We start from the raw sequence: 72,089 nt of genomic DNA, 5'->3' as shown, positions 1-72,089 counted from the left end.
TCCTTCTCCTAGTGTAAACAAAAGAACAAAATATATGTTGCATATGCCTTAGGCTGTCCACTTCGAAAGAGGCAAGGCTGTACCACGCTGTAGATGTACCGATTGTAAGTACCACTCTCGATTTCGCTGTATGACATGGAATGTTCACCTGTGCCTAATTCCTGAACTGAATTGCTTTGCAAAGTTCCATACTAACAAACATTTTACAGTAATATAAATGCTAAGAACTGGCTACTAGTAGTAGGAAATCAGAGTTGTTGAAAATCCCATTTTCATTTGTTCGTTCTACAAATAAGAGTAAAATATTGGTTCTTTGTTCTAGTTAAATAAGAATAGCTCAAAATAGTAAAGGTGATACTATGATGCAATGTAAAAAGTTTTCTTGTTGTATTTTATCATTTGATGAACAAATTCATTATGTTCTATTTGTATATTTTTCATAAGGATCCTATTATATTGGAAAACTGTGTTAGATATCACAGTAAAAATACGTAGAAAAGAAAAAAAATCTGTAAGCACAGTTATTGTTTGGAAATGCGAATAAAATTGCTTAAAAACATTATCCAAAACTCATTTTTCTGTTAGTTATATGTAATTGTATTGTATGCAATACATCAGTACTAAGTCCAAAGTACTGCATAAGGTACCACCCATATCTCGGTCCTGCTGACGACATTTAAAAAAAAATCTGAGAAATTATTATTTTTCATCACCAAAGCAAGTAAAAAATAATAAGTGACGATAAAATTTACTAAAAAATATTGTTCGATACTCAGGAGGATAAAGAAAGTGGGAGAAAACGGGAGGACCCCGAGAAAACCCATGCATACGGGGTTTGCCCACCACTTGGCGCGAGCTGGAATCGAACCAAAACATCTTGTGGAAGAGAGGTCAGTGCTCTACCATTAACCTATCGCGGCTCCACTTGATGATGAAAGAATTAATGGAATAGTACACTGTTGCAAAAGGACAGATTTTGGAGATAGTACCAAGAACACAGTATTCGCTGGACATACGTCTGCCTCCATATTACCTCAAAAACTGCCTACTCAGAAAATTGAATGCTTTTTTTCTATTCTGTAAAATGCCATTCTTTGACATACGTACGAGGTAGTAATTAACTTTGTGATCAAACTCGCAATCCAGTTCATCCATTACTTTCTGGCTGAATCATGTTCTCAGTTCTACATAAGGACGTAATTACATAGCTGCCCATAATTAACTGAGCATTACAATTACTTTGAACGTGACTGCATAATGTCCTTTACAAGTAATGCACCTTATAACATTTTAAGAATTTACTCTTGGTGCCAGAGTGCGCTAACCATTAAATGAATGCAGCTGAAATACATTTACTTTCACATAATTTGAATAAATTAAAAAAGAAAAAAAATCGGAAAGTCAGAATTAAATGCACATGGCTAATAGTTTGGAATACATGACAATAATAAAGACAAGAAGAATGCGTAAATGATAGTACAAAAAGAAAAAAAACGAAAAAAAAAATAAAAGAAAGAAACATTTATATTGCAGTAGAGTTACAATGTCTACTCACTCCAATATAGTTTGTGACAGTCTTCAGCCTATTATTGGTAGGTTTATGGTAAGGTTGCCAACTCTGTAGAATAATAATATGCATTCTCAGTTTGGACCTACTTGAAATAATAATAATAATAGATCTCCCTCGTGGCTAAGCGGTTAGCATACGCGCCTTCGGCGTGGGAGACCCAGGTTCAATTCCCAGCAGAGCTTATGTGGTTCGGATCCCACGTTAAGCTGTAGGTCCACGTCTGATATAGCCTTGCTGTTGAAAGGGACGCTAAACTAAAATCCAAATTATCATCATCTTCTAATAATAATAATAATAATAATATAAATGAATCATAAATTCACTAATAAGGGTAATAATTATCCTACCAAAGATCTTACAAACAATACCGATTATCCAAAATTTTATAATACCGGTACTTCAGATCAAATGTAAAATCTAACTTTATAATTCTTTATAATTTTTTGAAGTTCCTAAAACAGAAAAAGAAAATTGTGTCTTAAACGTGGATTGTACAGCTGAGCCTAACAAAAAATTAGATATCTGAAAGTTACGAAGTAAATTTTCCTTGGATGTTGCACTATCGATATTTTAATTCTTATTCGATAGTATCAAATAAATATTCGGTCTTATATACCGGTATGGCCGGTAAGGAGTCTACCAGTCCCCAGCTTTGTTCAGAACATCAAACAAGATTTTGCTGCCTTGCCAGCAATATACCGGTCAGTTGCAAAACCTAGTTTATGAAAATAAATGTCACACTTACATGTTAGTAAAGTGAATCATTTATTTACCTCTATATAGGACGTATATATGGTTAAAATCTGATATTTGATACACTGTATATATGAAAATGGATGTATGTATGTGTGTGTGTATGAATACCTGGAGGAATTTTAACAAAATTTGACACACATATTACTTACAGTTTGGAAAAGAACACTGTTGGATTAAAACCCCTCTAGCACACATAGGGTGAGGGTGAGACATAAAAATTATCAAAAATGACCAATTTTAGTGTCGAATATATGGTTTCGTGGTTCATGAGCTGCTTGGTGACAGTTGCAATGCTCTTTAAGTCTAATTTGACCTCCCCAATGAGGGTAAGATCCTCTAGCACACCTAGGGGAGTAGAAGGGGTGACATATAAAAATGTGTTGTTGAAATGAATAGTGCCACGCCCAATACCATTTAAGTCCATTCCCATTTGCAGAAGGTGGGGTAGAGGAGGTGAAAAATGAAATGTAAAAAATGACTAATATTTTTTTTATCGAATTCATAGTTTATTGAGTCGGGAAAAAGTCGGGCCCGTTTGAAATGACTTTTATAAGATAGATAGTACCCACTTCTAGCTGGATTTTTAAATCATATCAATTTGATTAAAGACATATTCTTTTGGGGTAGGGTGTTTTAATATTTATAACAAAAGTAGAGTATCTTCTGTATTTTTATCATTACATTTTCAATTGGATAGATCATCTCAATCAATAAACTCGATTTCCAACCTTTGATACTCTACATTCTGTCCAAAATTGGATCAATCGGGTGATTCATCAACTAGGTCTTGAAATTTTTATCTTCCGGACGGACGGACACACGGACAGACAGGGTAAATATATAAAGCAGTTTTCTAGTTTCTTGAGATTTTTATCTTCCGGACGGACGGACACACGGACAGATAGGGTAAATATATAAAGCAGTTTTTATTAGTAAACCAAAGTCCTTTGAAATTAAAAAGATAAAGAAAACTTGACTAGACAAGCGAGCATCTTCGGGTGAAGAGGTGCCGGTACTGCCTACCGTTACATACTACCAGAAGAAGCCCTTGGGCTCTATTTTATATCAGTTTCTGTTAATGCAATTCAAAATTTGCGTTTTAGTTTGCGATAAATAAAACTGGCACATCACTTATATGATTACGTGTTGCATCTTTTGCGATCCGTAAATTTTACAAAGCCTCTTATTTCTTAATGATGTTCATGGATATTCTCAATATAAATTTTTACTGCATTTCTTCAAATTATTTCATATATACCGAAATAGTACAGGGTGTCCACATAAAACTTCTCTGATTACAAATATTAATTGCATGGAAACTATTAGTGCCAGAGAATAACGGTTTGTGGCATCTTGAAGACCAGCTCAAACAGTTTTTTTTTAAAGTCTATATATACACTTTTATATGGGCCCCGTTAGTAGTTCTCAGACTGTCCAGTCGATATTCAATCTCCTGCCATGTGTTGTGTAGCATGTCCGGTGTAATCGAATTGATGGCTTCAATTTTATGACGAAGAGCAGGAATATCACGCAGTTGTAGCGTAGACTATCTTTGACATAGCTCCATAGGAAGAAATCCATAGGGGTTATGTCGGGAGATCCCGGTGGAAAAGGAGTGGTTCATGGCATCCAATCCATCGCTGTGGAAACATTCGGTCTGAATTTCTACGAATATCTGAACACCAGTGCGGTGGGGCACCATCCTGTTAGAATATCACGTTGCAAAAGGAGTAGCTGTGGAAATACAAAGCGTTCAAGCATGTCCAAATAAACGAGACCAGTTATTGTGTGTTCCACGAAGAAAAATGGTCAGATAATTCTGTCGCGTCCCAAAACACACACCACTTTCTCGCTTTCTCTGACTTATTCACAAACAACGTTTGGTGGGTCCCCTTGGTACTTTCGTCTGAAGTTCCTTTGCACGGTAATTAGTGATTTAATCTCAGCTAACCACACCACACAGTGCACTCTTTCTTTCTCTTGTGCTCTTGTCATCTTTGTTCATGAACACCTGTAGCAAATAACAAAAATTCATATAAAAACTTTGTTACTGAACATACGCAACAAATAACATTTAACAATCAACAACAAAAAAATGTTTGAGTTGCTCTTCAAGGTGCTCAAACCATACTTCTCTGGCACTAATACTTTCTATGCAATAAATATTTGTAATCAGGGAGGTTTCATGCAGAGGTGGACTGGCCATAATCAAGTACCGGCCCAATGGCCGCTGCGCCCTCCTCGGGAGGGGCTAAGACCCGTCTTAGCCTCGGGAAGGCGCACAGTTTCCTCTCTGAGCACAATTTAAAAAAAAAAAAAACAAAGCTACATAATTATTTTATAAATTCGCTAGCCTTTGGCCAGCTAGGGCTCCATCCCAGACCACGGTATTTGCTCGGCCTGCGGCCTAGCTCTTTCTGTTTTCGGCGTGGGAATGATATTAGATTTACCTCTAAATATATAGATTTGACTCTAATATCGGTCATTTTGGACGATTTTTACATATCACCCTTACCAACCCCACATTCCGCCCCAAATCCCAGTATTTGCTCGGCCTGCGGCCTCGCTCTTTCTGTTTTTGGCTTTGGGAATGTCATTATAATGATCTTAGGGACCCAGAAATTTATAGATTTGACTCTAATATCGGTCATTTTGGATGATTTTTATATATCAACCCTCCCGCCCCCACTGCTCCGCCCCCAGATTCCGTCTTTACTCGGGCTACGGCCATGCCCTTTCTGTTTTAGTCTTTGGTGGTACCATTAATGATCTCAGCGACTTCGAAATATATTGATTTGACTCTAATCTCGGTCACTTTGGATCATTTTTACATGTCTCTCCCTCCCACTCCCGCCGTTAGAGGCGCTAGTGGCGTTACATAAAAACAAGACACCGTTCAAGACTTACAGATGAACATCTGGAATCATTGTTCTTGATGAACTCAGAAAGAGACATTCTGACCAAAATAGACAACAATCTTATTATTGACAAAATGTGTGAAAAAAGCAAGGAGATGCAAAGGCTCCTTCAAGCATAAAGCAGTGACTTTACTTTCATTTTCCAGTTTTGTTTTTGAATTTCTTTTTTCGCTAGGTAGGTATATAATTCTAAGTTTACTTTTGTTAATTTGTAGTAAATGTTTCATGCATACTTTTTATTAACGGTTTTAAAAATAGATAAAAAAAAATAAGTTAATGTTATGATGAACATAGCTTTAAAAGGACAGAAGTATAAAAAATAGTATAAGCCCCAAACAACTCAAATCTTCAGTTATAATTAGGCTGTTAACAAATGTAGCCGAAGAATTTAAACAACTGGTGTGATTTTTGTAGTGTCAGTTAAACTGTGCAGATTTATATAGACCTAATATACGAGGCGTGTTTTTTAAGTAAGGCCGTTTGAACATAAGTACACAACGAAAGGTTATTTCAAAAAAGTAAATGTATTTTCAGAAAGTACATATTTTACTCTATTTTTCGACATAGTTGCCAAGTTTGTTCAAACACTTATCATATCTCTCAACCAATTTCAAAATACCCTCTTCATAAAAACTTGGTGCCTGCTCCGATAACCAAGAGTTCACTGCCGTTTTCACATCGTCGTCATCATTATAACGGTTGCCACTGAGGTGTTGTTTGAGGTGGAGGAACAGATGGTAATCGCTCGGCGCAAGATCAGGACTGTAGGGTGGGTGGTCTAAAACTTCCCAGCCAAAACTGTCCAACAAATCGCGGGTCTGACCTGCAGTGTGAGGTCTTGCATTGTCATGGAGAAGAACAATGTCCTTTGTCAGCATGCCGCGTCGTTTGTTTTGAATCGCTCTGCGTAGCTTTCACAGGGTTTGGCAGTATGCTTCTGCATTGATAGTGGTTCCTCGTTGCATGAAGTCGACCAACAAAACACCATGCCTATCCCAAAACACCGACGCCATGATTTTGAGCTGGGACAGAGTCTGTTTGGCCTTCACCTTTACAGGCGAGTGTGTGTGTCTCCATTCCATGCTCTGTTGCTGCGATTCGGGCGTGATATGCGAAACCCATGTTTCGTCTCCAGTTACGATCTGACTCAAGAAGCCGTCACCTTCTTCGTGATAACGAGTCAAGAACTTCATGGCACACTCAAATCTTTGGTTTTTGTGGTTCTCTTTAGGAGTTTCGGGACCCAACAGGAGCACAGTTTCCTAAACTTTAGGTGTTCAGAAACAATTTTGTAAAGCACTAAACACGTCAGGAAATTCGTTTGAGAGACCTGTTATTGTGAAGCGTCTGCTCTCACGAACCCTCGCTTCAACTGAAGCCACCAAATCGTCTGAAATCGAAGAAGGGCGACCGGAGCGGTCCTCATCATGGACGTTCTCACGGCCGTTTTTAAATTCTCGTACCCACTCACGTACTTTGCTTGCACTCATAACAGTATCACCGTACACTTCGCAAATCTGTCGATGAATTTCTGCAGCAGACAGGTTACTTGCTGACAAAAACCGTATCACTGAGCGAACCTCACACGCGGCGAGCGACTTGATAGTCTTAAACATTGTGAAAGCACAGAGCACAACCGTACAGGTCAGCTACAGAATTGAAACTGAGCACAGTTGTTCCCGAGGCATGCCGGTGCACGACGCACACGCTAGTTGCGGTATGCGCGCGAACTACTAGTGTCTACAACAAAACGGACCTTACTTAAAAAAATACGCCTCGTATTTAGTACTCAAAGTCTCTGTTTGTTTATGAAAATATTGAATTTGTATAGTTCTATCGTGATTAACTGCAATAGCTACTTAATCTTTTGTTGTTTTTTGTGTACTAATTTTCCGGGGCAAGCTCCCCGGCACTTTCTTTTATTAGGAAGGGGTATTCCATACAAGCGAAAGCCTCAGATGGACGGCGCCCTCCCAGAGTATGTGACCGCGCCCTTTTCGCATTGCCAGTCCACCCTTGGTTTCATGTGGACACCCTGTATTTCCGATGAAAGGGCGAGCTATTACTTCTGTACTCTTGAACGAAAGAACATTAATATTATTTTATGTCCTCTTATACTATTATGCATCGTATTTGCTTGTGAATATTATAACAGGTGTTTTCAGATAAACATGAAAAGACACAAAGAAATGTGACGTCAAAAAAAAAGAAAAAAGCGAAAACATTATTTCAAGGTGTTGCCACTGATAATGGAGTTTCCGTATGTTGAAAAACAAAAGATTCAAGGTGACTACAAAATAAAGGGAATACACGCGGAAAAAGAAATTATCAAAGAGCACTATATATATATCCCGATAACAAATGGAGTTAATGAAGAGTACCGGTATATACATATTTTAACATAATGGACACAAAGGACTCAAGTATATGACGAAACCTACAGGAGTTTGCTGTAGGGCTAGTAGAAGAAAACGGAACATATTCTTATCGAGTGATGTAAAACCATTTAAAGTAAATTACAACACTACTTCAGTAAAGTAGAAATTAAAATTGCACTGAGTTATTGCGAAGGACATTTGATAATAATTAACCAGAAGTAATATTATGTTTCCGTGAAATTCTTTATCGTCATTTCGTACATGCATACGCGTAAGTTTGATAACACACGGAACTTTCTCCAGACAACATCCGTGTCTAGTACAGTTCTCAGTACAGTTTGGATATTTTGTTAGAAATGAATGATATGAAGTCGCTTGACGTATATCAAATCTTTGTTTGGTTCTGCTTCCTCGTAACTAAATAGTTAACGCTTTGGTTTTGAGTTCAGAGAAATCTATGTATGATTCGTGGTAGAACCTTGCATGGGTTGAACTATTTGTAGTACCCTTGTTTTGCATATCTTTTAAGGTTTCAAAAGGAATGTTAAACTTCAAACAGGAATCTTCGTTTGTTGAATTTATGTTTCATGTACACAATAGATTGAAGGTGAATTTATCTCGGGCTAGTTACTGTAATATGATAAGAGAGAATAAATAAGAGATGTTTGGCTCAAATCCAACAGGTATTGATATCTAATGCCAAAGGCATCTCTCGCATGTAAAAATTGAGGAAAATGACACAAACGTAGATATTTCTAGCCTGACTAAATTTGTCAAAACTTAGTGCTAATTAGGGAAACATGTGACTTACTAAAAGACAGTAGGCTCTGGTTTCTATTCTATCAATACAATTTGTCATCTGTAATTATCTTCTATCACTCATAGGTCTCTGTATATTACTATCCTCTCTAATCTCTCAGTCTTGACATAGGATTTATTTGCGTTCATATTTTAATTGTAGCTTCTGTCCTCTTAGTTTCATTTCCTCATTTATTGATACTCATACTCTCCTTTCCGATATTCATAACCCAAGTTGGTCATGCGATGTCAGATTAACAGACCTATACTCCGCACAACTTGTATTCGATTCCTTAGCTAATGAAATTGTAACTACTTCCAAAAAATCGTAGGAGCCGCGGTAACTCAGTGGCAGAGCATTCACTTCTAGAGCATGGGATCCTTGGTTCGATTCCAGGTCGCGCCAAGTGAGCTTTGTGGTGGACAAACACTGTGTTCGTGTGTTTTCTTGGAGTTCTCCCGTTTCCTCCCATTTTCTTCATTCCACCATTTCGTTTATTTCTCATCGTCACCATCTCCTTTAGCCTAGCCAGCATAACCATGGGACGTAAAACTAAAATAATAATAATAATAATAATAATAATAATAATAATCGTAGTGACTATCTGTATCACATATTTCATTACAAACCTGGACCATTTCTTTCCCGTATTTCTTAATAAGCTCAATAGTACCTATATTATTTAATTCATTTATCCTTTCCTACATTTCACGAAAGTTTTACTCGAATTCATTCGTCAATATTGCAAATTTTCCGCATTCTTATTTTTTTCTTTTAGATACGCATCTCAACCATTAAAAATTACGTGTGCTCTCTCTTCTCTCTATGTACAGTTTCTTCTATTTTTCCAATTTATTTCTTCCGATAAAAGTTGATAAATTATTAGTTTCAAGATGTAGCAGCTGAAATACATTGAAGCTACAAGTACTTACATGGAATAAGTATATTAATGGAATTAATAGAGGGGAAGAACAAGCAAATTTTATCCCTGTTAACTAATACATGTTGCATTGTTTGTTACATGAAAGTTGATATTGTTGAAAAACCCAGGATCTCCACGTATGTCGAAAGAAAACATTAAAAGAAAATAGGAAATTCGAACATGTTGAAAAAAATACAAATAGGGAGAAACAGAATGAAAAATCAATAAATAAGACACAAACGACTCGACTTGAATTGAGCGTAAAAATGGACAAAGAGAAGGTTGTAGTAGACGGGGGAGATTACAGGAATTGTCTGATATCTGTCTTTCTGGAGCGTTGTACCATTGGGATCCTTAATCTCGTCTACAATCGCCACCGATACTTCGGTATTCTGATCAGAGTCGAAAAACTGTACGGTCGGTAATAGACATCGGACTTCCTCAGATTAGTCCCCATAGCAGAACATGCCGCAATCTGCGATGTGATCGCAGAAAATTTGCCGCGCCTGTGCAGAAAAATTGCAAGAGAGAGAGAGATTAAAAAATAGCCAACAGAAAAGTGTAAGAATATGCCTGCTTTGTGTAGATATCTTAAATTCACGGACTACACGCATAAATATAGTTTGAACTATTTTTATGTCGCGTGAAGCGTATTTTTAACAATCACAAGAGTTCCTTCTGCAGAAAAGTTTTACAGTATTCCTGAAGGAAGTTTTTGACTTACAAAAGCTCATCGCAGAAAGACAAAGTTCTGCCATCGAGGTCCGCTGATACCGCTCGGTGATGGTGTTTCTCCAGTATATGTAGTCGTCCTCTCTAGCCTCCACTAGACCCTCCGGGAGCAACAAATCTATGCCAAAGACGTCCTTCAACAGCCGGCTTCCGTGAGTTCGACGACAGGCAAGAGACCAGAGACGAGAGCTGTTAGATCCGACTATCACTGGTAACTGACGTACTTGCCCTGACCTTCCCCGTCCTTGACCTTAGTCACCTCAGTATTTAAGTGATGATTTTTGTTGTTGCCGTGGTGTGACGTAATTTCCTCCTCCCCCTCTGCATCTTCATCATAGAGTGTTATGTCAGGAAGTGCTGATGCATGGACAAATCGAGAGAATAGAACAATGATGAGTTATAGGTAGGTAGGAGTCGACACATGAAAAGGAAATTTCTGCAATTTTTATTAGGATTTTCTTTCACGTTACATAAACTTAGTTCAGCAAATTCCCAGAATGGCTAGTTGATTTATAAAACAGAAAAAAAAATTAGCTGCTTCGTCGTTGGACGTCTGGCGCGATGAAATGGCTGCCCAACGGTTCGATATCGTGGTGGTACCCAATATTTCTACGAAAGGAGACAGAATTTTCGTGACAAGACGAGGCGAAACACAACTCTTCTAATAGAAACAAATATACTTTTCGAGACGAGACAGTCCCCAATCTAGTCTCATGGGCAACGATAATTATAATGGTACAAAATCTTCCAGTTTATAATTTCACGATTATACTCTTGAGACTAAGGAAGACGGATGATTAAATTGGTAGAATGAATGTGTGGAAGGGAACTATGTACCCCGAGAAAATCCACGGACACGATGTTGTCCACCACAAACATACTTAGACGGGGATCGAACTAGGGACCTCACACCAGAAGTAAGCGCACCGCCAACGAGCCATCGTACCCTCTATAGTGGTACAGAGCAATGTACAGCCTTGTTCAAAAAACCTGGCCACCCACCTGAATTTGGAAAGCCCTGCGCTCATGTATACAATGGAACTAAACCAGACAAATGAAGATTTTCTTTGGCCAATTTAGATCTCTATTTAGAGTCAAAGTATAATAGGTTTCTTCGTACAATTACCAGAATATGGCCTAAAGTAAGGTGGGTAGTCAAGAGTTTTTGAACAAGACCTAAAGAAAAAAGAAGATAGTTATGAAACTAATTAGATGACAGAACCATTTTATCCTTACTCACAATCATGTAGTTACACAATATAACTTATAATATTACTTTACGTGAAATAGAACAGTTTATTTTACCCATATTTGCTGGCGCGCTGGAACGCATTTTTTGCTCTGACAAAAAGATAAAAAATAAAATGTCTATTTTTATTAGAGACATTCAGCTACTTCTATTTCCTTCCGCCTTCTGTGCTGTTGGAATTTTCTTTGCTTCCTTACGGTAATAGCATTCCAGTTATGTACAGTTCAGCAACTCACTAAATACCAGTAGACCTTCCAACACAGCTGTTCCCTTGCCAAAATATTACTTTATATTTTCAAATATCTATAATACATAGTAAAAATATTTTCCGCAAAAATTAATGAAGAAAATTGGGCGCTTCTTACACGCCGTACATATGAAAACAAGATATCTAAGGCGGGGCATGATCCCCACCAAAAACATGTCTAGTGTACTCCATAAGTACATTTTAAAGCGGTTGCTACCTGTTCGCTAATAACATTGGATCTTTTTTTTTTTTTTTTTTTTTTTTTGAGAATTTCTCAGTAAGCAATGAACAATTACAAAAATGTACATGAAGTCAGGTCGATAATAAAGGATTGATCATATGGGCTTATAATTTTACTACAAGCCTTTAAAAATGAGGGAGAATGAATAACTAAATTCAAGGCTTAGAGTAAAATTATAAGCTCATATGATCAGTCCTTTATTATCGACCTGACTCCATGTAAATTTTTGTGAAGATTTGTTCATTGCTTACTGAGAAATTATCAAAAAAAAAAAAATATATTAGACAGGGAAGACTCGACTCTGCGAAGAGGTAGCAACCGCCTTAACCTATTTCTCTACAATAAGAACAGAACATTATGCAGAAATTCGGAAATATGGTTGGTCTACTCGTATTGAGGGTCTGTTTTTTTTCTTTTTAAGCTATTTTATAGAGATTTGAAAAGTCATTTTATTCACTAGTCAAAATTTTGTGGATCTGACACCCTAATGTTTCCTTCTAGGTACGATGTAGTAATAATCTTTATGTTGAATTTTGTTCATCAATAAATGAACAATAATGTTGAGTTCATGAAGACTCAGTACAGAGCGCTAATCTTTGATGCATGGAGTCCTTAGTTCAATTCCAGCTGTCAACAAATGGACTTTGTGGTGGACAAACACACTGTGGTGGTTTTTCTCGGTGTTCTTTGTTTCTCTATTCCACAATTTCTATTATCATCCGAGTCTTCCTTAGCCTCGGAGCATACTCTTGGGAGATCAACTAAAAGAAAAATAATTTTTACTTGTTTCAAACACCAAGTGAAATAATTCCAAGAATAGTCATCTTAGCCATAGAATTTTCTTACATCCATGGATAAACTTCTTTATTTCAATCCGAGAGAGGCAAAATAATGTTCATTATCTCGGTCTCTCTTCCCTCACACAGAAAAAGGTTATATAATACTTTAAATATGATTATCGTAATATCTACCTCTTTCTTCAAATAAAAGAGCTTCAAACTTTTAAAAAGTATACTTTAATATTTTAATTTCTTTGTGTTGTCGCATACTGTAAAGTTGCACGATATAAAACAAAGAAAACAGTAGTAATATGCAGTAACAGATTACAACAAAAATACTTCAACATGTTCCAATGTGAAACATTTCATTTTCCATTTAGGTTGCTCAACCATAAAAAACGACTTTGTCACAAGTTTTTATTTTTCTGTTTTGTAACATCTCTTCATAATAAAGAGTTAATATCTAAAGTGGAGATCATCTTTTTATAAAATTTTTCTAAGCTATATGTCTTCTTGAAACAAAATATTACTAAGCTTTTTAAGAATCAGTCAAGTTCGTTTATGCTTTATAACCAGTACACAAAGGTTTCTTTTACGGATCTAATGTCATATCTATACTTTTTATGTAAAAAGACAAACAAATTCTCAAATCGATTTTTCAAGAACAACACAGGAGAACTGATTCCACTTTTTACAAATTCATACATGCACTCAATATAGAACATTTTCGTATAAAATTTAAGCCATTCAATACTTTAGATTGCATTCATACATTAAGACACGCAGGAACTTATTTCGGGAGGGGTCCAAATTCATTGAGGATAAATTATATTAATGTTCGTAGAATCACTCCCAAAATTAAACTAAATTTACAGTAAAGTTGGGATTTTGGGGTAGGAGAAATGTCTAGACCCCCCAGGATCCATCCCCTGCGTACGTTTCTGAAGACAAGTGATACATAACTTATCAATTACAGCCATTATTGAAATATAGTTGCATGACATAGATTGCATAGTTATTTTTAAAATGCAGTTTTTTTTTAAGGAACTTATTATATTCATTTTCACATTCTGTTATATAGACCAGGCATGGCCAGGTAGTCCGCGGTGTTCTGAGTCATACTGTTTGTTATTGTTTTATGGTTCCTTCAAAGGGGCTAATAAACAGATAAGTAGATTACCAGTGACTTCTGAAGTGAAAAATTATTTTCAAACCTAGAAATGTTGACCACCAATATAGACAATGAAAACCTAAAAAAAATATCTTTGTCAACTTCATATTATAGGCTACAGTTCAGATCAATGATTTAAATGCCATATTTGTAATCGCCTTAGATTGTAGAAAAATAACATGTGGGATATTATTTAGGTTTCCTGGCAAAGGGGTTTAGCTATTAGGCAGAAAGAGGAAAGTTCGAGTATGGAAATTAAATTTTGTTAACTGTTCGATAGTAACATAATAAATGATCTGCAATCTAAAAATGGTGTAAATGCAATTGTATACTTCGGTTTTATACATTTAAATATTGTTTCACACAACAATAAGACATGATTCATGGAATCATGCTAAAGAGAGAAATTAACTATATTCTGCCGAGCTCGATTGCAAGGCTGGTTGATTTTGATTGCAGTTTGCTGTCGGTAAAGACGAGAGGCATTTCACAAGCGTTTCGGAAAACATATCGCGTTTTAATGTGCACTGTAACCAATAACCGTGAAAATAAGTGCCTCCTACCATGAAAAATATACGGTTTACCGTTTTTCTAAAATAATGGTAGGAGACCGTTTACCTGACAGATGCTTGTGTCGGGCATGCGCATTGAAGAGAAAAAGCACATGTTCGAAGCGAGGATTGATGGCGCGTAGGTTCGGATGTGTTGTGCTTTGTTTTCTTTTGTTTCTTTCTTTTGTTTGTTTGTTTGTTTGTTTGTTTGTTTAGTGTGTGGTTTTCTGGTGTGATATATACAGTAAGCCTACTACTATTGAAGATATATTGGAAATTCAACATTAAGCAAGGTAATATATGGGAAACCACCATGTTAATATTTGAACTTTCTTCGTGACAAACAAAACTTTAGTTGGCTATCGTGGCAAGCAGATCGCTCCAAAGTGCAACGATTCAAAATCAAGAAGCTGCTGGATGTATAAACTAAATTCTTATGATAATGTAGCCAACTACGAGTGGTGGTGAAGCTAGAATTAGAATCACAATGTTGAAATACTTTTAAAAATTAAAAAAAAAAAAAAAAAAAAAAAAAACTTTTAGGAATAGTGCTTCGAAGTTTACCGTACTTAGTACAGCATTACATAAATTGTGTTGCATCAACTGGAATTTTTCATGTTACAGAAATAAAAGTATACTGTCACTCATGTGTGTCCGAAGAAAGGGCAGGGGGTCGCTCCCCTAGCTAATGAAAACGTATTAAATTTCTTGATACAAATAAAAATATCAAATGTAATAGAGTATATGGTAACCAGGGAGATGAGTCCCCTAGAAAATTTTCATCGGGCACCCATGCTGTCATTATTTTTTCTGGATAAATGAATTGTTAGATTTCAAAAATATTTCTGTAAATGTTTTTATCTTTAATTTTACTTATAATCTGTTCTGGTGTCTTGTTAATACATTTGAGCGTTTAATAAATATGCTCTGGAAGTTTGGTGACTTTTTTTTTTTTTAAGCATTGATGCCACTGTTACATAATTATGCAAACACGTATTTATTCATTTGGGATAGCGGATACTGGATACTGTAGGCAGTGTTGTGAGAAGTCATATGGTTTTACACTTGTGTGGTCGTACTTCTGGTCATTCTAAGCTATGTTGTTGGGTGCTTGCTTGGTTATCTGAAACCGTAATAATGCAACTAATCGAATGAATCGCTGATTAAAATATTTCAGGTCTATTAGTCTACTGGTACGTACTCATAGCGAAAATATATGCAATAAAGCTAGTCTTAACACTGCAACAGAATATCGATTTATGAATATCTTAAAAGGACATGGATATTTGTTCCAACTACATCTTCAAAGCGTGCGAAAACTCAGCTATAAAATTCAAGTAGTAGTTTTTTTTTTTTTTTTTTTTGTACGTAATATCGAATCCTCATCTGGTGTTTTGTTCAATACATGACAAAATTGGTAATTTTGAAAAGAAAAGGCAATGTATGTTCAAGATGATATCAGAACAAGGGTTCGATATTACAAACTAAGAATTAATTTCAACTTTTATTCTTATGGATATTATACACGTCGTAGGGGCAACACTTCTTTCGTTCATTTTTGTGTTTTCTTTAGTTAAGTAGCCTTTAACTCCAGTGGACCAACGTGCACTCTAGTTGCATCCATCCAGGAAAAATTATTGCTAGCCAGTGTGTGTACTAATAGTTTCCAGCAATTCGATTAAAATTGGGTCAATACATATTGCCCAGCAAGAATTATTACTGGATCTAGCAAGAGGGTATGCTGGACCGGCAAAGACCTCTAGATAGGGAATCGGTGTGATAATTACCGTAAATCTTCTACGGTAATAACACACCTGTGCTTTTTTTTTTTAAAAAAAAAAAAAAGACATCTAAATATTACGGTAAATTACCGTAAAATATACAGTACCAAATTTGTTTCTAAACATGGTCAATATTATTTTGGTTCTAAATATACGGTCTACCGTTTTTATGAAAAAAACGGTGGTCCGTAAAATTTAGGGTAATCGGATGGCAGCGAGAGTTGACGGTAATCGGTCAGTAAATTTAAGGCAAAATTTTTTACAGTGTGTCTGTGCAAGGGATCAGCGGCAATAGTAAGCCTGTTGTCGAGAAGCAGCTCGTCAACGTGCAGTTTCGAAGTTAGTCTTATAGAAATTGCGGTTCTCTATGAAAAATCTGCGGTCGTTCTCTAATGCAGACAGCAGTGCGTCTGCGAAGATCGACAATACCTGTACCGCATCCTTCAGATACTGTCAATAGTAGAACGCAACAAGTAAATTGTTTCCTACCTAATTCTGATTTCTGGCTGACTAATAAAACAATTTTTGACTGCTGTGTGAGTAAATGGAAGGTACATGTATACATAATGGTTAATATTGACCTAAATTCTGGCTTAGATGACGTCATGCATCGTTTGATTTTTAAATAGATTACTCACATTTTCGTTCTTTTTCAAAAGACACTTTTGCTGTTCGAAAAACTATCCTAGGTTAGGTTAATTAGTAAAAATTCCCCCTCTGGATGGTCATAATCCGATACAGACGACACATACTGTATGTCCAGCCATGTTATTCTTCTACAATATTCACAAATGTTATCTTTTTACACTAAACCATATTTAACGTTTATTAAACAATACTTTCAGGAAATCTTAGCTTATGTATGCTTCTTTAGTAAACAATAAAAAAAGAAACGCACACAAAATTGTATGTTTTTCAAAAATATCCTTCACTTTCAAAAATAGTGATTATATATCTTGTCTTTTGACTATTTTATTTTATTTTTGGGAAAATATCTTTCTAAATATTAAAATATCAAAGATTTTATTTTCTATGAACTTTCGGTAGTTTTAACTGAAATAACCTTGAGTTTTAAACATAATTACACTACTCATTGAAAGGTTGTATGCAACAATTTATTTACTGGATTTTTAGACAATACTAATATATTTGCCAGATCAAAATTGCATCAAAACTGATTGGTGTATATAGTATTCGAAGTAGCTGAGAATCTCTCGATACATTTAAGGTGAAACATTTCTCACGTTGTACTAGAACACTTATTTCACTGATTTTGTACTGATAATGTGATTTGATAACACACTGGTAACGTTAAAGTTTTTAAAAATGATTTGTTAATTAAATAACATAATAATTACCGTATTGTCATTTCTATATAACTATATGGATTTGGAGACAATACGTTGGAAATAGATGATGGTCATATATAGATGTTTTACACTCTTACTTTTGTATTAATTTATTACTTTTAAACAATAAGTAATAAATTAAAAGAACTGTTAAACTTTCATTCGGATTCAACAGTTATATCATTTGTGAAAAATATCAAGTACTAAACTTCTTAGAATTTTAAATAAACGTAGATAACAAGTCTATATTCTAAATACTTAAAACTCTTCAAAAAATTAGGCACACTTGTTGGACATAATTTACAATTAACGTACACATCCTTCCTTGAATCATATTAATTGACAACAATTCAGTGACATATCAATGCTTCCTCTAATTTGTATACTTGCTAAATAACAGTATTTAGTTTTTACAATACTGTTCACACACACACACACACAAAAAAAAAAAGCTATAAAAATAGTACCATAGCAATTTTCAAGCCACGAAGTACAAAATCTATATTCTGGAATATCCAGTAAAAATGTGTGAATTGTGTTCAAATTTAATAAATCAGATTTGAATGTTATCACAATAAAATAAATTATAATTTAATATCTTATCTCTACAAAACATATCGATGTAAATGTGTGTCCTAGCATTTGGAATTTCGATTAAATTAAGCAACACTTCGGCACACTAAAACTCATTTACCTTCTATAACTGGAAAGTCATTATGCCTTAGCTGCAATGATTGACAAAAGAAACAATCACTTGTAATCAGTACTTGACTCACAGCCTTACTCAAAGTTTGTTTCTACTTCAAACACCTGTAAACTAAAATAATATTATACAGGATGATCCGTAAGTGGGAGTACCCCCAGTTAGTTCAACCGTATAGTGTTACTTATGGTAGAATATCTGTACACACTTACCTTGAAGTCTTTAAAGAGTTTTAAGAGTCATAAACATCGGTATGATCCATTTCGTAACACAGCTGATTTCTGCGCCAAGTTCTCGCAGACGTTTTGCGGAGATACTTCGGAGTCACGAGGGTGAAGGCGTGTTCCACAGCTGCTCGTAATTCCTACGTTGTGTGATATGAAGTGTTTCTTACTTATTGCTTTATGAAACCCCAGAGAGCATTGTCTGGTGTCGTCATATCGGGACTTCTTAAAGGCCAGGCAAAGGGAGCTGGTGAAGATGCACAACCTATTTAATCACACCTTGTTGATTACTCCAACTCTACTGCAAATAACTGTTACCAAGCAGAAAACAAATGAACATGGACAGCAATGTTGCCATACAATGCCAAGCAATGTTACCAGACAATGACAAGCAATGTTACCAGACAAATGTGGGTAAAACCTAAAACCGTCAGAAAACACCAATTATGGGTACGCCCACTTCCGGACTACGCTGTGGTATGTTGACCAAATATTTTATTAAAAGCTAGTGGTAAAGTAATCTAATTTTAGTTTATAAATGCAGATTATTCAGTATATGTATGTCACGATGATGAAATGAATTGAAACAAAATCAAGTTCTAGATCAAAGACGAACCACTGTAGACGTTTTGACAAGTTTATAGACTTCTTAACTACTTTTATTATCCATTCCAAAACATTTTTTGCCCTTAGTCTTAAATGACCCTATAGTTGGAATTGTGTCATTTATTTTAACATGAATACACTTCAAAACTTAAAATTTATGTTTTGGTGTGTATCAGATTTCTAATGATAATGACCACACAATATAACAAATCAAAACAGTTACCAATATCAGTTATCTTTTAAGTGGTGAATATTATAAAGTATTTAAGGCTAATGGAACATGTTCATGTTTTCTTCCAGTATGATTCAGTCCAGTTTTTTTTTCCCCTCTTAAAATTCATTTCATGAAGAAAATTAAATCTAAACAGCTAGGACTGTCATATAGTTAGTTGCCTTATCGGGTAGAAAACAACCGTATAAATGTAAGATCAGTCTTAGAATTGGCCTGGCAGTTTGAAAATTACATTTGAGTTCACAAATAAACCAAAATACTGCATTAATTAGTTTTAAAGTTTACACTGAATATTGGATCCAAAACTAACAACTTATTTTTATTGTAAAAAAAATCTTTTGTGTGCTAATTTACCAAATGAGAAATCTGCAAATGTTTTGTTTGTGTGGAAGCAGTTTCCATTACGAATTTACGAGTTTAACAAGTCAAATTACATCTTTTCCATTGAAGCGTTTTGCGCAAAACAACAATTCTAAGCGATTATATTAACTAATAGTAAAAGTTTTTTTTTTTCTGAATTAACTGTCGAATCATATAATGGATTAATGATCTAATTTCATTATACTGTTATTGCATACGATGTTCATAAATAACTAAAATTTCTTCCCCTTAAAAAAATCTTTCTATACACAAGATAAATAATTGAAATTTTGCTAATTATTAGCACTGTTTGCAGATTAGCGTGAGTATTACAACTTAACATTATCACAACTGTGAGTGAAGCCTAAATGAGAAACAAACCGATTGAGACTTATCTCGAAGTCGGATGTTAAAATAACAATAAATTACAACAAAAGTCAAATTACATACAGTGTAAATATAAAAATGTACTCAGTACTTGCTGATTACTCAGATTTGAACATGGAATTCACATGTATATTAATGACATATGGAAGCTCAAAGATGCAAATTGGAAAACAAAAATACACAGCCTTCATGTTGTCTGACCATTAAATACACACATGGATAACAAAAGTGTGAGAGTAAACTTACTTTGGGTAATTGAAGGAAGCATATTTGATTTCAAAAGCGACGACTAAGCCTACTGTATTTACAACTTGAGCGTAGACAAAAACAACATTTATAATAATCACGAAATAAAAACATGAGAAAAAAATATAAAGTTACATATAAATGGCTGCCTGCTGGAAGTTCCAGTATGTAAAATTCCTTTATGAAGGCTAATAATAACGTAATATCAAATATTGAGGCAGCGCAATTTCTTTGGTGGCACTCTGGAGGTAAATTGGAAGGAACCAGGTCTTGGGGCGGCATCTTCCCCACCAACAGCACCTTCCAGTTCTTGCAACTGTTGTTGTTGATCCTCTTGGTCCTGTCTTCGCTGCAACCTCGGAGATTCCTTATCACCCATAACAGTTTTCAGACACATGTTTCTCTCTTTAATTCGATACCGAACCAAAGCTTCCAAATTAAAAAGATGTTCATCAACCACTTCTGGAAGTTCTGTCTTCATAAAATCTGCTAATCGAAGCAAATACTCTGCATTATGTCCACTGGGTCCACTGCACTCCACAATCTGTGAAGCTATTTCTGATAACGGAGCTTCGCCAAGCCATAGTTTGTTAGCAGGGGTGGCAATATACTGAAGCACTGGGAAAGGAACTATTGACGAGTCTCGGGGGAAAAACAATGTGAATTGGGTCGTGTAGCCACCAAGTTTGCACTCTCTGGTGTCCAAATATGGAAGCGCTGCTTCACCAGTTATTTGGAAGGCACGTCCCCAAACTATTCCCTAAAAAAGAAAGAAAGAAAAATAATTAGATTATTCTTTTCAGATCACAATCGTAATAGTGCTTATTTAATCAAACTAGATAATTCAAAATTGCATACGGCAAGACTGAAAAAGGTACATATACATCGTTATAATTCCATCGGAAGAAACATTATAGCGTAAGACAAGGATATATTAAAAAAACAAAACGAATATTCGAGATCACACCAAGTTAGCCAAGTTTAGTCTTGACGGAAAGCTAACGTGTGTGGGTATTATCGGGGCCACTCCTATATTATCATTTCAAACCAATTACTTCATCGTCATCTGTTTATTAATTTCCAGTTGTAGCCTACAGAACATCGTGGGACTCTTTTAAAAAAGTGCCTTTAGAGGTGTAGTGACCAAACTTTTAATCTTGATCGCGATTTACGCATAATTACCTATCTATTTGTAAACTGTTACACTGAAGGAAGTAAATATGGGAAAACATTGAAATACATAACACGGTATCTAAGGAATGAGTTGTATGTTATGATAATTACTGAATGTATTGTAAGGATACATACAGTTACATATACTATATGCCACATGTTTTTACTATAGCCATACTATAACAAATAGTTTCCTTTTCTTGATAAAATCTTTTCTCCACTTTATTTTGTTCAACGAAAGATCCATAATAAATACATTCAAGAACATATATTATCATTACATACGTATAATAAAATGAAATCTCATGTTTAACATTCCACCATTTCCTTCTGCAAACTAAAGAAAATGATAAATACCAGTGAACGGTACTGAAAGAACGGTTGATTCAATATATTAAGAAAAAAACTGGAAAATCCATGAAAAATTCACTTAATCAATGCTTGTGTATAGCAAACGCACATGTTACACCTCATTCTTCTGGATCTTTTTCTTAGAGTTCATTAAAATGTCGGTCCAATTTATAATACTGACCCCTCAAATTTCTGGCTATCACGAAAAGGTCTTGAAAGATTAAATGAAATTTTTAGTTTTACGTTGCACGGTTATGTTCTGTAGTCTAGAAGAGACAGATGATTAATAACAATGAATATTGTGTAAGAATTGGTGGAATGAGACTGAGCAAGGAAACGGAATAATACGAGAAAACCCATGGACTCCTATGATCTGGGATCGAACCAGGGATATCTCACCGGAGGTGAGTGCTCTACCACTAAGCCACAATGTCTCCAAAAGTCTTGATATGAAATATTAGTTACTGAAATAATGTATCAAATTATATATTTTCCGAAATTATTGTAACATTTGTTAGTATTAGATTTACAAGAATTCAAATAAAATGATGGAGTTCTAAGATCGAGAACAGAGTTATACAGTTAATACTTGTATTGTGGTTGCATCATTATAATTCAAAATACATTTCAAATTATCAATCTAATTATTACGAAACGCGAAATTTATATTGACATTAATTAAAAAAAAAGCTTTAAATATCTTCCGGAAACTGTAGATTGACATTAGAAAGTGACGTCAGTAGAATTCCTCTTGTTTTTTTTTTTTTTGTTTTTTTTTTTTTTGACCTATGATCAAGTTTAATTTAACTATTAATCGAAGTAATTCTTTTAGTTAATTTATGATTCCAACTACGTGTCATACAATTTACATGAGAAATCGAAACAAATTTGATAAATGGTCATAAATGGTATGTTCAAATTATTAGACTTCCAAACTATTCTGTGTGTAAGTATCAGAAGTCTTATATAGAACGTTATGTCAGTCCGTCATCTGTCGACAGGTAGTGCAAAAATGGCAACAGAGAGCGACAGACGACCCAGTGTCCCAAGAATAATTTCCATCTCTTTCCTTAATCTATTCCAACAAGAAGCAGCAGGTATAGATCTTTTCCGATTTTAACGTCGATCGTTATAGAGAAAAAATAATATGTAGCGAGAAGCAATTTCCTGCAGTCGATTCAGCGTCCAAAGAAAATATTCAGTCTCCAATCTTATCTCTCAATTAAAACTAGAAGTGGTAGAAATTTACAACAACTTGAAACCGTAAGTAGTAAAAATTAATACTAGTTCCAATTTAAATGCTAATGCCTATCTGTATATATAATAATGAATATAACGTTGTTTGCCATTTAATTCCTCCTCGACCGCTAAACCGATTTTGATGATTTTTGGTACATGAGTGAATTCTGGGCTAACTTAGGCTTTTCGCACATTTTCGGCAAGAAGGGAAAGATGCGAGGGATTATATGTAAAAGTAATCGAAAATTACCGATATCAGTAAGAATAAGAGATTGAAGTGGGCATGTTATACTGCAAAGGTCTGTTTGCACCCGTCAATATCTAAAGTGCAGTAACAAGTTTGCCACGGAAGAAAATATAAGACAGAAAACACACAAACTTAGTAATAAAAACACTAGGGTAAAATTAGTAACAGTGGGATATTGATCTTTGGTCGGGGATATGCGGTAAGGGTAAAGAAAAGCTCAAATTAGTATCAAAGATAAAGAAATTAAACATTTGTCGGGATTGTCAATTGAACTGGAAACGAAAAATGCGTTTAGTGACAACAGACAGGAGACAAACATAGAAGGAAGCAAGAAATAAGTTCAGTATAAACACTAGGACAGTCACAATGCAGGTAGGATATGGAAGTAACGAAGAAACAAACTTGGGAGATTGTTCAGTGGTCATCGCCAAGTAATGCTAGTAAGTCTGCTAATAGGGTAAAGTCAGCTCGAACCTGATCATGATTAGGACAATCCAAAGCAAATGTTGAATATTTTGTCTAGCTCCAGAGGCCCCACACAATGGTGTGTCTTTGCTACGAAGTAGAAATCCAAGTGCTAGGTGTGAATGTACAATCCGAAGTCGAGTTAGAATTCGATCCTCTTGTCGAGAAGATCTTGAGCTGGTGGTCCAGACACTAAGTGTAGGTTTGAGTACATGTATTTATTGTTGACAACCTGGCCCATCGAACTGCCAGCGCTGATGCAACTGAGTAGTAAATAGTGAACGCAGATCCGTGCTGGGTATGAGATGAAGCTCTCTTTCTACATGGGCAGCAACTTCCACTGCACGGTCTTCCTCTTCATTACCAGCTCTGACAACACGACTCTAAAGCCAGAAGAGTTGTACCTCATATCCCTGTGATAACAGATGAAATGATAGAAGGAATTCCTAGACGAAAGGATGTTTACATATCAAAAAGGTTACTCAAACCAATTTGAGGCTCCCAACATGTCAAGATCCTGCGTATATGACGTTCAGAAACAGCGTAAAGTTTGTAAAATTACAACTAGTTCAGCAGTAAATATTGAAGAAAAGGCATGTAATTTAAAACCATAAGTAGATGTAGTTGTAAAAGAAAACACACATTCGACAGAATCATCATCATTAGAACTATTAGTAAAAATACAATAAAGTCTTGAAACTGCTGTAAGAGGGAGCGAAACTTGTTGAAATTCGTGATGGCTAGTGCTTGGCTTCTTGTATTGAACCAAATGGAAAGAAATAACTGTACGAGATATCTTCCATGGGGGTGTAGGTAGAAAGCCCAACTGACAAAGAGAGAACTGACAGCTAGGTAATCCAAAAGTTTTATATCATGAATTCCAAAAGGCTTAGTAGCACTGGGTCGTGCTTGATAACCTTGGTAGCAAATCTCCAGTTCCCAATGCAAATGATGAAGGATGGTGATACTTTTTTTTTTTTTTTTTTTTTGTTTTTAAGATGAGCAAAATAGAGCACCCACTGAGTTAGAAATGACTATGCGCTTCCACATATAAGCTGGAAATGGGACTGGAACGGAATGCACCCGTCGCCAAACGTATGGCAAGATTATATACAATGTTCAGTTGATGTAGCGTGATAAATCTGGCGGATCCATAAATAATGCATTCATAGCACAATATTGAGCGGATTAGGGTACGATACAGTCATAGGAGGGTATGCAAAGCATCCGAAAAAAAAATATGGGCCAAATTTTCAGAAAATTGAGTGCTCGTAGGCAGCGATATTTCAACTCTCGTAGATGGACTGTCCAAGAATCTGGTGATCAAACTGAAGGCCCAGAAATTGGATGTTGTCAACAAAATACAAGCGTGCATGACCTAGGTAAAGATATGAATGATATGATCAGATGTTGCGTAAGCGACAACATTGGACACAGTCTTGGTGATGAAGAAAGTCAATCCAGTGGTTGTTGACCAACGTGAATGAGTTGTAATGAGTGACCAACGTGAATAAGCAGGGGTGCCCACGAAGGGGGGCTATGACGCAAACTGCGTCATTGAAATATTTGGGGGGGGGGGGGTAAAAATCCTCTCAAAAATGTTTGAGGGGGTGTAAAAATTAATCGAAAAGATTTTTTTCATGGAAGAACACCTACATATAGACAATTGAGGGGGGTGCGTCATGCACATGAGGGGGGTGGGCACCACTGGAATAAGTGGCCTGTTCGGAGTGAGTTGTAATTGTCTAGCAACAACTTGGAGATTACAAGAGCAGCCAGGTCGTCCATATACAATATTTCACGAACGGAAGCCAGTACCTGTATCATAACATTTACCGCCACAGCAAAGAGTCACACTTAAGACACTGCCTTGTGGAACACCGGCTCATAATAGAGGCCAGGCTTCTTTGAAGCTTCAACATACAGCTTTCAGTGCATCATTCCATCCAGTACGGCTAGGTGCCAACTAGCTTCGCCCGCCATCACAAGAGCCCAGGAAATCAAATAAGATCCAAGAATCATTGTCAGGTCAAAATCATTTTAAAAAATGGAATTCCGGCCCATAAACCAAATCAGAATCCATAAATCTTCGCCAAGCCATTACAGAAAATCAGCTCGGCTTCATTCGAGACACCATATTGTACAGTAACATCTTTTCCCTACGGCAGATTAGTGATCTAGGCGATCATCTACAGCAAAGGTTTTACGGGAAGGGTGACGAGTGCGTCAACCCTCAACCTGGAGGACCAGTGGCTATTAGAGTTCCGAAGAACTGGGCGATGGGATCGCCACACTTCTGGCGCCGGAATAACCAATATATCTCTAATCTATAGTTTTCGGGATCGCTGAGATGATTAGTGACACTCATGATATCGTTTAAGCCCAAATCCATTTCCCATGCATATCCTAAGAGGGTAGGGGTTCAAATATTTCCATAAATAACCTTCCGGTGCGAAAAACAAGCATTTCAGCTAGTATAGTAATAACTATAAGAGATAATGAGAAAGTATTTTTGATATGGATTAAGCGTGCGAAGAACAGGTTTCATCTCTGATTTCTTCCTCTATTGCAACCTCCTCTATTGGAAGCTTTAGATTTACTACTTCCAGATTTAATATTGAATTTGGCTACTTCGGAAGTCTACCGTGGTTTCACAATTTGCAACTCATATATTGTCTTCTGGTATTCTTCTTTGTCCTAACGAGTCCTATTTAAGTACCGTTGTAGTAACGAGAATATGAAGTCCAAAAAGGGTTCATCAGAATCAGAATAATACGAGTAGAGGTATATACATGCCAACCTCGAAAAATAAATATCAAAATCGAATGACAGAATTGGTAAAGGAAGTTAAAAGAAGAAAACGAGAGAGGGAGAGAGATGATTTAAATTATATTTCTATGAACAAAGCAATTTATATTTAAATGAGCCTTATTATATGCTGCGCACCTCAAATGCCACACCTAATGAAATTATACATAATTATTGGAATTCATCACGCAACAGATACACACACGCATTGTCAATCTACAAACAAACCTGTCTGATCTTTTGCTTCGAGGTACTTTTTAACAGTATTCAAACTCTTCTTTCAACTTTGAGACTAGAATTTTTACGTTTGAGCGACTTCTGTGTAACATTAAGATGATTTACTAATGTGACCTGATTAAAAATATTGTGTGGCGGCATCTGAGAAACACGAGCTGTTATGAAACAGATTAAAAATAAATTTGTTATCTAATCGTTTGCAAATTAAACGGTATTGGCGTCAGCCTTCCATAGGTCATTGAAAGGGCAATAGTTTAAGCTTAATGTATAGTTAGTGATTATTTCTCGTTCTGCACAATGGATGAGAGAGTTTGTTCTGGGTTTCAAAGTACATGCTGAACTCATGTTCAATCAGTTCATAGTTATATATATAATTCGTGTCTCATTAACTTCTTTTAATTAATACTTATATGATATTTGCCCCAAATACGATATGTACAATAAGACAAATTACATTACAACAAAGTTTTTACAGTAGTTAATTAGCTTTTAATTAGTTATAATGAAACAACACGTGTCCTAGTACCATTACCTTGTTCCTTGTCAGAATCAGGGAAGTTTTCCTGCAAGTGAGGCTCGCTCGCGCGAACTAAGCCTCACTATCTTCAAAAGGGACTTAGGCTCACTATCTTCAAAAGGGACTTAGGCTCACTATCTTCAAAAGGGACTTAGGCTCACTATCTTCAAAGGGACTTAGGCTCACTATCTTCAAAAGGGACTTAGGCTCACTATCTTCAAAAGGGACTTAGGCTCACTATCTTCAAAAGGGACTTAGGCTCACTATCTTCAAAAGGGACTTAGGCTCACTATCTTCAAAAGGGACTTAGGCTCACTATCTTCAAAAGGGACTTAGGCTCACTATCTTCAAAAGGGACTTAGGCTCACTATCTTCAAAAGGGGCTTAGGCTCACTATCCTCAAAAAAAGCTTGCGCTCACTATCCTCAAATGAGCTTGCACTCACTTATTTCGATGACTCTCATGCTATCTGACTTGCACTTGCTCGAGCTTGGGCTTGCTATCCTCGAGATTAGACTCGTGCCCATTTACCTCATTGGACTGGAATTACCTAAAGACTCGGGACTCACTCGCTATCCCTCAATTACTGTGATCAAACCTGATTACACTCAAGTGTTCAGACATCTTCGGAATTTGAGGAAAGTTTACAGGCAAATTTAGAAAAGCCCTAAATTAAAGTGAAATGAAAAATCTCAATAGAGTTATAAAGAAATATATTGAAGAAAATATAACGTTCTAATAGAAACAATTCTAAAACTACATTGTTGCAGTTGAAACAATAATGAATAACAATGAAAAATAATTAGTATACAACAATATGGACACATTACTCTTGTTTTTAAAGTAAGAAAATCTCCTCCAGTGCTTTACCAGGAGGTATGGTTCCTAGTATTGAAGCTACATTACCTCTCTGCACCGCCATGTTTATTCTTTGAATTAGGAAGCTGGTTGCCCTTTCATCACCGGATAAATGTGTGATGCGTTTTCCTACTTCCTTTATAAAGTTTAGGCCTTCCCTTCCCCACGAGCCACCGGATTCAACTGCAACTGGTACGAATTGATATTCTAAAACTATATTTTTAAAGTGATAAATCGTTACTCCGGAAATCGCCACCAGAGATACCAATGTACACATAATCCCTTCAACTACATCACTGATTTAAACATTTTTTTTTTTTTTTACTTTTTCTACGAAATTAAATATATACTATTATATAAAAGGTAAAAGTGACTAACTTATGAACATTCAAGGTTATACTACTATAGGAAGAAACGTAAAATTTGGACAGGAAACACTTTTTGTTACAGAACCAAGGGAAGTCTTACATAGGGAAGACCAGGGCTGGTTGACGAACTGCATATAAGTCCATTAATTAACATAATGAACTGTTGCTGCTGTCATAAAAGAGCGACCTATGGATGCAACTGCCATCTCCATATGGAATTTGTAACTTGCGGATTATGGCGTCTATTAGATAAAGAGTGTTTTTGCCAGTCTGAAGTATTTTTTTCTGTTCTCCGTAACAACATCACAGAATCATCACTACTTGGAGTACAGAGGTAAGTAATATAGCATTAGTTAGATCTAAACTTTGTTTTTATGGATATTCAAACAATAAAACGTAAATGCCAAACAATTGCTGAGTAATTACGACTTTGTTGCACAACACTGGCTTGGGGTTAGTTGGCGTATAGCATTTAGGGTTCGTTGGCAAGTGCGCCAAACAACCTCGTGTGAAATTTTATTTCATTTTGCTTTTATTGTTACATTGTTTTATTGTTATGTAGTTTAAGTTCTACCAATCTTTTATTTCAATGTTATAGAATAGCATGTATGTATTGGATCACTGTAAAAATTTAGAAATTGAGATAAGACTGTATGCCGGACTCTGAATTTCCTGAATAGGCCTAATTCTCAGGATCAAGAATATTTTGTATGAGCTCTTTTGTTACAAAAATAGAGGCCTAGCTATTGCTTTTCTTTTCTTTGTGGAAAGTAGGAGATAAACTGCATTTCTCGATAATTCAGCTAAAACATATCTTAGTTTCTCTTAGCTACTTCGTGAACAGCGGGAAATAAACTACCTGTCTTGATAGTTCAGTTATTTTAATTACATTTTGAAATAATATGAAGAATTAACCTACACCAAATCATATTAAAACTGATGTGGTTTGATAGTATTGTAGCTTTCAATGTCATGACAACCAAGCTAGAATGAAAGAAAGAAGTTTTTATATTTCATAATGCTGATTATTTTAAATGTTGTGAATAAAAGTCATTTCAAACTTCAAATAGCCTACTTCATTGCAATATATAATAGAATTTAGAAAAATAACATTTATTTCTAATAAATCCAATTTTTGTTTGTTTTGCTATATTTAAAAAGTATGCCAACTAGCCCCACAATATCAGCCAACCAGCCCCTTACTAGGGGTCGGTTGGCATACTCAGTTTTTAAAAAAAGAAAATTTTATTTCTCGAAAACTGAAAGCAATAAAACAAAAACAAAAATTGAATTTATTAGAAGAAACATTGGTCTGTCCGTACACATCCAATACATTACAATACAGTTCACCACCTGCTCATTAAAAAAAAAAAAAAAGAAAAGAAAGAAAAAAAAACTGAAAAGTTTGCCAATTAGCCCCGTTCTCCCCTATCCTAAAAGCACCACAGAGTGGTTCAAATATTTTGCCAATAATGGAGCTCTGGCATTAATGCCTGACCAGCTGCTAGCAGTTCCCGATGCACGATGCCGCGAGCAGTCCACCAAACCCATAAGAGGACCTTCTGGTGCAGTGCTGGTTTCAGTTGATTTGGAACCGGTTCATGGGATGCCAATCGATGATGACGGTTCCGTGAAGCTTTGTAGAGGGCCCATTTCTCATCACATGTCAACACTCTGTCCAGAAATGACTCCTTCCTCAGACGAGACAGCAAAGAAACATAGGTGTCTGTTCTCGATGCTTTCTGGCCTGGAGTCAAATCATATGGGATCCATCGACCCAACTTTTAGTCCTTCCCAAGTTGATGGAGGTGCTGCCCAATGGTTTCTCCACTCACACTGAATTGTAGTCCCAGTTCCTCACATATCTGGCTACTGTTCGCCTCAACTGCTGCCTGAAGACCTTCATTTTGTACATGTGTTGGTCTTTCGGCATGTGGTCCGTCTTCGAGTGTTTCGTCACCATCCTTAAACTTGTTAAACCAACTCTGCACTGTCCGCACTGTAGTCACGACACCCTCACCAAAGGCCTGGCATATCTTCCGTCCCGCTGCAGCGGTGTTTGACTCCAGTTTGAACTCGCCCTAATGCTCTGTGGAGGTCCCATGTTCACTCTGTCCTTACGCAAGTTCACGGTATAACTGAACTGCCACAATCAGGTAGCATGTTGGCTATATTCACACCAACAACTGACCATCGCCTTATCACCATTCGCATTCAACTCACGGTGTGAGGGCCAATGGAACACAGACCTCCATAAAAAGCGACAGAACTTTCTTGGTTACATTTATAAACTTTTAATTTAAAATATGGGAATTAGTGTGTCATCGTTTTTTAAAAACTGTCTTCTAAATAAGGAAGAGAGGCATTGAACACTTTCTTAATAAAGGAAATGAAATTTGAATCTTATAAAAGTTGCCTCTCTTCCACTCCTTAGGAATGGAGTTTTCGAAAAAGCTGAGCCAAGTGTTCAATTATTTTGAGTTAGGAGTTTACGCCAAATTTCATTTCTCTAACTTCAGAAATTCGAGACTTTCTGAAATATTCAAATTTTGATTGTATATTTATTAAATCTTTTATTCCAATATAAAGAACAGAAACTACTGATAATATGGTGACAAAATGTTTTTATGGTAGCTTACTACATGGAGAATGAAACTGAAGTCAACACCAGACAATGATTTGTATTTAACCTGAAGAGTGAGAGAGAAAATATGTGACATGATATTCAACACTCTAACCCAATTATAAAGTGGCTAATGGGAACAGATCTTCACTGCGGTTACAAGAAAGAAATAACATCAACCACTTGAATATGGTAAGAGATCACATGACAGGACATTACATCTGTGTAGTAGTATCAGCATCCGTTCTCAATAACTTCGGTTTCAAAGCTTTGATCAAATGTCACTCTTAATTAGACTCCCTCTGACGCTCATGTTCCAACCCTTTCACAACACACTAATATACGTACTACATACGTACATACAATTAAATAAACCGTGAAACAGTTTCCGATAGGTCTCATTAAAATTTAATAATTGCATCGGTATTGAATTAGGTTCTATTTTTCGTAATTCATTTGATTCTCCTATTTCTGTAATATATATATATATAATCAATCAATCAAGAATCGATATATATAAGTGATCGATTAAACTCATCAGATCCTGCTAAACTTGGCATTTTCGTTCCCGGCTTATGGTTCATCCAAGTTAGACTTGTACTTAGCCAAATTTTTAAAGAAAGAAAAAAAACTAATTGCTACCAGTGTTGGGAAGTAACGTAACGCAAGTAACGCGTTACTTGTAACGCGTTCCTTTTTAAGTAACGTTTCCTAGTAACGCGTTACATTTTTTCCAAAGTAACTGTAACGGTAACGCGTTACAAATTTTTAAGTAACGTACCTAGTTTGCGTTACTTTTTTCGCGTTACATTTCGGATGAGTAACTACAATATGCTGTATATATTTTTGTTTTTCGGAAACAAATGTTTCTTTCCTGTAAATGGATTTTTCAGAATGAAACAATCGAGCATGAACTACGTATGTCAGTGACCGACAGTCACAGCCACACAGAGAAACAGGTAAGTTCGTAGTGCCACTTGCTTTTTTTTTTTTTTTTTTTTTTTTTTTTTAAGATAAGGACAGCCTTAGGGAAATCACGTGTACTGATTGCAAGCACCTGGAAAATTTTGTCGTAGATTTTGACAGCTCCAAATCAATACATTCCTTGAGTGAACTAGGAGTGCATGATACCGGTAGTCTATTTTACTTTGATTGGTGTTGTTTTTATAAAGATGGAGAACGAAAATATTTTACCGTTCGAACATTTGAAAGAATACTTTTTTCTTAAGAGCTGAGGATGATGGTGGACAGAATTTAAAAGTAAAGTGTCTGAAGTGCCGCGGCGGAAAATATTTATCAACAACTAGGGTGCCATAATTAACGATTTACAGTAAGAGGTTAATATGAATAAACTGTGTTTTGATGAGCAGGCCTACTTTATTACTAGAAAATAGTTTGCTGATGGTATGTAATATTGGAGTTCTTTCAGATCAGTTTGCTTATCCTAGAGTCCCGTTGATTATAGAGTAGTGTAATGTTTCTCTATACTCTTTATTTTTAATTTTAGATAACATTGTTATTATCATATAATTAGTTTAGCACACTGGCGTCTCTGGCATGTAAAATTTGGGGGGACATCAAAGAAAGTGATTTAAATGGTACTACGTAGTCCAACCTGTTTATTATCTTCGATTCCATTTACGGATCCCCTGAGGTATATCAAGAACTGTTATAATCGTTTCATAGCCTGAATATTGTACTCCTAATAAATATAATTTTATTATTTATGTTATTCTGTTGTTAGTAAATAAATTAAATTAGAATAATATTTTGTACTTCAAAATATTTGGGGGGACGCGTCCCCCTCGTTCCCCCACCGCCAGAGACACCCGTGGTTTAGCAGAATAATAATAAGCAACCATTTTTTTCTAACGCATAGGGATGAACACGAGTCAAGCTAAAACTCGACTCGACTCGAATTCAAGTCGAGTTTCGAGTCAAGTCAAGGGTAATATCCTCGAGTCGAGTTCCGAGCCGATTCAGTCTTTCCCGTCGAGTTTAGAGTCCAGTCGAGTTTGATAAATTGCTCGTTCGTTTTCATGGCCTGATTACACTGGAAAACGAAAGCCAAGGAATACTTTTAATGTTGCTCACGAGAGGGACACCGCTCGTATCTCGTCTCGCCTCGATAACGAGACCACAAGATATTTTTTATAACAAGCTCAGCTCGGCTTGACTCAACTGAGAAGATGGCTCGAGCCGGCTCACTTGGGTTGAACCATCGGCTGGAGCTGGCTTGGTAGGGATGAGGCATTTACTCGGTTCGGCTCAACTGAGCCGAGGGTTCTAGCCGAGTCGGTTGGATGAGCTGTTGGCTCGGCTCACTTCTCGTTTCGGGTAGATAGTGAATGAGCTGTGAGTCGAGCTGCTCGAGTCGTTTACAATTCTAACCCCGGGCCGAGCAGTTTTGAAGGTATTTGGCCAGTGCCCTATAACTTTTAACAGTGTTTGGCTTGAGCCCGAATACTCAACCTAGACTCTCAACCCAAATTCAGAAGCTCGTGAAAAATGTCCTTGACTCCTAGACTTCACGACTACCGAGGTTGGCAATCAACTAGTTTTTTAGTATTCAAATACAAACCGCCTATCTTTCTTTTTATATACTAAATAATAATAATAATAATAATAATAATAATAATAATAATAATAATAATAATAATAATAATAATAATAATAATAATAATAATAATAATAAAAGCTGTAGTAGTAGTAGTGTCATTGATAATAACTATACTGTCTATGTAATATACTTGAAAAATGTACTCGAAACTACACACTGGATTTGGCTCGAGTCGACTCGGAACACGACCCCAATTCGAGTCGAGTTGGAGAAAATTTTTCGAGTCGAGTGCTCGGGTCGAGCTCAAAGATGTCTGTTTCTAGTCGAATCGAGTGTCAAAGAAAACTCGTTCGAACTCGCTCGTGTCCATCCCTACGAGCAACGCAGTTACATTACTTGAACATGTTCATATATCAAGTAAAAATTTGCATTTACATAAAGCGATTCAGAACGTATAATAATAATAATAATAATAATAATAATAATAATAATAATAATAATAATAATAATAATAATAATAGCGGTAGTAATAGTAGTACGGAAAATTGAAGTCATATTTTTTTCACATTTTTAAAGTTTCCAACCTAAAAGTAACGCGTTAGTAACGCGTTACTTTCGAAGTAAAGTAACAGTTACTTTTGGGGGGCAAGTAACGCGTTAGTAACGCGTTACATTTTAAAAGAAAGTAAAGTAACTTGTAACGCGTTACATTTTTACAAGTAACTTACCCAACACTGATTGCTACTTGTAACAAAAGTATTTTAATTTGAGAAATAAGACAAAAACAAATAATGAGACAGTTAATTACCTATATTGTAAATACAACCTGTACTTATAATGAAGATTTTCATTTTTAACAATCAATGAAGTACGATTTTTTTTTTAAATGGAATGATACTTACTACAGTAATGCATTCATGTTTTTAACATTCATTTTACTCACCGACGTTTCATGCATCAAGGAAGGGAGGGGGAGAAAGGCCAGAATTTATTTTGCTGAGTCCTTGTGTGGAATTTTCTATCACTTAGTAAAGAACCTGTGAAGCTCTAATGATGTAAATAAGATTCTAATGCTTTTGTCATTCAGTGACGTCATACCCTCTTTTAAATTGAATTGTACTAAAACAAAACCGTTACAGTAAATGGGAATTGCATACACAAACATTTAAAAACAAAATTATTTGAAATTTCACTTGTAAAAAGGCGAGAAAAGTCGCAACAGACATTTAGAACGTGGGTGTAGAGAAGAATGAACAAAAATGTGTCAAAACGCCAGGACTAATGAGGAAGTGTAAGCTATAAGAGAGGAAAGAATAATATTTGACGTAACTGAAAAAAAGTAAAAGGAAGAACATTGTTTGAGAAATCTATTAGATCTATAAGAGAGGGTTTCTCAACCTGTGATACACGAGCCGTGTTTGTGGTACGAACGACTTGTGGTAATAATACTTAATATGCTTTGGTGATACGCTAGTGGAAAATGTACCCCTGTTCTAAACTATGTGATAGAGAGTATTGGTGGAAGGAAAAAGGGAGAGGCAGATAAAATTACTACAATAGTTAATTATCTGTATTAAAACAAATGACCTCTACGTGAAAGTGAGAAGGCTATCTGAGGAGTGTAGTATTTGAAAGAAATCTCAATTTTGGCTCGAGTTGTACATGATGCGAGACAATTTTCGTGATGACATACGAAACGAAATTTACCTCTTTCAATTGAAATACTTTCCTTTCCGAGGCAGACCAATTTCATTACACCTTTTCGAGAAGACAGAGCTTCAATTATGTTTCGTTGGCAATCTTACAATGTCAGAAAACTTATAACGAAGATAAGTTCCTTAAGATTAGTGGCGTACGCAAGGAGAGGAGGTATTTATGGATTTAATCCCCCTCCTTGAGCAAGAAGTTTTGCAAAAATAAACATGTACTGTATGAAAATATGTATTCAAACGCCTGAAAGTATATAAGCTTAGGAGTTTGTGCCCTCCTGATGAAAATGCCCTTCTTAAAACATTTCCTCGGTTCAAAGGGAGGAGTAAGACATATAGGAAAAAGGCTCTTCTGATATTAGACATCATACTAAGATGTTGGCTATCTGATATGGATTAAAAAAAAAAAAAAAAAACAGATGGGGGAACTTTCAACCAAGTTCAAAACCAACAGACAACTAGTTGAACAAAATTTTAGATCAGCATTTGCTAAAAATGACTATAGAGACCACAAAACAATGACAGTGAGTAGTTCTCATAAGAAATTGCCTTGTCTCAAATCCTTAGTAACTTGTAGCTTCCTCTTACGTAGTTCTCCACTTCAAAAGCTTGGTTAATAAACTAATTTGAAGCCGGATATCTTCCTTACAAAATTAATTGTAAAATTTGTGCTGAATTAGGATAGCCAACATTGATGATATATATTAAATGTCGTGAAACTTCATTCAGAGCGACAGACATCACTCAAACAAAGGAACTTGAATTGAAATTAAAAGCTATCTAATCTCTTCCGTTAAGATTGATTTAATAAATGTTAGGAAAATTAAAAATATGAAAGAGACAATAGTATTCTTCTTGTCACTCCCTATTTGTTACCTTTCTAGGATATAGTATCGCTGTTGTTTATGCATGTGTTGAAATAAAAACTTAAGACAAACAAATACGGAAGGCATTTGTAAATGGAAACCTAATAGTTTTACAATATTTATGACTTATTAGCCGTGACATATTCCTTGAACGAATACACAGTTCGTCTTGCTAGCGCTATTAAAAAAAAAAAAAAAAAAAAAAGATTAGTGTATTCTTCAGTATCAGTCTCATCTTAATAGCAAGGTTATCGTACAGCATCAGTTTTTAAATTTACAAAAAAACGTTTTTTCTCGATTTATCAAAAACTGCGCATGAGGATTTACATTTTCATACACCATTTTGTTCATCTTAACGAGTTCTATTGACTACTACGTCTTATATTTGGACAATATTGGTTCCGTTAAACAGTAATAGCGTTGTATTTTTTTTTTTAAAAGAAGTTAATTACGTTATAATCGACACTGATATAAAGTGTCAGCAAATACCAAAAATAAATATGAAATGAAATCTTTTAAGTTCTACGTCCCACGATTATGCCTGATAGGCTAAAGGAGATTGTGATGATGAGAAATAAACGAAGAAAGTGGGAGAACCCCGAGAAAACCCACGCACATGGTGTTTATCCACCATAAAGCTCACTTGGCGCGAGCTAGGATCAAACCAAGAACCCCATGCAGCAGAAGTGAACGCTTTACCACTAAGCCATCACGACCTCTAGCAAAAATAAATACAGGGCTTATTACATAATTTAGATTTTTTTTAAAAAAATATATAATCACAATAATTCAACAGAGAATATCTGTCATTCTCGAAAAAAAAAAAAAAAAAAATCTTGCAATGTAAGGGTCAATGTTCCAAACTTGTGGTTGTTTTAATTTTGCGTCCTGCAACCTTTTTTTTTCTTCCTCCCTTTAAAACTTCCTTCTCTGCTCTACTTAGAAATATATTTTAAATAAACAAATTATATCAAATGGAGAACAGATGATCGTACGAACGGATGTTATATGCTTCTCTAGGTCAAAGGTCACGGACATAATGATAACAGGGTTCGAATAATAATCATCACGAGAAGAAACACATGCTTCGAACATGCAGTGAATAAAAGAACTAAATATTATATTATATATATATATTCCTTAAAATACGAGATAAAGAACTTTGATCTTAAGTAAATGGTGGCTAGTTTTTGTTGGAGTACCAAAGTTATACGAAGAGAGATCTAATGAGTTTTCTTATTCAAGGCAAATGGCTCCAACCAGGAATTGAATCCGGGATCACATGCAGAGAGAGCACGAAAATTAGCCATTTTGTCATTAAAGACACGAATATAGTGATTGGTTGGTAGGATTGGAATTTGGTGTATCTTTCAGCACCAAGGCTGCATGAGACGTGAACCTACAGTTTAAGATGGAATGCGAATAACCACCGTAATACGTCCAAAAATTTCAAAGCTCTTCCACCGGGAATCTCAATCCGGGACCCGTGAATCAAAGTCTCGTGTGGTAGCCTATATACTAGCGGAGAAGCCCGCTCAAATAAGATTTTTCACTCTGGCATAGAACAACTGGATTTACTCCCATATAACTCAAAATGCCATACGAAAAGATTGAAGAAGGTAAATGCGAATAGTTATAATTTCATCGTAAAAAGACATATTACAGCCTAGGAAGATAAAAATGAAAGCTTTCAGTTTCACGCCTCACGATTATCCCAGCTAGGCTAAAGGAGACTGTGATGATGAGAAATGGTTGCAATGGCGGAATGAATAAAGTGGGAGGAAACTGGTGAACCCCAAGAAAACCCACGAACACGGTGTTTACCCACCACAAAGCCCGCTTGGCGCGAGCTGGAATTGAACCATGGACCCCACGCACCAGAGGTAAACGCTCTACCACTGAGCCACCGTGACCCCATATTACAGTGTAAGGCAAGAACATTAAAAAAAAGAGAACAAAATTAGAGATCGCACACAAGTGAGCCATATTTAGTTTTGTCGGAGAAGCAACATGTGTGTGGGTTTTATTGGGAGCACTCCCATATTATTTCAAATCAATTATTTTATCATCATCTGTTTATTAATTTCCAGTTGTAGCCTACAGAACATAAACGTGGCTGTTGGCCTAACGACGCTTTTACTTCTTTGGAAAGTAGCCCACCACTTTTAATTATAGTTTTACTGTAAAACAAGTATGACATTATGATAAATGACAAAAATATAGAACAGAGCATATAATATTGCAGTCGGATGTGCTTAATGAAATGGTAGGAATATTACATTTACACATGACCATATTATGGTGCCAATTCAACTATGTTCTGCTTTGTCTGCTGCAAGTACTCCGCACAATACAGCATGTGTATAACTTGCTCCTTGTCAGAAAGAGTGGAAGTGATGGATCATTAAGGATATGTTGTTTACTTCCGTTTAGAGGTAAAGTTGAACAGATAGTAGTCGTGTTTGTATCCGAGGGAAAACACAACCATCGGGACTAGCACCTGGAATCATAGCACAGAAAGCAAGCACATCAGTTACTTATCAACAAAAAGCACTATGATAGTAAAATAATTAATGACGTGCAAATAATGTCAGAAAACCGGAAACAATTCGAATGTCCATTCTAAAGTCGCATGGTTTGGAATCAAACCAAGAATCCTTCTTACCAAAAAAACAGGATTCCCACCACTGAGACTTCACTTTAAAAAATAATAAACGTATGCATGTTAGCACCTCTGCACGTTCCTGTTATACAGAAAAAGTAATTTAAAACTAAAAGATATATGTGTAAGCCCCCATTATGTAAGAAAAATACACTAAATTTCCAGTCCACACTACTGGAAAAGTTCCAGATCTTATAATTTATGAATTAAATGTAGCCCTTTTAAAGCTGCCCGGCAATATACTGTACCGCTGTCCAAGATCATAAAACATAGATAATTTCAATAATCAAGGTTGCTTCAACGCATACTCCACCTCAGCCTAAGGGATACTTGGCAGCTTCGTTAATCAGAAACTTCCTAAAATATAACCTATTACATAAAGTTCCGCCCAATCCCAAGTAAGGAAAAGGAAGAAAAAAAAATAACAGATCTCAGCCTAACAGATGGTTTGAATAGAGAAGAAACATGAGTGAATAAGAGAATCACACATAAAAGGATGAAAGACCAAACACTTCGACCTATGAACACACTTTGTATGAACTTGCGAAGTGCCACGCTGAGGTTATCACGAACGCATGAACACAGTAATGTTGTTGACTTCAGTGTTTTTTTTTTTTCTAATTCTTTTGTGCCAGACAGTTTCTCAGCAGTACTGCCAATCACAAACAGAAGAATTATTTTACTTCCTTGCAAAAGAGAAAGAGTTGTTTTAAGAACACAAAGCTCTTATTAATATGTTCGTTCAATCTTCAATAAATTTGGAGATGGGGAAAGGGCCACGGTGGCTCAGTGGTAGAACGCTCACCTCTGGACGAGGGGTCTCTGATTCGATCTTAGGTCATGTAAGTTTGTGGTGGACAACATCGTGTCTGTGCGGTTTATCGAAGATTTCCAGTTTTTTCTCAAATTCTCATTCCATTAATTCTATCATTCCATCTCCTTTAACCTAAACAGTCTAACCGTGGGATGTTCAACTAAAAACTTCATTTCATCTCGAATTCGGATATGCAGATATCAGAATCTCTAGAACGAAACTTGCGTTGGAAATATAGGGTTGCCAACTGACCGGTATTTTACCGGCAGACCGGTATTTTTGTCAGGCACAACTATATATTTCAAGGTTTAAAAATACAATTTTTCTATCGGCTTCAAGCCCTACCTTCTCACACACTCGGGCTACACCTTTCTAATGAGAGCTTTCGTATTGCTACAGCTCTGCGCTTAGGTGCTAATATTTGTGAGCCTCACTTTTGTCCTGCTTGCAACGCATATGTCGATAATAAAGGATTACATGGCCTTTCATGTAAAAAAAGTGCGGGAAGACAATCTCGACATCATATTGTAAACGACATTATTTGTAGAGCCCTCGTTTCAGCGGGAGTTCCTTCAATAAAAGAACCAAATGGTTGTTGCCGCTCTGATGGTAAAAGGCCTGATGGCATGACCTTGGTACCGTGGAAAAATGGAAAAGCACTAGTCTGGGATTTCACATGTTCCGATACGTTTGCTCCTTCCAACTTACCCCATTCTTCAATTCAGGCAGGTCTCGTCGCCGCTCACAGAGAATCAGACAAAAGACTAAAATACTCAAACCTATTGGACAAATATTGGTTTGTAACAGTAGCAATAGAAACCAGTGGGTCTTGGGGTCACGAAGGATTTAATTTAATTAATGAAGTTGGTCATCGAATAGCAATCAAAACTGGTGACCCCCGAGCTACTGCATTCCTTTTCCAACGTATCAGCATCGCCATCCAGCGCGGGAATGTGTCATCGATCTTAGGCACATTACCTCCTGGTAAAGAACTGGACGAGATTTTTCTTCTATAACACACAATAAGACGGAAGGAGACATATCCGAGGAGGCTGACAACCACTTTGACTATGTTCATGAAGAATGTTTTGAATCCAGTTTGGATAAATATACATTGTTGGAAGTCATGGCTAATACCGGGAACTGTATTAGATCGAATAGACTACAACATAGAACAAGTCCAAGTGCAGGTACAAGAAGGACTTCAGCAGCTGCAGAAAGCAGAGAAACATCAGAAAAGAAGTCGGAAAATGATGTGTGTTCTAGGAGTGGCAGCTTTTACAATCTTCTTGATGGTGCTGTTGATTGTGGTGAAATCTTAAAATGTTTTTATTTTACTAATTGTGCTTTGAACAAGACTGAAGAATAATTAATCATATTTTTCTATCTGTTTTCAGCATTATGAGCAAATGCCGGTAATTTTGTTTTTCAGAGTTGGCAACCTTAGTTGGAGATGGCGTCGAACATGTGACAAGAACTTACATATGAAGGAGTTAATATCCATGTCATTCTAATGAGGAAGGAAATTGCTGGGACATTTCTATTTTCTTTCTTGTCTGCACTCTACACACAAAGCGTCCCAAAACGCCCAAATCTAATTGACCACCTGCATGCAGAATGTTTCAGTAATTAGTTTAGCTCGTATAGCTCCAAGATACCGATAGGAGGGCACGTTGGCTTAGTGGTAGAGCGCTTAACTCTAGTGCGTAAGGTCCCTCGTTCGATCCCCAGCTAAATAAGATTATGGTGACCAACATCGTGTCTATGAATTTTCTCGGGGGCACTCCCGTTGCCTCCCACTTTGCCATTCCACTAATTATTCCTCATTCACTTGCTATCGTCACCCTTAGCCTCAAGGACATAATTATGGGACGTTAAATTGAAAAAAAAATGAAATCTTTAAGTTTTACGTCCCACAGTTATGCCGGTTAGGCTAAAGGAGACTGTGAAGATGAGTGAAATGGTGGAATGAAGAAAGTGCGAGGAAACGGGAGAGCCCCGAGAAAACCCACGAGCACGGTGTTTGTCCACCACGAAGCTCACTTCGCGGGAGCAGGGTTTGAATCCGGGACCCCAAGCACCAGAGGTGAACGCTCTACCACTGAGCCACCGCGCCCCCGACGTTAAATTGAAATCCAAGACACCATTTATAATATAGGGCTACACCATGTTTCAAATTATACATAAAATGTCGCATAACGGGAACACAATAGTCATCTCTATATTATCAATAGATCACTTTGTAGAGACAAATACAAGATAGCTTAATTTGAAATGGAAAGAAGGATTGAATGGCATATTGTCTTGAACTTTAATACGCATGGCGCAAAGTAACTATCCCTCTAACACTAACACACCAATATCGGTATCTATATGGCTCAAAATAGTTTTCCTCTAAGATATGTAGCAACCTGTAAGTAGTATATAGAACGAACTTAATTTTGGAAAGGTGTCCAAAGGAAATATATACAGATTCAGTACTCAACTAAAATTTATGACTCAGAAGTTTGAATGTCAATATAAGTTACGTTGGAATCAAACGAACTATAGCAGTAGTGTTAAACTTTGGGGGGGTCCGCGTACCCCCTGACGATTCTTTCCCATTCAAGCGGTACTCCAGATTTAAAGAATTCCTAATTTATATTATACATGTAGGTAACTACATCAAAAATAAATTTAGAATTTTACTACTTACTACTTTTACTAGAAGCGAGAGAATCATGCTATAAATGTAATAGAACTAAGACGAAATATATGGAATAGAATGGAATGTTGGAAGAGGACTATGAAATAAATATTATACCTACTATAGTATAATGTACTTATATGATTTTACGTATCCCTTAAGAAGTCATCGCGTACCCCTGGGTGTATTCTTGAATAGGGTCATACGCAGGAATTTCAGAGAAGTTCAAATTCAATAGGAGGATAAATGATTTTAAAATTTGTAAAATTACTCCTAAAATTAGAATACATTTACAGAATAGCCGGGATTTCAAAGTAGGGGGGTCCAGATCCCCAGGGTCCGGATTCCCTTGAATACCATTAGCCTATAGTAATACATGCATTTGATCAGTCGTACACCCCAGATTTTAATCCTCGTATCTCAGAAATTAGTAGGGAACTAAGCATATTTATAGACGAAAAATGAAATCTTTTGAGTATTACGTCCCACGGTTTTGCTGGCTAGGCTAGAGGAGACTGTGATGGTGAGAAATGAATGAAATGGTGGAATGAAGAAAGTGGGAGGAAACCCACGCACACGGTGTTTGTCGACCATAAGGTTCACTTGGCGAGAGCTGGGATCGAACCAGGGATCCCAAGCACCAGAGGTGAACACTACCACTGAGCCACCGCGGCCCCTATTTTATAGAAGAGTTTGTCAGAACTTAATATATCATCTACCAAAATATATAGTTACTATTTTACCTTAAAACATCTTATAGATATACATTTCCAAGAAAATATCGCTGCAAGTATCATCTTTAATGATATTTAATATTTCTTGAAGAAAAAAATCAATATATCACAGATAACAGAAACGTATCTTGGAAATAGAATGGAAATTGGCAATACTTGTATTTACACAACAAGGTCCAAAAATAACAAGATTTCTGCGCAGCTCTTTCTTCTGACTGCTCCTTCTTCTTCTTCTCCTCCCCTCTCTCTCTCTTTTTGTGTCTAACATCATTCAACTATTGAACCAAAATCAAAAATAGCATGATTCCCCAGCTGAGCTATGACGTCACAAGAGAACTCCTCTCTCCCCTCCACCTTTTTCGTAAAACGATTTGATTAAAATCCACAGGAGGCTATTAGAATAGAATAGAATAGAATAGCTTGACACGCTGAAAGCGCCTTTGCTACTTTTCCATAGACTAAGCATAATTACTCTTAAAATTCTACAATGTGGTATTATTAGCGTTTAATGAATAAAAATTGTCCAAAGATGAGATACGTTTTTTTTTTTTTTTTTTTTTTTGTAAACCTAAAAATTGATACTGCATAACACCAGCTATAACGATGAAACTAATACTGCAGCATACTCTCATCAACCTTTTTATTATGACGCTAGCAACATGACAGAACATAGCATACTTAATAAGATATAACCCTCAATAATGATCAACTTAAATATAAATTTTTGTTTAACTAAAAGAAGAGTCATTTCATTCGGTAGATTGTATTAGGGGAATTAGAAATTAGATTACTGGGCTTTCGGCCTCTATGGCCATTTTAGCTCATCACATGAGAGAGAGATGACGTTCTTCGGTGATTACATTGCCCAGGGAAGTGGAGAAGGAAGGAAGCAGCCTGGGATTTTTATGTTAGGTACCATCCAGGTATTTGCTTGGTGTGATTGGGCAAAAATTTCATTCAGGATAGCTGCCCAGAAAAGGAATTTTACACCTTTCCGATCGAATGTTCCCACCGAGAATCGAACCTGGGATCGCTCACACCAAAGTCGAGAGCGTCAGTGAAAATGAAAATGAAATGAAATGAAATCTTTAGTTTTACGTCCCACGCTTATGCCGGTTAGGCTAAAGAAGACGGTGATAATGAGAAATGACTGAAATGGTGGAATGAAGAAAGTGGGAAGAAACGGGAGAACCCCGAGAAAACCCACGAGCACGGTGATTGTCCACCACAAAGTCCACACGGCGCGAACTGGGATCGAACCAGGAATCCCAAACACCGGAGGTGAACGCTCCACCACTGAGCCACAGCGCTCCCCGAGAGCGTCAGCGGCTACCCAACGCGGAGCTACTCGATATATTGCAGCGAGCTAAAAACAAAATGAGATGGTTGAAGCAGCGGTGTTCATCCCCTTCCCTCCTATGGACCATGACGCGCCTCCACTTATTTTTCTGTTGTATTCCTCTTCCTCAAATCAAGTTGTAGCTATGATTAAGTTTAATCAATGCTTTTCTCTTCTTCAGTGTTAACATCTCCCATTTCTACGTAATCAACAATGAATAAAAAGAATTCTTACATTTAGATAATTATCCAGTAGGTTTATGTCTTCTTTCCACACCTCACCCAACTGCGAATTAAGTACAAGAGAATGCTTTGAAGCTTTCAGCAGAATTCACCAAAATTTAAGGGATGAAAATACCATACTCCTACAAATCAATCACTACCTCCCTCGGAATACTTTAATAATTCCCAGGAAGAGAGAGTATGTAGTATTTTCGGTAAATTACTCATAAGATTAAATGGAAAGTAAATAAGTTTTATTAGAAAAAGTAAGTTAAGAGAAATCCCCCCCCCCCCAATTGCACGCTGAGTATGAAAAAATTGAAAAATAGCGATCATCAAGTACCACGGAGGTTCTCCTTAACCTTCGGTAATTCGCATCCTATCTGTGTATAGTTTCTACCATTCACAGTGGGGGTTATGAAATGCTCTGAGATTCCCCTCCTAGAAAATTGATACTTTTAAAACTAAATTTGTAGTCTATATTTCTGTCTTTCTCTCTGCAGACTGCTCCCATCAGATTTACAGAATTTTCACAGTAAATGGTTCATTATTTTTAACAAACTTCATCAGGATTTGGCAGAGCTTTGGAACCAAGAATTAGTGAAAGTGTTCGAAGTGATGAATTTACGTACAGCCCCTCACATCTCGTCTCCCGTGATTAGTTATAATCACGTTCATTAGAAAGGATAATAAGTAGTTCCAAAGCATTATTCTTAGTTTCAGATGAAATTAGAAAATAATCTTAAGACCGAAAATCAAATTAGCTTAAATATTTCTGTAATCTCCCAAAAACAACTCATGATGTTCTGCGCGTCATGGTATCTCCTTCTGAGGGAGCCTCTGGTTCGAAGATAAATTTTAAGGCATGGTTTCCGAAAAATCGAGGAAAAACTAATTTTTGTGGCGTTTGAAAGTGTCATCACCCTTGCCAATAATAACTTTTTTTTTATTCTGCTGAAAGTTATTGTTTATGTATATACTGTGTATATGAAAAATCCGCTGTTAACTAGCACTAAATTATGTGTGTTATTGTTTTTCCTCTTCTATCGGTGAAACGCATACTTTTAATAGTGACACACATTGTCCTAAAAGTGACCCCACATACAAGTCCTAAAATGTTTATTTGAATTACTAGCAGAATGCACGTTCTTCGCACGGGGATAATTTTGGACGTAAAGGGCAAAAACTGTCACCAATCAACTTACGGTCACAAAAACTCAGAATTCAACACTAATATAGGTCATTTTCAATTATTTTTATATGTCACCATCCCCCCCTTAGGAATACGAATGGGGCTGAACTTGGATTTAAACGGTATCAAAGGTGTCCTGTTCGTCTCAGCGATTCCGAAAACTATGGATTCGATACTCATATCGGTCATTTTCGATCATTTTCAAATATCTTACCCTCCCCTCCCCTAAGTTGCTGCGTCAAAGTGAAATAAAAACCAACCTAGGTCCGAATCTCATCTATGTTGAAAGTTTGATCTAGATCGGTCGGGAGGTTCAAGAGTTATTAAGTCACAAACTAGTCACTTTCATTTTTATTTACATAGAAGATAGATAGATTCACTGATGCTATTCAGCCGGTTCGAACCGCTTCGCTAGAACCGGTTATTAAAATACTTCGAGTTCGCAGAACCGTTTGTTATACCCAGACGTAAACACAGACATACGCATGACGTAACCAAAAGTAAAAGAAAGAAGCAAAACAAATTAGTGAAAACACTTCTGTACTTTTCCCGCTATCTTGTATTGTTATGAAAACAAACAACTTTCAATTGTTTCAATTAAATGGGCAGGGAAATTTGAATATGAATTTCGGGATTTTGTCCGAGATACTGGAATCTGTAAGTGTAATGAATGTCATACGTATCTAAGGGGTCGTCCACATATTACGTAATACGGCAAAGGGGAAGGGGGGTTCGGCCTTGCGTTACGAAGTATGACATGAGGAAAGAGGGGGTTAACGTCTTCGTTACGTAATTTTTCCTGTAATCTTTATTTTTATTCTCAGGTTTACCTTTTCTTTTCAGGTTTATCTTTTAAACAAATAATTTTATTGAATTATTTTCATTTTTATAAATAAATATTTATATTGTTTTGTAAAATTGAGAACATAGCCTGAATAAATTGAATCATGTAGAAGGGATTTAAAGACACTACTAGACACTAGCATGTCTGGTGACGAGCCCTGCGTGTATTACAATACAATAAAAAACTGTTTTGTGGCTATCGCCGCAATGTATTTTAGGTACACGCTTTTCTGGACTTAGTTGTCAGCGATCGTAATTATCGCTTTAAAATGCCCTCGCGTTCCCACTTGTATCACCATTTCTGAGAACAGATTTAAAACTTTTGATCTGAATCATTACCCACTTTATTCATCCAAGGGGTTTCGCATGTAAAACAGAAGAAACTTTTTCGTGAAATAATACTTTCCGCGACAGAACGATCCAAGCAAAACAAGATATTAAAAACCGAATTCGTCGGATATTCACCTCATAAACTGAATTTTTTATCTTTAGATTTGAATTTTCCATCGAGTTTATTCGCATTCTGGCACTGATTTAGGACAAGAAGAATTTGAAAAGGTGTAAACTGAAGTCCAAAGAAGATGGTCGAAAGCTTGTTCACAAATGAGATGTCACTGCTCCTTCACGTGTACAGCCACGTTGAATCTGTGATATACGCGGAAGAGAACTTCTTTGTATCATCGATAACGGGAAACTTCAAATACAGGAAACATCCTGGATTCCAGAAGAAAGAGGTCAGTGCCAATTCTCTAGATCCTATTTCACCTGCATCTTCCTGCAGCACTTTCTCCTTGCCAATCATCGGTGACCTAAGAGGTTGGGTTCGATCTCTTTGGGAAAGCGACAATATGGAATTTCGAAGAATTAAGACTGGTTAATTAAACATCCCCATGGGGTTAAAATAATATTACGGTACTACCATTTTCGAATACTTTGCATTATTGCCAGAAAAGCACTACAAATATATTTAAAATACAAACATTTTGTAATAAAAAGTTCTGTCATTTTTTTTATTGTGATAAGCCTCAAAATAAGCAAAGTTACTAAACAAAAAAATCAAGAAGAGTTACGTAACAAAGGGGAAAGGGTTCGGCCTTGCATTATGAAGTGTGATAAGGGAGAGGGAGGGAATAAAATTGATCAAAAACAGTGTTATGTAACATGTAAACGGTCTCTAATGCCTATTACCTGTGTTACCTATCTGCAACACGTTTTTGAATGACTCCAATGTCTTCATTAGTTCTCGATATATATATATATATATATATATATATATATAGAGAGAGAGAGAGAGAGAGAGAGAGAGAGAGAACCGGTTGTTAAAATATTAGAATAGCACCATTGGATAGATTCAATGGCCAAATTACTAACCAATAAGGAAAAATCTTTTAAATGTAAAGTTTAAGTTGTAATGATATTGATATTGTTGTTGTAATGATATGATATATATATATATATATATATATATATATATATATATATATATATATATATATATATATATATATATATACAGTCAGAAAAAAATCTTTTTACGAGTGTACTCCACAAAGTTACGTACGTTAAAAAATCTACTTCTTATAATAATAAAAACTATTTACTTGATAACTTGAATCTAAGAGGCGCTACGATAAATGCCAAGGAAATTATCTTCAAGATCTTGGGTTCGTATGGAAGTGGCAGTGGGATGTATTTTTTTCCTTGTGTATAACTACTTAATTGTTGTACCAAATGCTGCACAATGAATGTCAATAACCCATTTCATTTCTAGCTTCTACAGTACATAATACTTTTTTTTCTCTTAGAAAATAAAATTTTTGTTGACATTTCAACAATTTTAGTAAACACTTGTCCCTGTATTTCTATATTATATAATTTAGCTGTGTACGACAAAATGTGACAGACTACAAAATCATAAGAGGAAATGCGATCATTTGACTTATATTTGCGTCACTACGATAATGTCTTCCCAATAGATAAGAAAATTAGCAAGAATGTCAAATCAATATTAATTAAACGGGTATTACGAAACAAAGAATGTGGAATTAAGCCAACATTCCGTTGTCCAAAAAGTACAGTACAAAATAAACTTGTTTGTGACATAGTTATATGTTGTTTGTCTGGTGTTTTTCTGTGTTCCGGGTAATAGCTATGTAGCTACTGCGTAGACCAAACTGCATTTCGAATGTGGAGTGGTGGACCCACTGCCCGCTAACGGTGTGAGGCAATGAATACACACACAATTCCAAAAATAACTTTTAATCATCCGCAGAATTTCGCACGAACATAGTACGTACGCACATGTCCTACGATCTCATTCCGTAGTATTTAGCGTGGACACAACGCCAAATTTGCACTTTAGTTTGCGATAATCGATATAATCTACTGATTTTACGATATGGCGTCAGTGACGCAAATTTTACGTTTTGCGATCGTCTTTGTATAGTGAATACTGATACGCAAAATAGTCCTTCGCGACTGGTTGTTCTGCAACTTCTTTCACATATGCATCGCTAAAAGAACGCATATTTTGAGTTTGTTTGCGTTGTCCAAATTTCCAGACTGATTCGCAATGAGACCCATAGACTTGAATCAACAACTCACAACGTAATTATCTGCTGAAATTTTAAAATTAAGTTTTAGTGAATATACGAGCAGTATTTTTATTGTCGGTCATCACGTCCATAGGCGTGGCGTGCTACTAAAATATTTACTATTCGAGGTTATGGTATCCCATATTAATAAATTAAGAGTAATACATTCATTAGATAATTGTAAACACCGCGTGCGTGGAGTTTCTCGGGATCCTCTCATTTTCTTCATTCCACCATTTCATTCATTTCTCATCATCACAGTCTCCTTTAGCCTAGCGACATAACCGTGGGACGTAAAACTTCAAGATTATTTTATTCTAATTTCATTAGATAATTGCCAAGATTGATCCCGTTTAGAACAAAGAAACGGGATTTTTTTGAAAGGTAAAATTAAGGAACTTGAAGATAATAGTAAAGATAAAAATATTCGGGACATGTATAAGGGGATCAGCGAATTTAAGAAAGGCTATCAACCTCGTGCTTATATATTAAAGAAATCTGACGGAACAGTTCTCACCGATACGGATAGCCTCTTAAATAGATGGAAAGATTTCTTTGACGATTTGCTGAACACGCAGCCAAAAACTAATGTGCGTGGAGAAAAGGAGATACACACCGCAGAACCGTATATTCCAGAACCCAATCGAATAGAAGTGGAAGCCGCTATAAAGAAATTGAAGAAACACAAATCTCCGGGTGTAGATGAAATTCCGGCTGAGTTAATTTTAGCTGGAGGCGAAAAATTGTGGAACAAGATACACAAACTCATTCTCCTTATCTGGAACAAGGAAGAATTGCCACAAGAGTGGAAAGAATCAATCATTGTTCCAATTCACAAGAAAGGCGACAAAACTGACTGTAATAATTATCGAGGCATTTCTCTTCTGTCAACATCCTATAAAATCCTTTCAAATATTCTGTTAGCAAGATTGACCCCATACGCAGATGAAATTATTGGAGATTATCAGTGCGGATTTAGACGAAATCGATCAACTACCGACCAAATATTTACCATTCGCCAAATACTCGAAAAGAAGTGGGAATACAATACCCCGCTACATCAACTATTTATTGATTTTAGAAAGGCTTACGACTCGGTTAGGAGAGAAACATTATACAACGTTCTTACAGAACTTGGAATACCGAGAAAGCTAATTAGATTAATTAAGATATGTTTAAGTGAATCCCAAAGTAAAGTCCGGGTAGGAAAATTTTTGTCCACGAGCTTCCACGTCGAAAATGGCCTGAAACAAGGAGATGCGTTGTCGCCATTATTATTTAACTTTGTGCTGGAATACGCCATAAGGAAAATCAAAGATAGCAACCAGGGCCTAGAGTTGAACGGAATTCACCAGGTTATGGCATATGCTGATGATGTAAATTTAATAGGGGATGATAGGAGAACAGTAGAAATAAATGCAGAGATCTTATTAAACGCTTGCAGGGACATGGGTTTAGAAGTAAATGCAGAGAAAACTAAATACATGGAAGTGCGTCGGGACCGTAATACGGCAAATTGTGGAGGAGTTAAAATACTAAATAATGCTTTTGATAAAGTGGATACTTTCAAATATTTAGGATCAATATTAACAGACGAAAATCATATTCACGAAGAAATTAAATGTCGACTAAAAGCAGGGAATTCGTGTTACTATTCGGTTCAAAATCTCTTGTCGTCGCGAATTCTGTCGAGGAATTTGAAGCTTAAAATATATAAAACAATAATCATGCCTGTTGTTCTATATGGTTGCGAAACATGGTCGCTTACTCTGAGGGAAGAACATAGACTGAAAGTATTTGAGAACAGGATCCTGAGAAGAATATTCGGACCCAAGAGGAACGAGAATGGGGAATGGCGGAAGCTTCATAACGAGGAACTACATAGTTTATACGGTTTACCCAACATTGTTAGGGTCGTCAAGTCTAGGAGGCTTAGGTGGGCAGGTCATGTAGCTAGAATGGAAGAAAGTAGAAACGCTTTCAAAGTCTTGACTGGTAGACCCATAGGAAAACGACCATTAGGAAGACCTAGGCGCAGATGGGAGGACAATATTAAGATGGATCTCGCAGAGATAGGAATACAAAGTAGAAACTGGATGCAATTAGCTAAGGATAGAAGTCAGTGGAGAGCTTTTGTGAACGCGGCACTGAACCTCCGGGTTCCATAGGCCATAGAGTTAGTTAGTTTAGTTAGTTAATTGCCAAGATTAAAGACATACTTTAAAACGCGGATACTTTGGAACAACCGAAGTAATTTTGGAGCACACATCTTTGCATGTTGAGCATGTATAAAATATTCTGCTACTGCCAAAAGCGGAATGCCATGTTGCCATTAGAAAGAAAACTGCTCTCTAATTGTAATTTCCCAAACTAATGAAAAGGGCTTTGTCGGAAGTAGAGTATTCTTAAGTATATAGTGGATAGATAGAGGAGGAGCTATTGTTGACAAACGTCTATCGCACATGCAGAGAGTAGAGCCGCTGTTACGGAAACTAGTACCTACAATGAATATTGGTTATCGTAATTGTTACATACATCGATATCATGATAAATAGTGTTGTGGTGGAACTTTATCAAAATTGAAACATTTGTGGTGTACGTGACACTTATAGTAACTTGTTAGAGATGGTAGCCATTATAATGGCAGGATAAGAAAAATTGTCTGTTGTAGTAGGAGAAACCTTCTTGAAACACGTCTCCCAGAAAGCAATAACATGGTCTTAAAATCAACGAATTATCCGGATGAAGAACTTAAACGTTCCCGCTGGATCAACCATCTTCTCTGAGGGCGTACTAAATACAGAAGCCTCCAGGAGTGATAAAAAAAAATAATAATAATAATACAGTATATCGGTACATTCCACCTCTACTGCATGGCAAATTTCTAAGAGAAAAGGGACAAACCGTAAAGGAAACCAGTGGTCGCAAAATTTCGTTATCATATTCAGCAATTTCTAACACAAAGCCTGATGACAGACAGTCCACTCGGTTTTCCGGGGAACATAGCCAATGAACTCAAATGAAAATATGGTTTCCCTTGTAATTTGAGGAAATCCAAGCAAGGCCATGCCAAATCTATGCGACGTTCAGTACATTCTCGTACACTATGAAGGTAAGCTGAACTAGGACGAATTTTGGTTAGCAACGTGCAAAACTGGAGAAACTTTTCGAAATATCCGTTTAAAAAATATTGCAGAAGGATTGTTGATAAGACAGTTAAGAATAAACATGTCATTTTGAAACCTAACATTGATATATTTTTCCAATGTATACTGTTTTGTAAACAACCCAAAGTTACTTCAGTTAATGGGGAACATTACGATAGAGATGAGGGAGGGATATCTAGGTACCTAATGCCGGAATAGTTCAATTAAGCCCATATTTACCAAAGAGAAGATTGATTCTACTTAGCCCAGTCAATTGTAGATCTAAATGACTTTACTACTTTCTCGTAATTATCTAACGGTAATGAGAGAACTTCCACGTGACTAAGTAGTTACCATGTTCTTGGTCATGGTTGGAAGGCCTTGATTTCATGCCTGATGGCCGTACGTGTAGTCGAGATCCATCGAACTACCACGGTAAGTTGAATTTTCCGTAAAATCTGTAATATCGCTTCAAATATATGTATATAACGTTGAATACAGAATTTCACCAAGAAAGGAAGGAGGGATATTAAGCACCTAAGCTCAAATCGTTTCATAATAAGCGCCATTTTTATATACCGATCTTAATATCATAAATATTTCCATAACATGTTGTCGAAGGAGGGGAGTTAAACCTCCCCCCCAAAATCCTTGCATATGCCACAAACATATATTAAAGTACGTCAAACGCAACTGTACACAATACTGCCGAAATTTCTTGGGTATGTCAAGCAATAGAATATACTATTCTTGCACATTTGTAAAATTAAAATCACTTGGCAATAAGGAAAATTGTGTTTGAACCTGGAGAACGAACTGGAAAGCTTACCATAACGAATTGAGAACGTTAGTGTTTAGGTAGAGCATTGTCTTCATAGCCATTAATAGTTTTTGTAAGAATTCCATTCCACATTGTAGGTGTTAACACCGTTAATAATCCGACAGTGGAAAATTATTTGGTTTGCTACGTCAAAAATATTATGATATTACAAATGTTGCAAACAAAAACAGTTTCAGTTTAGTTTACATTTTTATGCAACACCATGGTTATGAAGAACAAGGACAACTATCAAAGTAGGATCGTACCCGATACCCGGGTTTATATCCAGAGCGTTCTATTTCGAGCAGGACTTGAATTTGTAAAATGCAATCCTATCTTTTCTTTTTATTTTGATTTCAAGTCCATAGGAAGAAGTGCATAGACTTCTACTTTCCTTCCCGAAATTATGTTAAATAAGGACATACAAGATACTAGGCCTATATGTTCATACTAAGCTCTTCTCTAATGTTTGTTCACGATTATTGGCCTGTTTAGTTTAATCTTCAGGGAAAGAAATATATTTAGGTTCTGAGCATAGAAAGAAGGACAACTGTCCATTCTATCTCTGGATGTGACGCCGCTCCCAGTACTTTAAGAATGACAAGTCTTGTAGCTAAAATAAAGTAGCAATGTCAAGTCACACCACGTAAGGAAGTTTGGTTGAATGTCATTTAGTTTCATTTTAGCATTGAGATATTAATATTTTACATTCTTAGCGTTATACTAGTCTGCTAATCACAACAGGATTGCGGGTAGTCTATCAAGGATGATATTTATAATTACTCCCATACCAATACATGGGGAAGCGATTTTCCACTGTTCACATCTTGGAATCAACTGGAATTATCACCTCCCCCAATGAACTCTATTCCTAATTTGTGATCCTTGAGATTTTGTATATTTCTGACGCGCACATGAACCAATAAACACATAAAAGTGTTTTGGTAATCCAAACTCCCAAATTAGCGTTCTTGTTTGGTGATGAAGTCTCGAATTCGATTAATAGAATTCCTTGTATTCGAACTCATGTTAAGCTGTAGATTCAAGTCTCATATAAGCCCAGTTCTGAAATGGGACGTTAATCATCCAATAGTAATAATAATAATACAATCAATCAATAGCCTTCTATTATATTCTACATACTCCGTTGAAAACTTGAGGTAATAATGAAGTAAAACTTAGGTCATAATGGCAGCCAATAACAATACCAGCCAATGACAGCCGAAATAAACAATCATTAGGAATTAACATTCAGAAAAAGTCATTAAGATTTAATTCTCACGCTAAATTATGGCTCAAGGAAACTAGAGTTTAACGTCGCGGAAAGCTACTCAATGAATCCTATCCTGTTACAAACTGATGTAGCAAGAATTGTTATTCATTTCCATGACAGAAAGAGAGCGCTTCTTCGTGCTAAGAGGTTAACATACGCGCCTTTGGCGTGCGAGACCCAGGTTTAATTCCCGGCGGGAGCTCAAGTGCTCTTCAGATTCCACGTTAATCAGTAGGTCCACGTTTCATATGGCCTTGCTGCTGAAAGGGACAAACTCGAAATCAACTCAACTCATCTCCATGAGACCTTGAACATGTTTTCTTCCTTCAATTCTCTCATGCAAGAAAACAGAGAAATTCAATTAATGATTAAAAAAAAAAAAAAGCTGAAAATCATTCACATGGTTTACGGAAACTAATCGCCAATATGATCATTTGAATAACCGAATTACTATGTAGCCCTCAGTTTGATTTCCAGTAGGCAGAGATGTAGACCTATGCTGCGCGTGAGTCCGGATCTCCCCCTCCGGATATCCCAACTTTTGTGTAAATGTAATAGTCTAATTTTAGGGGTGATTTTATAAATTCTAACCTAATTTATACTCATATTGAATTTGGACCTCCCAAAATCTTTGAAGCCCTCCTGAAATAAATACCTGGCTACGTGCTTGCCAGTGGGGGTACAAATAGTCTAAATTACATCATAAAACTTATGTGTATTTACTTTTATGGAGTTTAAACCAGAACTACTTTATTACTTACCCTGTCTGTACATCCGGGCGAAAACAAATGTTACTTATTTAATATTGTATAAATCATTCAATAATAATAATAATATAAAAAGTAGTTCAAGGATTGAGTTTTCAATAGTAGTGCTTGCCTTTTAGATATGTATAACCTGTTCGGGCTAAGCTCTAAACTGCGATAAAAAAAGCCAAGTGAAACTAAATCTCGCTGATTTGCTGTTGGCCTACCGACGCTTGTACTCCTCCGCAAAATAATTCATATGATTTGATTATTACTTTTACTACGAAGCTCCATATAAAACGGCAAATTTTTACTTTGACTCCAACTGTGACTTCAACCGATTCATGTGATCCGGTTCCCGGAGCAGTTTAGGAATCATTCCTAAACTGCTCCCGGAACCGGATCACATGAATCGATTACAATTACTAACACAGTGAAAGTAATGTACGATGTTAAGAATTATACTATAAGTACAAGGGCCACAATGTTACTATACGATGTTAAGAATTATACTATAAGTACAAGGGCCACAATGTTACTATACGAAGTTAAGAATTATACTATAAGTACAAGGGCCACAATGTTACTAAATATTCAATTCAGGTGAAGCGGTGACTATGAATTTTGAGATCTAAATGGGGGGCTACCGCCCCCCAACCCCCCCGCTCAAGTACCATAAAAACATCCAAAATAATAATAAATAATCACACCACTACTATAAAGGTAAGATAAGAAGGGAAAAATTAAAAAAAAACACTCGTCTCTAATCATAAATCAGTGCATGACAAAGAAAAAAAATTACATCTCAACAAGACAATAGGACAAGCAGCAGCAAACCAAATACTTTGCCTAATACTCAAATGCAAAACAAATCAAGAATAAAAATAATATGAATTAAAAAAAGAAAACACTCACCATTTCGCCATAGGAGAAATCTCATGAATAATGAACTCATAACTGCTGATTCCACACACGAAAAAATAAGATACCAAGAACACATGCACAATACTCAACATTACTGAAAAATGTTCCTTTCTGCACACACGTCGTTTTATTAAACCGAGCACACTTGCTATTATTACAAACAAGAAACCAATAAACGTCCACTTTTAGAATACGTCGAAAATATCTTCAGTTTAGACCACAACTATGATAGGTTTTCTCTAACTCAATTCAACCAATTCAATTACGCGCTTCTCGCATGCCACAAACAGAAGCACACACATACATGCACACAGAACATGTGACTACTAACCAACTACCATATGACTACACAGACACCTAGTGGGAAAAATATGAACTAAAACGTCACACCAAAGCCACGAACAGTTCTAACAAGTGACTCACGCACAAACAGTTCCAGGAAGTAACTGAACCTATAAGAACCGATTAAAGTCACAGTTGGAGTCAAAGTAAAGACTTACCTATAAAACTGCTACGTTATTATAAATGACAAAAATATATCATAGACTTTCTAATAATATTGCAGTCAAGTACGGTTAATGAAACAATGCAAACAAATACCAAGCATGCGCAGTAATTATGGCGCCAATTCAACTGTGGACGCGTGTTCTGCTTTCAAAGTCTGAAAAATGGCTGGCATGAATCCCGGTTCTACGAGTGTTGTGGTGAAACACCAACAAGGTAAACCTTTACTCACTAAGCAACAATTGTTTACCAGCGAAATTCATATTATATATATATATATATATATATTTATTAATCTTTCGAGTTTTTTTATTCTTTCTTTTTCTGCTGCTGCTGTAAATATCTGGACAACACGAGACAGTATTGTCAAAATGCACATGTATAATTTGCTCCTCCCCATGGGGAGTGATACTTCACTAGCCAATAGTATTTGTGTCAAATACAAATATTTTGTTTATCAGAGTTTAGAGCTTACGCTGAACAGGGAATAGACGTTTAGAAAGTTGTTGATAGAGTTTTGTTATTAAATAATTTAATTTAGTCTCTAGAAAAGTTATTTTTGTCGCTGTCGGGAATTTTAAACATTAAAAAATCACAAATGAATGAATGAAGAAAATAAATGAAAAAAAAAAATTGAAACGGGCTCCCGGTATTTGTCGAGGTTCCCACACTCCTTATGGGTGGCTATAGTTTTACGTCTCGCGTTATGACCCCTAGGCATTAACACTTTTAAATTATGGCTTTTTTTAAAGGTAAATTATAGACTTTCAGTCAAGCAGCTACAGCGTTATCCCTATATATTCTAGGATCATGGTTCGTATCTCATTCTCTTCAGAACAGAACAGCCTTTCAAACGGTATTATTCACATTTCCCTTTTAAAGTTTGAGTCCCTCTGGACCCCCCGGTGTTAACGCACAGATCTCAAAATCAATTAAAAAATACTAAGGGGTGTACTAAATGTGTGTACAAAATTTCAAGCTTCTATATTGAATAGTAAGGGCGGGAAAAAATATTTAGCAATAAGCTAATAACATCCCCACAATACCCCAGATGACCCTGATGTAATATAAAACATTCCCGAGACATCTCGATTTACCCCAAGATCATGATTCGTGCATAATTCTCTTCAGAATAGAACAGCCTTTCAAACAGTGCCATTCACATGTCTTCATCATGTATCTGAGGCGGGAAAATTTCGAAAAAAAAAAAAATTTTTTGTTTAAAAAAAAGTTTTTTTTTTTTACCTTTTTGCCGCTCTGGACCCCCCTCTTTTAACGCAGAGAAAAAAAAAACACTAAGGGGTGAACTGAATGTGTATGCAAAATTTCAATGTTTTAGGTGCAAAAGTAAGCCCGCCAAAAAATAATATCTCCACAATACCCCAGATCCCCGTATAAAACAGGATCTCAGGTAATTTCCTGAGACATTCTTATTTACCCTAGGATCATGGTTCGTACATCATTCTCTTGAGAATAGAACAGACTTTTAAGCGGTACCATTTACATGTCTCCATCGTGTATCTGAGGCGGAAAAAGGGTTTTGTTTAAAATATTTTTTAACTTTTTGCCCCTCTGGACCTCCCTGCTTTAACGCACTGATCAGAAAAATCTTTTAAAAAAATACTGTGGGATGCACTGAATGTGTGTACAAAATTTCGATCATATTGGTACAAAAGTAAGCCGCCAGAAAAATAAAAAAAAAAAAATAGGCATAAGAAATTTTTTTTTAAAAGTTATGATGTAATCACGCATGTTTCGAGGCAGAAAAATGTGAAAGCATACGTAATGTGTTTTACAATGCCTCCAGGCTTTAAAAAAACCGAAGTAAAAAGCTTTATTGGTACTTTTTTAATCGATTAATGAAGATTCTACACTATCACCTAAAAATAGGTGATATAATTTAAAATAGTTAATGAAAGCGAATGATTACGAAATGAATTGATGAAAAGACTGTGGGAGAACCCGATAAAAGACCACGAACACGATGTTGTCCACCACGAACTCATGGCTTACGATCGAACCAAGGACCCCTACAAGGTGAACGCTCTACTGCTGAGCCTCTTTGCTCCTTCCCTGTATCATTAATGGGCTAAATTTTATGTTTGTTACCAAAAAGTGTTTACAATCCAATGAACATAGCGCAAAACACTTATTATTGGCATGGATGGTAAAGCGTTTACAATGACGGATTAATCGGACGGATTATGGTCCTGGATTCAAGTCCATGTCACAAGAGAGGAAAGATGACAGAAAATTACACAGGGCACCCATTATGGGGAGCAAGGTGGGGCGCTCACCCCGAGAGGAAATTGTACTTCGGAATATCGAAAACCCAATAGAATTTTTACAATACTTACAGCAAAATTTGAAATTATCTTTGAAATGTCGCTAAACTTTCCCCCCTCCTTGAAAACCACATGGGCGCCCTTGATACATACTCATGCAGTAATAAATACATACATACTCATACAGTAATAAAGCATAAAATATACTTATTTAAAAACAAACTATAAAATAATATAATAGCACACGTTCTATTTCTCATGGACAATATGTAACCGACCCACAGTTTGAGAACTCTAACACAAACTAAATACAACTTTCTTACAAAGCTATCTTACAATGTTTATTATAAATTAATTAGAAATGTTACAGTTACATTTCTAATTAATTTATAATAAACATTGTAAGATAGCTTTGTAAAAAAGTTGTATTTAATTTGTGTTTAAGATGGACACAAGGCCTTTTGAGAACTCTGTTCTACATTCACACTGTAGTCTATTTTCGAACTGAAAGAAAATGTAAACACAGCATAAATTTAAAACCAGTAAAACCAGGATTTGCTTTTTATTTGTGGAGTCATAGTAAACACGTGTACCGCTAACACCCAACAGGTTTCGCTACGGGTGGAACCTCTATGAGGCAAAATTATCCCGAAATGATATGTTAAGAATTGAAAAAGGAAAGAAAGAAAAAGGAGGACACATCTTTTGAAAGAAGAAATTTAAAAAAAAAAAAAAAAAAAAAAAAAAACGAAGGTGAATAACCAAACAATTAAACCCGTGCTCTTCTTTACTTTTTTCATCCCGGAAATGTAAACTGTGGCACGGGTTGCATCAGACATCGGGGGAAAAGCAATAAGGGTGAAACTCCTGTGATACGTTAAGTAGAAGTCAAGCACAGCACTGTAACAGGTGTACAAGCGATTTTCACCCTTATCATCATAAGCAAAAATACACACCAAAAAGACAGTTATTTTATACAGTAAGTAAAATAGATAAATAAATTAGGCTAAATATTAACAAAAAAGGATAGTTAACTTACGTCTCTATCTTCAATTAAGGTTGCAACTCTCCCTGGCTGTAAAAATAAAAGAAACAAAAAACTATCAGGACGCGTGTCATGTTAAAGGTTTCTGCTGGGGTTTCACACACACACACAATTCGTGGAAGCGGATTTAACGAAAGCAGATCAATAAAATCGTATGTGTAAAATGAAAACAATGCTTTTGAACTTTATACATGATTTCACCATGAATAAACAAAATAAACAGCAATATTTTTTAAAGTTTTATTTAAAAGGCATTCAGTTATGAACACAATGTAGAACGGACCACTATTCATAGATACTGCAAAGTAGGTCAAGGTGATGGATGACAGTTAAAAAAGATACCTATATAACAGGAATAAGAAAACACATAAAAAAAACAAAGTATATCTTTGCTTATAATAATAATAACATGATTAAAAAACAACTCTTACCTTGTCTTCTGTTCCTCTGTGCGTGGTGTTCCTTGCCAAAATCTTCTAGAAAATCCTTTCACGAACCCGAGTATTGAGTCCTGAAATTCGAATCCCGGATGCCAGCATAAGGACCCATAGCCAAAAATCCATAAACCAGACTGTTCCTCCATATTTTTAGGTCCTGATTCACACTGTTCACCCGTACGGCACGAACTCTAGCACCGGTCATGTGTAGTAAACACATGAACATAAATAAATATATGAAAAAACTTGGTTTCAACAGACGTTTCCAAGACTTCGAAAGATAACGCGTTAATACAACACACACATTCTCTTTGCCGATACAATGTACGAGCTAAGTCTACTGTTATATTTTTTTTTAGCAGACGTCCTTCGTGGCTACACGACCATCCCCGGCAAAGTCAATTACGCAAAGGGCGCTGTGCAGAGAGGGGAGGGCATAGAATCATGCGGCTTGTGAGGGGGCGCGAGCAGCGAACAGCAGAATGTGTGACGTTGAGACGACGTCAGCGTTAGAAAAGCCAATGCTTGACGCCTATTCAAGCTCAGCTGATGTAACTCCGGCGGAAATTTTCAATGCGCACATGTACGCTTTTCAACCAATTGATATACACTTGCCATTCATGATAATGTATATACATATGTATCTTATCTTTCTGAACTATACAATTTGCTGTCCCTGAGTGTAAAAACAGGTGATATTTATAGTGGGAAGTGCCAGAAAAAGTAAATGATTAATCGTGCAGTGTCTTTGACCCAGACGATAAAATTATCATTTATTTTTGGCCTTATTTTCAAGTTCGAAACTAGACTGTCAGATTTATTTATTACTGTCTTTGTCTTGATACACAATAATATCAAAAGACGTATTTCTATTTCAGTAATTACACATTCACATTGAGAGTAGTAGGATATACTGCTTTGTAACTGAAAACTTCCGGGTTCAACTAACATATCGATCATTAAAAAATAAATAAATAAATCCTACAATCGAATCGCATAAACTGGTTGATAATCTTTTCCTCCCACTCCCCGCCTCTCATTTTCAAATTTTGGGGAATAATATACAAAAACAACGAACAAATACAGGACATTTTGAGAGCTGTGCCCACTGGTCTAGTAAATAGTAAACAACCAATTTTGAAAGTAAGATTTTAATATTTACAAACTGATGAAATGGCTTCCAATCTTTTCTGACTGACGACACACTTTATTGTGTATTGAGACTTACTTATTTGATTTATTATTATTATTAATAATAATTGAAGCGAGCATTAGCCAAGCTTCTATCATTTGACTCGATTGGCATTTCTTGTGTATCCGTTCGTTCGTCAATTCCACTATAACTAGTAAAACTTATCCGATTTTGATTAAACTTGATATGTGCCCTCCTTCCACTTACAGAAATAAGTCTATTATTTGGGGTTGCATCCATCGAGTATAAGAGGGTAAAAAGGGGATAAAATACATTTTGTAAGTTTACAAATCTACATGTAAGGGATTTTCCAAAATAAATCACTTAAAAAAAATCGATTATGACAGTTTAGTGAATATTTTCTTAGTGGCAATTATAAACATTCTTTCAATTTGGAGTTACAATCTGTTAATGAAAGTGTGAATTCACCTCCTCAGTTTCAAAAATAAATACCACGATAATTTTCGTTAAAAAAGGAGTTAATTTTGACGTAATATGTCGTACATTTTCTTTAAGACTTCCCGATTATCCCTCTCTGAAGGGAGTTCAAATCAGTAATAAAAAATAAAAATGTTGATTTATCCTGCAATTTCCCACTATTTCTTCTAGAATTCCTTTGATTTTGGTGGAAAATGAAATTAGGATTTAATTCCAAAATTAGGTGTAGTCATTTATTTTTGGGGACAACTCCTTCGAAAAAAAGAAAGAAATATTCGGATTGCAAAACGCTCCGCGGTGAACAGTGCAAAAACATTGCGAATTTTACAATGGGATATATGGGAAGCCGTCATCACTGCCAGAATTTTAGGTACCTTATGTTCTTACCAGAGAGCTGAATGCAACATATGATATGCACTAATGTCCCTGTAAATTCTCTTCCTCTTCCATCTTTGTCCAATTCAGGGCCGCGTCCGCTCAGTGATAGAGTGTTCACCCCTGGTGCATGGGATTAGTGATGAGCGCAAGAGTCTTGGTCTTGCAGTTTTTGCAAGAGTCTTGCATGCAAGACCAAGACCAAGACCAAGACCAAGACCAGGAATCCCGATGCAAGACCAAGACCAAGACCATACCTGCAAGACCAAGACCAAGACCAAGACCATACCTGCAAGACCAAGACCAAGACCAAGACTCTTGCGCAAGAGTCTTGCACAAGTATGGTACTACTTGATTTTTTATAGAATGTAAAAAGGAAGGGGAAAAATCATTACATCTTTCACGTGAACTTCTTGGCTCCAGTAAAAATACCGCCGGAGTGAATGTGTTCCCAGTAGTTTATGCAATCCATGTGAGTCGATCTGCTCCTGTAACATATAGCTACAGTATGTCGTTTTTTGAATCGGTTGTTCACGAGACGACCGACAGCATAATTCTATGAATTGTTACAAGCTATAATAAGTTTAGCGTCTGATTTACTTTGGTCATCATTTGATCATTCACGACGGCCCATGATTGGATTTTGGTAAATCATACGAAGAATAGTTGTGTCTATAAGAAGTGGATAAGCAAAAATAAACTAAAGCAAGTTATGGACACGGTAGCTCAGTGGCAGAGCGTGCGCGTCTGGTACATGGGGCCCTGGTTCGATCGCAGCTTGCGCTATGTGAGCTTCTTTGGTGAACAAACACCCTGTGCGTGGGTTTTCCCGTTTCCTCGTACTTTCTTCATTCCACCATTTCTCATCATCACTGTTTCCCTTAGCCTCAGTGTAATAATCGTGGGACGTTAAAGTAGATATTTCATTTCATTTCAAAACATATTAATGGTGTTCTTCTTCCAAAACTAAAGAAATGTAGTATTGAACATCGGCAATTCCGTACACCATAGATGTCGACTACATGGGTATGGCATTGGCTCTGAGGTTCAAGCATCCGTTGGAAATTTTTAATGTGTACTTATAAAATTAATATTGAAATAACATTTTCATGACATTGACAAAAACTTAGCGCATGTGACCGCAAGTTTGATTTCATAGGTGGATGCTTATACGTTGAATAATTGTTTATCAATATAACTTATAGCCCCCTTAGGTATACGGCATATCTAGGATTCAACGATATAACATTATACAACAATAAATAATCTATATTCACAACTGAGAGTGATTTCGTACTTATTTCAAATAACTTGAAGTTTGATGCCGTTATTATGTATTTCTAATGTAGGTCAAAACTATTTATATAAATTGAGTTTACACAAAAGACAGACAGTTGAGTCGTTTTCAGTTTTCACTCAAATTATTCTAAAATATTGGAGCCGCAGTGGCTCAATGGTAGAGCGTTCAGCTCTGGTGTTTGGGGTCCTGTGTTCGATCCCAGCCCCCGCCAAGTGAACTTTGTGGTGGACAAACACCGTGTGCGTGGGTTTCCTCGGGGTTCTCCCGTTTCCTCCCACTTTCTTCTTTCCACCATTTTCATTCGTTTTTCATTATCACCGTCTCCTTTAGCCTAGCCGGCATAATCGTGGGACGTAAAACTCACAAATTTAATTTCATTTCATATTCTAAAATATTAAGAGGTTTAATTATTATTATTTTAATTTTTTCTTTCTATTTTGGTCAATATTGCAAAACATATCATCATCGTCATAATAATAGCTATTCTGCCATTATTGGCAGGTCACTTGCTGCAGCTGAGAAGCTTCGATGACTGTGGTCCTCAGCTAGTCTCTTCGTTTTAACGTAGCAATTTTCTGTCTTAATATCTTTCTTCAACTACAATCTCCTTCGCCCCCTCCCTCTAGCACGTCCCTCATAATACAGTTCCTCCTCAGCCAATGTCCTCCTCTTCATTACATCTAAAATTCTTCTTTTCTCCCCTACTGCTACTATTTCTAAAACCTTCGCATTCGTTTTCCGTTCAACCCAGCTGATTCTCTCCTTTTTTCTTCATGCCCACATTTCGAAAGTCTAACTGTTTCATCGTTTTCGCGTAATGTCCTTGTTTCTGCCCCATACAGTACATATTAAAACAGTAAAACTAAATTTCAAAATTTAATTGGGAATTTGTTCAATACAAAGATGAACTAATCGTGGTTGGAAAGAAAAAATCTGACTCCTTTAGAGTGTAAAAATAATTTTGCAATTTATGGTATTTCAGTAATCTGTGGCGTCTTGGTTTTCTTTCATGCGTCTCACTGTCAGGGGTAGCCTCCCCAATTTGGGAACCAGTGGAGTATTAGATCTGTTAAAACATATAAAAATATTACGAAATGTTGTGATATAAGTAGTGAAGCGTGATCACCCATTGAAAAAAAAGTAAAGGTCATCGCCTATGTTGTACAGTATCATCACATTTACACGAAGGTAAAATATATTACATTTAGAAACATACATTGTATTTCCCTCACTATTGACGCAATGTAGGATTTATTATCCCTTATATCCAGAGTAGAATTTACTTATGAAAATCATAGATTTCTTAAAAGCAAAACTTGCAAGACTCTTGCAAGCAAGACCAAGACTGGGTGTGCAAGACCAAGACCAAGACCAAGACTAGGTGTGCAAGACCAAGACCAAGACCAAGACCGAGGGTTCCAGTGCAAGACCAAGACCAAGACCGCATGTGCAAGACCAAGACCAAGACCAAGACCACCCGGGTCTTGGTCTTGGTCTTGCATTTGCTCATCACTACATGGGATCCCTGGTTCAATCCCAGCTCGCGCCGTGTGGACTTTGTGGTGGACAAACACCGTGCTCGTGGGTTTTCTCGGGGTTCTCCCGTTTGCTCCCACTTTCTTAATTCCACCATTTCATTCATTTCTTATAATCGCCGCCTCCTTTAGCCTAGCCGCCATAACTGTGGGACGTAAAACTGAAAGATTTCATTTTTCTCACTTATTTGGAGACGACGTTTCTGATGAGTCTTCTCCATAAAGCCCTGCTCCGGAATTCTCTCCCTGTTAGACTTTTCTCCCTGAAGTCACTCTCAATCATGTTCATCCATTTCCTTTTTGGTCTCCCTCTACCTCTCTTCCCACCTATTTCCATTGCCATCATTCTTCTGGTCACATAGTCGTTAGTTCTTCTCATTGGATGACCATACCATTATAATGTTTCTTCGTGGATCTTCTTAGGTATCTCCATAACCTTGGTTGTTCCCCTTACTCTCTTATTCTCACTCTGTTTCTTCTTGTTATCCCACACATCCAGTATAGCACTCTTATTTCGGTAACAATCTTTTTCCATATGCTTTCTTTATTGGACATGTTTCTGCTCCGTAAATCATTGCTTTGCCTAACCATTATTTTATAAATCATCCCGTTATTCTTTGACGTGATTATGCGATTACACAACACGGCACATATTTTCTTCCAATTTCGTCATCTCTCTTGCATTTTATGAGTTATTTCCACGTCCAAATTACCATTTTTTTTTGAACAGCTGATCCAATATGTTTAAAGATTTTCACTTCATTCAGTCTTTCATCTTCTAATCTTACTTCCCCATTTCCTTCTTCGTTCAACTCGAGATATTCCGTTTTTTTTTTTTTTCTACTAAATTTTAGCCTTCTGTCTTCCAAGGTTGGTATCAGGAAATTTGCAGTACTGGACACTTGCGGTACAATGAGTAAACCATTTTTTTCGGACATTTGCGGTACTCTTCAAAACTTTCCCTTAGACAGTGGGACATTTGCGGTACACACCGTGGAATGTGTGTATATTCTAACGGTAGATGATGAGACAAACTTCTTACTTTCAGATGACACCACAGAGGAAGGAAGAATGCTAATATTTTGCACTGCAAAGGGAAGACAGTGTACAACTGAGCACGTTACTTTTTTTATGGACGGCACATTTAAGTGTTGTAATCAGCAGTTTGCCCAATTATAGACAAAAGCAGACATCGGAATGTAACTAGGAGGAAGCAAACATTGTCCCTTTGATCTTCTGAAAGAAGATTTTTAATCTACTTTTAGTATGGAAAAAGCCCAGGTCCCCTGAAAGTCATGTTATCCCCTCCCTAGAACAACTTGTTGGCTACCCCAATGTGATAAAACATGGCCTTTATGTAGCAGTTGATACTGGTGTCTGTCCTCCAACTGAACACCCGAAAATATCCTCTCTGAGCTTAGAATAAGTTATTTTGAATAGTACCGCAAATGTCCCAGTACCACAAATATGATAATCGAAGTACCGCAAATGTCGCAGTACTGCAAATGTCGATACCGCAAGTGTTGAGCTTCCTCCAAAATTTTCCTCCAACTCTCTGCTTTCCTTTCAACTTCTTCTCTGATTGTATTGCAAAGTATAGTACAATCCGTAAACATCATACACCTGGAAGCTTAATTTCTCACATCTTGAGTTATAAAATCCACGAGAATGCTGAAAAGATATAGATTTATTAAGGCTGAGCACTGGTATAATCCAACCTGTCAATCCCATAGCCTACAACTTCTTACCTGGGTCGTAGCTCCTGTATACATATCTTGGATTATCCTTGCATTTTTCTCAGGTACTCCTTTCTTCCTCAGACATCTCCATTGTTCCTGACGCACTTTGTAGTAGGCCTTTTCCAAATCAATAAACACCATATGCAACCTTTTTTCTGTTTTTCCTGATGCTTTTCCATAGTTTGTTTAAATATAAATTGTTCTTCTTCTATTGATGTTTCCTCCCGGAATCGCCTATCTACAATTTTCTCCGAAATCTTCACCGTATGTGACATTAGTTTGATTCCTCTGTAGATTCCACATACAAAAATGGGTACAATAATACTCTCTTCATTGACTTGGTATTGTTTTCCTGTTTATAAATTTTCTGCATCAGATTCCATACGATATCTATATTTTCTGGTCCCAAACTCTTCCATGCTTCTACTAGTCTGCCATCTGGACCTATCGCTTTTCCTGTTTTCATTTTCTTTAACGATTTCTCTACTTCTTCTCGTTTTTTCTTGGTGTTGCTTCAAGATTTTGGAGTTATGGCTGAAAACTTTCCTCAGATGTTCTTCATTTAGAAATTTTCAAAGTAACTGGCCCACCTGACTCTGATCTTGTCTTTATCGGTAAGCACCAATCCTTGGTCATCTTTCATTTATTTAATTTGCGTAATATTCTGCATTTGCTTATCTTCGGTCTTTCCTAATATGTATAGCTTTTTCTCGTAGTAGAAGCATCTAACATGTATAGGAGTATCCTACATTTATTTGCTTCTTTCTTCGCGTCAAGAGCTTCTTGCATTTCCTCGTTCCACAACCAGGGCTCTTTTCCTGCAGGGGGACTCTTGCGTGAATTTCTATCCAAAGTTCCCTGTGGCCGTTAGTACACTGAGAAAAAAAGGACTAGGATTTCTGTGTGGATATATCGTATTTATGCGGATGCGCTCCTTAATTTCATGTATAAAAGTACAGCAGGTGGGAACACTATGCCAAGTCTGGAGTTCGGTGTCGAACTAGACTCTCTGTGATTGGATAATTTTATTCACATGATTGATTTCGTGTTAAAAACTATTACTCTCGTAAGGTAGGGAGTCACAGATTTAGAAAGAACCAAGAGGGGACAGTCGTAGGAAGGTGGTAACAACATTATATACGTAAGTTACCACCGTCGGAATGGGTATGACGTTAATTCTAGATTTAAAATGGTGGTCCCACAATGCAAAATTTTCGCTGGACGGTGGTGTAGATCGTACTACGGATGAAACAACATTACTTAATGTGGTGACGCGCGTAACCTGGCAAAAACAGCATTAACATGCCGACTGTATTATGCATTTTTCTCCGTGTATGATCCTACTGTTTACGATCCACAATTTTTGAACATCTTCTTCTTTCAGGTTTACTCATTTCCTAACGATTTCTTTGAACGAGCTAATTTTCAGCTCTCCATTTCGTGGTCTCATATAGTATCTACAGAGTGATCGGAAAGTCTCGTTACCCCCTATTTATTAGATAGATGTTAATGAATTGTTCCTTATTGTTGCAGGTGCTAATGTACATATAAAACCCCTTAACCGCTATGTATTACATACATGTTAATGAATTGTTGCTTATTGTTGTTGCAGTTTTCATGAAGACTTGAACATAACGTACTATATGTCATGATCTGGGCTGCAATGTTTGCAACCCACTTGGTAGGTCTATATTCTTTGACAGTGCTGTGAATTACATTACGTATCTTATGTTACGTGATTGGTTTCTTCCATATCTGCAAGATTGGGGAATGCTCGGTCATATATGGTTCCAGCAGAATGGAGCAAAAGCCCATTATGCTATTGCCGTTAGAGAATATCTTAATGAGATACGTATTTCCTGATAAATGGATTGGACGTGGTTCTGTCCATTCGCCTGCACTTTTGGAGCGGCCACCTCGAATTCGTGATCTGTCATCTTGCAACAATGCATTATGAGGGTTTATTAAACAAAGTGTTGCTGCCACACGTTAAGAGGTAGTTGACGAACTTAAAGATGCTTTTCGACGTGCATTTACTACCATCACGGTAGCAATGTTGAGGAGAATTTCACATCACACATGGAGATCAAACTCGATTGTGTACACACAGACACTCTGAAATAAATAGTAAAGAATAGTCACACTACATCTAAGTTGTTCTCTGCGTGATCACACATTAATACAATACGACTACCTATGAATATATGGACAAGCGATAGAGGGTAACGGGACTTTATACCAGTCTGTACTAGCGAACTTACCGTCTACGCTTATCATTTTATGCTGTGGGCCCATGCTTTCACAAATTATTAGCTTGCAGTTTTTAAGTTCCTTCAGATGTTGTCTTCGGTAAAAAATGCAATCAATTTGACTTTCTTTTCCATTACTCTTGTAAATCAAAAGGTACTTTTTCCTCTTCTGAAAGAATGTGTTGCAAATCGCCAAATTAAATGATATCGTAAAATCTATTACATTTCTCCTTCATCGTGCCTTTCTCTCACATGCCAGTTACTATATAATCTCCAAATACCTTCCTTACTTCTTCCTCTATGCCCATGCAAGTCACCATCCGCAATTACTCTTTTCTCTATGGAGATGCTGTGAAGTTCGTGGTTCAGATCCTCCCCGAATTCTATCTTTTCTTCCACCTAGCAGCTTATTTGCACACACTACATTGGCTATTCTGTCCTGCATATCTTGACACTTATCACTCTGTCGCTCTTTCTATTCACATTGACAACACTACCTTTCAGAGCACTAAAAAGTACTATCTCCACGTCATTTCTTCCTTATCGATTTATTCCACTATACAGCAACTTGTAGCTACCTAGCTTTCCTGCCTTATTACCTTTCCACCTTGTTTCTTGCATGCATGGGAACCCCAACTTTCTTTTTTCCATTAGATCTGCAACCTCTCTTCCACATCCATTCATCGTCCCGATTAAGTTTTTCCACGCTTACTTTTACGTAGACTACCCCATCAGGAAGTCGCGGTCGGAAAAAGGGATTGCCGCCGTCGACGGTGGCAGGCCGCCGGAGGCAGCCGGCCCCCATCTGCGGCGGCACGACGATCTACTTGTTTCAAGTTGCCTACCTTCTGCCGAGGCGGCAAGCGGTCGAAAATCGTAAAATAAAATGTCCTTTACCGACACTTTGCCGACTGTTGCCGACCGAAAAAGTCGGCAAAACAGTCGGAAAGGCCTTTTTCCGACCCTCTGCCGACTCCTTATGCCGGCCTCTTTTTGACGGCGGCGCCGGCTCGTTTAATGCTCATTTTCGGCTGTTTGCCGACTGCTCGGCAAGGCAACTATTTGTCATGGTCGAAAATCGCACGGAAAGGCGCCGGTGTCCGACGCCGGCAATCCGACCGCGGCATCTGGTCGGCATGGACAAATTGTCCGACTGTAGGCAGCACCATCCTGATGGGGTAGATTTTATAACCAAGCCCACTCTCGACTCGGTAGCCCTTGCCCATTTCTCATAGAAGTCGGACGAAGCCTGTAAGCGTCGCCTACAGGGTGAGCCCCAGCATTTTCCGAGGTTTTATTATGCAATTTTCTTTTCTTTATCTCTTTTCTGTAATCCAGTGTGACTGGGATTAAAATCAGTCAATAATGAGTGGTGAAGTTAGTCCGCTAATGTGGTATTTATTACTTCCCTACCTGCTCAGATTAAAAAAAAATATATGTTCAAGGTATCTTTCGTAAAAATATTATATTTTCATGGAATAGCCGTATAATTTTTGAGGCTTCACAAGAATTTATATTACTTGAACTTAAAATCTTGGATTTAAATTACTTGGATTTTACTGTATAATTTTCGGTTTACGTACTAAATCCGTTTTGTTTATGTACAAATAAAAATTAATCCAGAAGTTTGAGAATAATTAAGAAAATTATATTTTCAGGAAATAATTTCTTTTATTCATACATTATTTTTCTTCGTAAATTTTTGTGTATGGGAATCTCATTTGGATGATTATAAAAATTTAATTCTTAGTTCGATGTAAATCATAGGTTAGCAATTGTGTAGAATTTTTTGAATTTTTCCACCAATCCAATATTTGATAGTATATTTTAGACCCCCTTCGTCCCGATGAGATACCCATGTCCCGCTAAAATACGGTTTAATCCAGTTTTCGCTATTTTCCATTAGATTTTTTATTTTCTGCCTCGAAGGTTTCTGCGCCAGGATTGGGAACTATAGTCCACTTGAGTGTTCTGACGCGTCTTTACCTTTTTCTTTGTCGTCTAGACTTCGTGGGGTAAACAGCCTTTACATCGCTTCCGTAAAATTTGACTAATTTTGCAGGATAAATCTACAATGAACAGATAGCAATCACTTGAATAGCTAGATAAACAGTTTGGAAGCCTATTGGAGTCCTAATCCATTGGAACTGCATCGGAAAAATAAGCAGAAGCTATGAAAAATCAAGTTGCACGTCAGGATCACCATGTTTGATTTCGTGGACAAGTGTGAAGTGCCAGTGGTTTAATTTTCGGATTGTGTGAGGTCTTCAAACTAAGATTTGGTGATTTTGAAAACGTTTAAAATATTCCCTTCATGCTCCAAAATTCAGTTAGGTTGTGGTAGCCTGTCCAAATACAGCTTTATGTGTGTAGTATATTTGATTTCTCTAGACATGGTGGTATACGTAGGTTCTGTGGCAATCAACTTAAGTTTTAAAATGTTAGAGTAAACTCTAACAGGGACTTCTATTTTACTCCTTATTTGATTCGGCTTCTAGTGTAGTATGGGTTAAGTAATTTCTCCTCAAGAAAGGGATCTTTCTTAATTTTCTTTGATATGTCCCTTCGGGGTCACCAACAATAATATTATAATTGAGAAAATAGGTTGGTTTTGGTGCAAGGGCCACTCGGCCCTAACAATCCCCCTCCTTTTTAGCATCATAACCGCTTAAACCAGGGGTGCCCACAAGGGGGGCTATGACGCAAACTGCGTCATTGAAATATTTGGGGGGGTTAAAAATCTATATAAATATGTTTGAGAGGGTGTAAAAATT

At 36.5% G+C, this 72,089-nt stretch overlaps 1 protein-coding gene across 1 annotated transcript; it reads right to left on the bottom strand.

The window, feature by feature from the left end:
- Positions 1–12,809: 12,809 nt before the first annotated feature.
- On the bottom strand, positions 12,810–60,956 carry LOC145686081 (putative glutathione-specific gamma-glutamylcyclotransferase 2). The gene is given in 4 exon segments (XM_081759005.1): positions 12,810–20,961; positions 60,045–60,080; positions 60,482–60,513; positions 60,516–60,956. Coding segments are annotated over 4 exon segments (741 nt in total). The 5' UTR covers positions 60,634–60,956; the 3' UTR covers positions 12,810–20,406.
- Between the last annotated feature and the right edge of the window lie 11,133 nt (positions 60,957–72,089).

This window comes from Thermobia domestica, chromosome 5, assembly GCF_964235325.1.
Source record: "Thermobia domestica chromosome 5, izTheDome1.hap1.1, whole genome shotgun sequence".
In the NCBI taxonomy this organism is placed as follows: Eukaryota; Metazoa; Arthropoda; class Insecta; order Zygentoma; family Lepismatidae; genus Thermobia; species Thermobia domestica.
The sequence above is the reverse complement of the archived record's forward strand: the minus strand, read 5'-3'. Positions and strand labels throughout refer to the sequence as shown.